Genomic DNA, 72089 nt, shown 5'->3' with positions numbered 1-72089 from the left:
TTTTGCATCTACGTTCATCAGGGATATTGGTGTGTAATTTTCTTTTTTTGTGGTGTCTTTGCCTGGTTTTGGTATTAGGGTAATGCTGGTTTCATACACTAAGTTTGGGAGTATTCCCTCCTCTTCTATTTTTTGGAAAACTTTAAGGAGAATGGGTATTATGTCTTCTCTGTATGTCTGATAAAATTTCACAGTAAATCCATCTGGCCCGTGGGTTTTGCTCTTGGGTAGTTTTTTGATTACTGCTTCAGTTTTGTTGCTGGTAATTGGTCTGTTTAGATTTTCTGTTTCTTCCTTGGTCAGTCTTGGAAGGTTGTATTTTTCTAGGAAGTTGTCCATTTCTCCTAGGTTTTCCAGCTTGTTAGCACATAGGTTTTCATAGCATTCTCTAATAATTCTTTGTATTTCTGTGGGGTCCATCAAGATTTTTCCTTTCTTGTTTCATTCTGTTGATGTGTGTTGGTTCTCTTTTTCTCTTAATAAGTCTGGCTAGAGGCTTATCTATTTTGTTTATTTTCTCAAAGAACCAGCTCCTGGTTTCATTGATTTTTCAATTGTTTTATTCTTCTCAATATTATTTATTTCTTCTCTGATCTTTATTATGTCCCTTCTTCTGCTGACCTTAAATCTCATTTGTTCTTCTTTTTCCAATTTCGATCATTGTGATGTTAGACTATTTATTTGGGATTGTTCTTCCTTCTTTAAATATGCCTGGATTGCTATATACTTCCCTCTTAAAATTGCTTTCACTGTATCCCACAGAAGTTGGGGTTTTGTGTTGTTTTTGTCATTTGTTTTCATATATTTCTTGACCTCTATTTTAATTTGGTCATTGATCCATTGATAATTTAGGAGCATATTGTTAAGCCTCCATGTGTTTGTGAGCCTTTTTGCTTTCTTTGTACAATTTATTTCTAGTTTTATACCTTTGTGGTCTGAGAAGTTGGGTGGTAGGATTTCAATCTTTTTGAATGTACTGAGGCTGTTTTTGTGGCCTAGTATGTGGTCTATTCTGGAGAATGTTCCATGTGCACTTGAGAAGAATGTGTATCATGCTGCTTTTAGGTGTAGAGTTCTGTAGATGTCTATTAGGTCCATCTGTTCTAGTGTGTTGTTCAGTGCCTCTGTGTCCTTACTTATTTTCTGTCTGGTGGATCTGTCCTTTGGAGTAAGTGGTGTGTTGAAGTCTCCTAAAATGAATGCATTGCACTCTATTTCCTCCTTTAATTCTGTTAGTATTTGTTTCACATATGTTGGTGCTCCTGTATTGGGTGCATATATATTTATAATCGTTATATCCTCTTGTTGGACTGAGCCCTTTATCATTATGTAATGTCCCTCTTTATCTCTTGTGACTTTCTTTGTTTTGAAGTCTCTTTTTTGTCTGATACTAGTACTGCAACACCTGCTTTTTTCTCCTTGTTGTTTACATGAAATATCTTTTTCCATCCCTTGACTTTTAGTCTGTGCATGTCTTTGGATTTGAGGTGAGTCTCTTGTAAGCTGCATATAGATGGGTCCTGCTTTTTTATCCATTCTATTACTCTGTGTATTTTGATTGGTACATTCTGTCCATTTACATTTAGGGTGATTTTTGAAAGATATGTACTTATAGCCATTGCAGGCTTTAGATTTGTGGTTACCAAAGGTTCAAGGTTAGCCTCTTTATTATCTTACTGTCTAACTTAACTCGTTTATTGCACTATGATAAACACAGTCTGATGATTCCTTATGTCTCTCCCTTCTTATTCCTCCTCCTCCATTCTTCATATGTTAGGTGTTTTATTTTGTGCTCTCTTGTATTTCCTTTGATGGCTTTTGTGGGTAGTTGATTTTATTTTTTGCCTTTAGTTAGTATTTGGTTGGTCTGCTTTCTCTGGTGTGATTTTATTTTCTCTGGTGACATTTATTTAGCTTACAAGTGTTTCCATCTAAAGCAGTCCCTTAAAAATATCCTGTAGAGGCGGTTTGTGGGAGGCAAATTCCCTCAACTTTTGCTTGTCTGGGAATTGTTTCATCCATCCTTCATATTTAAATGATAATTGTGCTGGATACAGTATTCTTGATTCAAGGCCCTTCTATTTCATTGCATTAAATATATCATGCCATTCTCTTCTGGCCTGTAAGATTTCTGTTGAGAAGTCTGATGATAGACTAATGGGTTTTTCTTTGTAGGTGACCTTTTTCCTCTCTTTAGCTGCCTTTAAAACTCTGTCCTTGTCCTTGATCTTTGCCATTTTAATTAGTATGTGTCTTAGTGTTGTCCTCCTTGGGTTCCTTCTGTTGGGAGTTCTGTGTGCATCCATGGTCTGAGCGACTGTTTCCTCCCCCAGTTTGGGGAAGTTTTCAGCAATTATTTCTTCAAATACACTGTCTATCTCTTTTCTCTCTCTTCTTCTTCTGGTGCCCCTATAATGCAGATATTGTTCCATTTGGTTTGGTCACACAGTCTCTTAATATTCTTTCATTCCTGGAGATCCTTTTTTCTCTCTCTGTGTCAGCTTCTCTGCATTCCTGTTCTCTGATTTCTATTTCATTAATGGTCTCTTGCACCTCATCCATTCTGGTTTTAAGTCCTTTCAGAGATTGTTTTATTTCTCTATTCTCCCTCCCAACTTTATCCATTAGCTCTAGCATTTTTCTCTGCAGCTCCATCAGCATGGTTATGACCTTTATTTTGAATTCTTTTTCAGGAAGATTAGTTAAATCTATCTCCACAGATTCCCTCTCAGGGAATGTCTGTGTGATTCTGGTCTGGATCAAATTATTCTGCCTTTTCATGGCAATAGAGGTAGTCGTGGGCAGTTGGCATGTGTATCACCTGGGAGAACAAAGTCCCTTCCCGCTTGCTCATCACCTTCCTCTCCTGCAAGAAAGGCAACCCCTAGCAGCTTGTATTGGGCAGCTGCCGTGGTCTCTGAGTCTGGCCCAGGGGGCTGTGGGGGTGGGGGGAGTCTCTGCATGGCTGCTGTGGGCGTGGCCAGTCTCAGGCTGCTGCTCCACTATGGCAGGGCCATGCCAGAGCAGGAACAGGCTGGAGGTTGTTTATCACCATTGGAGACCTCCGAGCTGTGCTGCTGCCCAGGGGGTTAGGGCATCCAGAGTTCCCTGGGATTCCCAGCTGTTGGGTGAGTGTGCTGGGACTCTTCCATCCAGCTCTGAGGCTCCATTCCTTTAAGACTTTCAAAAAGCACTCACTTTTCTTTTGCCCCAGCGGTGCTGGCTGTGGGAAACTGCTCACAGATTTTACTGTAACATTTCCCTAGTATCCAGCACACCACGCACTAAGTGTCTGCACTCCCAGTGCGGATGACTAGGGCTGGGTATTTAGCAGTCCTGGGCTCCCACTCCCTCCCCGTTCCAACTCCTCTCCTCCCACCAGGGAGCTGGGGTGGAGGACACGCTTGGGTCCCACCAGGCCACAGCTTGTATCTTACCCCCTTCGTGAGGCACTGGGTTCTCATAGGTGTGGATGTAGTCTGGCTGTTGTACTGCATCTTCTGGTCTCTCTTTTAGGAATAGTTGTATTTGTTGTATTTTCAAATATACATATATGGTTTTGGGAGGAGATTTCTGCTGCCCTACTCATGCTGCCGTCTTGGCTCCTCCTCTGTAAACTCCTTTTAATCAGGCTTTTTTTCACCCTTTTAAGCCAGAATTCATTTATGTTGCCTTCAATCAAAGTATCGTAATAGGTAGTCCCAGTCCTCCAAGAAAAAGGAATTGAGCATGGTGCAGACATACACACACACACACACATGCACACACACACACACACACACACACACAGAATCTCCCTTCCTCTTTGACCTTCCAGAGTAAGCTTGGCAAGAAGAGGCCAACAAGTTCCTTCAGCTTAAATGAAAATAAAAAGCCTTTCCCAGTTACCTTTTATTTAGTGTGGCACCTCTTTCTCTCTGTATTTTAGTTAGAGTAAGTTGGATGGTTCACCAGCTGGATTGTGTTGAAAGCTTGCCTAAATTTATCATAGGAATATTGCAAAAATAAATAGAGGAAAGGGTTTGAGAGCAAAACAGAAGCTACAAATTGTTATGTAACAGTGAAGGCCATATCTTTAATTGAGGGGGATCAAGTAGTAAACTTCAGATTTAGAAGACTCTTCAGTTAAAAATCAATCCCTTAACCTACTTTGTTTCCCTTTGTAAACCTTTTACTACCTGAAATTATGTTTTGTTTATGTTTATTTATTTACTTGCCTATTGGCATTCTTCTCCAATACATGAGAAGTTATGTATATGGTTTTCCTCACCACTGTATCCACAGTGCCTGAAGGAATAAATGAATAAATGAACAAATGAATGAAAGAAGCTCCAAATCAGCTGCACTGTTAGCACTGCAAATTACTATACCTGCTTTTTCATTTCCTCACTACTAAAATGGGGGTGGTAATTACCTACTTGGGTACATAATTACAGAAATTAAGATTAAGATTTGCTATTCAAAATGCAGTCTGGAGGCAAACAGCAGCAGCATCACCAGGGAACTTGCTAGAATGCAGATTCCCAGGGTCCAACCCAGACAACTGAATCTGAATCAACATTTCAACAAGATCTCCAGATGACTCATACACACATTATACTCTGAGAAGCCTTGAACTAAAGCACTTGAAAATGGTTTGTAAACTGGAAAATAATAAACATATATATTATCATTATTGTATTCTCAACTGTTTGCTATACATCCCCTCACTCTTTTGTCTATGGGTCAAAGGGGGTATCCCAAGGCCTGGTACAGTACTTAGCACAGTCCAGATATTTCATACAAGACAGTGCCTGATAACCATAAATAATAATCTCATAGTATCTCTGATGTATTGCTGGAGAGAATATTAATGGATATAATCTTTCTGGCAAGAAATTTTGCAATCACACCAAAACATTTAATTTTTTGTGCACAATGCACAATTGACTTTAATTTTTCTTGCCATATTTTTTTTTTACTATATTCCAAATCTTTCCCCAAATTTCTCATAACATCAAATTCTATAAGGTCTTCTTTTGCCCCAAAGACCTCCTCACAAGGCCCTCAATTCTCCTCTGCTTTTCTGGACTGGATCTACTGTTTTCTGAATCCTAAGTCTTCCTCTTTCTTGATCCACTCTCTCATTTTCTACAGTTCATCAAAGACAGGTTACATGAGAATTAAATTTTCTGAGCCCTAGCAAAAAATATCTTGATTGACAGTCTGGCTGGGTATAGAATGTTGATTTGGGTTCCTTTGTAGATAACCTGGTTTTTCTTAATAAAAGCTTTTGTTTTGTTTTGTTTTGTTTTGTTTTTTAATAGTGTTCTTACATTTCACAATGCTGTACTTTGGTGTAGCTATTTTTATTCATTTGCTGGGTATCCAGTAGACTCTTTAAACTGGAAGTTCATGTTGCTCATCTCTGAGCAGTTTCTCTTATTATTTCTGTGATTACTTATTCTACTCTAATTTTGCTCTTCTCTTGTATTGATCCTCTATGTTTATCTTTTTACTCATCTTTTCTTTTAAAGTTTTCATGTCAATTGTATCTCAGTAAAACTGGAAAAAATAAAAGATTTTTTAAAATTTTGTCTCTCTCTCATATTGGAGGATTTCCTTAAATGTTTGATAATCTTTGAGAATAAGGTCTGTTTTTGTTTTTGTTTTTCTTAATCTGCTTGGGAAGTTTGTGTCCAAGGCTTTACTGATAAGCTTTGCTTTAGGGTAACAGGGGGGAGTCGGCCTTTATACCAAGTAACCTTTCCAAAGGAAACACTTAACTTCTACAGTGTAAAACCCTCTGGATTTTGGCCAGCAGGGTAGATATCTGGTAGCCACACATTCGACTTAAATGTGATTGTGACAGGATTGGCTATTCTGTATAGATTCTTTCTGTTCGTTCTCTTGTTTTTGGCAACATATCTCACTTACATTGTCTGCCATAACTGGCATTTCCAAGTTCTGAGTTTCCCTGAAAATATTTTAGGAAGTCTCAGTTATATTCCCATTTTCACATACTCTTAGATTATGAATTTCACACCTGCTTTATTACTAGCCACTCCTTCTTCAATGCTCTACCTTCCTGAAAATTCTTATTGGCTGATGACCTTTCTTTTGTTAACCTTTGTCATTGAAAATTCATACCTTTTTTTAAATTAAGGTATCATTGATATACACTCTTATGAAGGTTTTACATGAAAAACATTGTGGTTACTACATTCACCCATATTATCAAGTACCCCCCCATGCCCCACTGAAGTCCCTGTCCATCAGTGTAGTAAGATGCCACAGAGTCAATACAATACTTGTCTTCTCTGTTCTACACTGTCTTCCCCATGACCCACACACACACATCATGTGTACCAATCTTAATAACCCCTCCATCCCCTTCTCCCTTCATCCCCACCAACCCTTACCCACTCCTCCCCTTTGGTAACCGTTAGTCCCTTCTTGGAGTCCAGTGAGTCTGCTACTGTTTTGCTCCTTCAGTTTTGCTTCTTCATTATACTCTACAAATGAGGGAAATAATTTGGTACTTGTCTTTCTCCACCTGGTTAATTTCACTGAGCATAATAACCTCTAGCTCCACCCTTGTTGTTGCAAATTGTAGGATTTGTTTTCTTCTCATGGCTGAATAGTATCCTATTCTATATATGTACCACATGGACACTTAGGTTGCTTCCATATCTTGGCTATTGTAAATAGTGCTACAATAAACATAAGGGTACATGTCTTTTTGAATCTGAGAACTTGTTTTCTTTGGGTAAATTCCTAAGAGTGGAATTCCTGGGTCAAATGGTATTTCTGTTTTTAGTTTTTGAGGAATCTCCATACTGCATTCCACAAAGGTTGAACTAATTTACATTCCCACCAGCAGTGTAGAAGGGTTCCCCTCTCCGTATCTTCACCAGCATTTATTGCTCCTTGTCTTATCAATGTTGGCCATCCTTACTGGTGTGAAGTGATATCTCATTGTGGTTTTAATTTGCATTTCCCTGGTAATTAGTGATGTGGAGCATCTTTTCATGTGCCTGCTGGCCATCTGAATTTCTTCTTTGGAGAAGTGTCTGTTCACATCCTCTGCCCATTTTTTAATCAGTTTATTTGTTTTTTGGGCATTGAGACATGTGAGTTTTTTATATATTTTGGATATTAACCCCTTGTCGGATACATCACTTACAAATATATTCTCCCATACTGTAGGATTCTTTTTGTTCTACTGATGGTGTCCTTTCTTGTACATACAGAAGGTTTGTAGTTTGATGTAGTCCCATTTGTTCATTTTTGCTTTTGTTTCCCTTGCCCAGGAGGATGTGTTTGGGAAAAAGTTGCTCATGTTTATATTCAAGAGATTTCTGCCTATGTTTTCTTCTAAGAGTTTTATGGTTTCATGACTTACATTCAGGTCTTTGATCCATTTTGAGTTTACTTTTCTGTATGGAGTTAGACAGCAATCCAATTTCATTCTCTTACATGTACTGTCCAGTTTTACCAACACCAGTTGTTGAAGAGACTGTCATTTCCCCATTGTATATCCATGGCTCCTTTATCATGTATTAATTGACCATATATGTATGGGTTTATATCTGGGCTCTCTATTCTGTTCCATTGATCTATGGGTCTGTTCTTGTGCCAGTACCAAATTATTTTGATCACTATGGCTTTGTAGTAGAGCTTGAAGTTGGGGAGCATAATCCCCCCAGTTTTATTCTTCCTTCTCAGGATTGCTTTGGCTATTCGGAGTCTTTTGTGGTTCCACATAAATTTCAGAACTATTTGCTCTAGTTTGTTGAAAAATGCCATTGGTATTTTGATAGGAATTGCATTGAATCTGTAGATTGCTTTAGGCAGGATGGCCATTTTGACAATATTAATTCATCCTATCCATGAACATGGGATGTGTTTCCATTTATTGGTATCTTCTTTAATTTCTCTCATGAGTGACTTGTAGTTTTCATTGTATACGTCTTTCACTTCTATGGTTAGGTTTATTCCAAGATATTTTATTCTTTTTGATGCAGTTGTGAATAGAATTGTTATCTTGATTTCTCTTTCTGCTAGTTCATTGTTAGTGTATAGGAAAGCAACAGATTTCTGTGTATTAATTTTGTATCCTGTAACTTTGCTGAATTCAATTAGTTCTAGTAGTTTTGGGGTGGATTCTTTAGGGTTTTCTATGTACAATATCATGTCATCTGCAAACAGTGACAGTTTAACTTCTTCCATACCAATCTAGATGCCTTTTATTTCTTTGTGTTGTCTGATTGCCTTGGCTAGAATCTCCAGAACTATGTTGAATAAAAGTGGGGAGAGTGGGCATCCTTGTCTTGCTCCTGATCTTAAAGGAAAAGCTTTCAGCTTCTTGCTGTTAAGTATGATGTTGGCCATGGGTTTGTCATGTGTGGCCTTTATTATGTTGAGGTTCTTGCCCTCCATACCCATTTTGTTGAGAGTTTTTATCATGAATAGCTACTGAATTTTGTCAAATGCTTTTACAGCATCAATGGAGATGATCATGTGGTATTTGTCTTTTTGTTGATGTGGTTTATGATGCTGATGGATTTTTAATATTGTACCATCTTTGCATCCCTGGAATAAATCCCACTTTATAATGATGGATGATCTTTTTGATATATTTTTGAATTCGGTTTGCTAATATTTTGTTGAGTATTTTTGCATCTATGTTTATCAGGGAGATTAGTCTGTAATTTTCTCTTTTTTTTTGTGGTGTCTTTGCCTGGTTTTGGCATTAGAGTGATGCTGCCCTCACAGAATGAGTTTGGGAGTACTCCCTCCTCTTCTACTTTTTAGAAAACTTTTAAGGAGGATGGACATTAGATCTTCTCTATATGTTTGATAAAATTCAGCTGTGAAGCCATCTGGCCCAGGGGTTTTGTTCTTAGGTAGTTTTTTGATTACCCATTCAATTTTGTTACTGGTAATTGGCCTGTTCAGATTTTCTGTTTCTTCCTGGGTCAGCCTTGGAAGGCTGTATTTTTCTGGAAAGGTGTCCATTTCTTCTAGATTATCCAGTTTGTTAGCATATACCTTTTCATAGTATTCTTTCATAATTTGTTGTATTTCTGTAATGTCTGTAGTGATTTTTCCTTTCTCATTTCTGATTCTGTATATGTGTACAGACTCTTTTTTTCTTGATAAGTCTAGCTAGGGGTTTATCTATTTTGTTTGTTTTCTCAAAGAACCAGCTCTTGCTTTCATTGATTCTTTCTATTGTTTTAGTCTTCTCGATTTTATTTATTTATGCTCTAATCTTTATTATGTTCCTCCTTCTACTGACTTAGGGCTTCATTTGTTCTTCTTTTCTAGTTTCATCAATTGTGAGTTAAGACTGTTCATATAGGATTTTTCTTCTTTCCTGATCTAAGCCTGTATTGCAATATACTTTCCTCTTAGCACGGCCTTTGCTGCATCTCACAGATTTTGTGGTGTTGAGTTACTGCTGTCATTTGTCTCAATATATGCTTGATCTGTTTTTAATTGGTCATTGATCCATTGATTATTTAGGAGCATGTTGTGAAGCCTCCATGTGTTTGTGGGCTCTTTTGTCTTCTTTGCATAATTTATTTCTAGTTTCATACCACTGTGGCCTGAGAAGCTGGTTGGTAGAATATCAATCTTTTTTAATTTAATGAGGCTCTTTTTGTGGTCTAGAATATGATCTATTCTGGAAATGTTCCATGTGCATTTGAGAAGAATGTGTATCCTGCTACTTTTGGGTGGAGTATTCTGTAGATGTCTATTAGGTCCACCTTTTCTAATGTGTTGTTCAGTGCCTTTGTCTCCTTACTTGTTTTCTGTTTGGTTGATCTGTACTTTGGAGTGAGTGGTGTGTTGAAGTCTCCTAAACTGAATGCATTGCATTCTATTTCCCCCTTTAATTCAGTTAGTATTTGTTTCACATATGTAGGTGCTCCAATGATGGGTGCATAGATATTTGTAACAGTTATATCCTCTTGTTGGATTGACCCCTTTATCATTATGTAATGTCCTTTGTTGTCTCTTGTTACTTTCTTTGTTTTGAAGTCTATTTTGTCTGATATTCATGCCTCTTTTTTCATACTTATTTTAGCAGAGATTTAATAGGGAAAAGAGATAAATATAAGTAACCAATCATCAATAACCAAACTATTTATTATCAATTGATATCAATAATCACTGATTAACCAAAAATAAATAGATTAAGTTCATTTAGAAAAACTAAGAAATATGATCATTCTCATACTCAATATTCTGGATTTTTTAAAATTATACCTGCTTTTATAATAATAGCTAGTGTTTATTGAACATCTATTACTAGAAAGTAGCACAGAAATCATTCCAATATTCCTAGAGCACTTATATCTGCATTGGGATTTGGAAAGAACTCACTGTGACCCATTTCCTATGCACCTGGGTGTAACTGTGACATTTTCCCTGTGTTGCAATCTGAGGAAGTTAATAAATCCTATGGATTCACGTAAGTGACAATTCCTCCCCTTCTTTGATCCCTTACCTGTGAGCAGGAAAGAAAGAGTGATGAGCACAGTCCTACATCCCTGGGATGAGATGTAACATCCTAGGAGTCTCCAATTCCTCCTCTTGCCCAGAGGACACCCTGACTCTTTCTTATTTATTTGTTACCCCAGTAATATATAAATGTATTGCACATTTACTGTTTTTCAAGCTCTGTGCTCAGGGCTTTATAAATATTGTCTCATTTCTCAGTACCTTAAAAGGTAGCTATTATTACTCCCATGATACAGAAGCAGAAACTGAGGCTCAGAGAACTAAACTAAAACATTGCCAAGCCCTCTAACCTACTAAGTGTCAGCAGGAACAGCAAGTGAACCCAGATTTGCCAGTTTCTAAAACCTGAACCACCATGTCATAAAGTCACTGCCAGAAATAAGAACACCAGAGATGGTTCCCAAACCCCTATACAGTTTGAAAATTCTGGGTTACAAGAACAAACACTCATTTGCACATGGTCTTTCCTCCCTTTACTCACTGGGAGGTTCTGGCTGGCTCCACAACCCCCAACCCTCCTCACTCTCTAGTGAGTTGCTTCAGGGTCAGGACATGCTCCTGTCCTGCTCTTCCTACCCTTCCTCCTCTTCCTCATTTTAAATAATTTTAGAATTATAGAAAAGTTGCAAAAGTAGTACATAGAGAACTTTTATACCCTTCATTCAGCTTCCTCTTGCTAACTTGTAAATAACCACGGTATGATGTGGGAAAACAAGAAAAGTATCATTGAAAATACACCACTGCTCTATTCTAATTTCACAGGCTTTCCCACTGACAGTCTTTCTTGGTTCCAGGATTTAATTCAAGGTCTCACATGGTATTTAGTTGTCATGTCTCTGTAGTCTCTTCTGATCTGAGACAGTTCCTCAGTTTCTCTGTCCCTCACAACCTTGACACTTTCAAAGAGCATTAGCAATGTATTTGTATTCTGTCCTCCAATTTGCGCTTGTCCGACATTGTCTTATGATTAAATTGAGTTATCAGTTTTGGGCATGAATACCACGGAAGTGACACTCTGCCCTCCCCAGTTCTTCAGATGAGGAGGTGAGTGAGGTCAATATGCATCATTAGGGACGATGTTCACTTTGATGACTCCGTCAGGTGATATCTGCCAGTTTTCTCCACTCTAATGTTACTATATTTCCCTATGTAATTGACAAAGAGTTTCCAGGGAGATACTGTGAGACTAAAAAATCCTGTTCTCATCACACTTTTACTCACTAATTTTAAAATGTATCAGTGATTCTTGCCTATGATTATTAAATGGGAATTCCAAGTATGCCTCGTCTCCACATCTGTCTCACTTCCACATTAAAGTTGAACCTTAGTGTTTCTAGATGAGAGTCTAGGTCTAGGCCCATGCCCTAGTTGCAAGGGAGGTTGGGAATTTCAGTTCTGATTTTTAGATTGGGATTAAACACAACAAGTTCTACAAATATAAAAAAGAATTTCCAAGGATGGTATGCAGTCATGAATATGACTAATGTCCACTCTGAAACAAAACACAGAGCAAGCATAGAATAGTCTACACGCATAGACCATCTCTGGAAGGTTCCAAAGGAAAGTGGTAACAGTTTTCTCCAGAAAAGGGAACTTCATTATCAGGAGGAGGAAGACAATTATCAGTGTATATACTCTTCTGTACACTTTGACTGAGATGGATGCAAAGGAGGAAGAGAAAGAGAGAAGGCAGGGTAAGAAGAGAGGGAGAGAGGCACTGTCTCTCTTGCTCCTCTCAAGGTGGGCTCCAGCAGGACCTTCTTACTTCTCTTTGCTCTTCCTCGCCCTTCTTCATCTAGATACATCAGGACACACCCTCACCACCCTCGCAAGGAGAAATTATAGAACTTGCCTGGACATAGAAAGTGCTTGTTATCCACCCAGCTGGGAAGGAGGGTGTAGCTATAATAGGCACATTTTGCTTCTCTGCACTAAACTAAACTTGTTCTCCACAAACATGAACACAACTCCTGAGTCCCAAGGACCCAGTGAAAATAAAAATTAATTAAGTGTCTGTTGCCATTTCTTAGTTGCCAGACTTTTAGCATCTTCCCAAACCAAATACTTAATAAAGAAACTTACATTGGGTAACACCTTGTTTTGTTAAATAAAAAAAACATCAATCAAGAAAATAACCACCTCTTTTTGTCCAAGCAGCTTTCTCATGCTCTCTAAATTAATTACACAAAATTTTTTAAACTTTGACAGCTCATCTTGTGGAAGTAAGAAGGTGCTAGAGGAAGAAAGTCACTTGTGTTTAGCAAGTTAAGGGAACCAGGAACTGGAGACCTTCTCCTCATTAATTCCCCTTTTCTGTTTAGTGAACAAGAACATGGCCACGTCTCTCATCCAGTCCAATCTACTCAAATCCCATATGATAACGCAGATAGGACTAACTTACTTTTAGAGAATACTAATTCTCACATCAGTTTTTCAATATATGGGGATCTGATAAGTTGTCATGTCAATATTTGCACTGCGAACATGTAAAATTTTGAGGTCAGAAAATACAGCTCCTCCTTATCCTCCATCATCTACTAACTGAAGTACAATAACTATCTGCTAACTTAAAAATACCTTACAACAGCGTTCTAGAGACTACAGGTTATTATAGGCAACTATCAAGCCCTTATCCTTATCCAATGCCTCAAACTCCATCTCAAAAATCGCCTCCTTTCTGAAGTATTTTCTGACACTCTCCACCACTTCACATACCTGGCTGAAGTAGACACCCCTGTTGTGTATCCCTTGGCTTCATAATTACAATTTGAAGATAAAGTCCGTGACTACTTCATCTGAGTATTTTTCAGATAATGGTGTAGCTCACAATAATACAGTGGCTGAATGAGTAAGTAAGCGAATCCATTGATTGATTAATATGTGTGCGATTAATTAAATAACTGACTCAGAATGTTGATTCTGCATGTTTTTCAAGGGGGAGAAAGGGTGAGTATGGCTTGTTTATATATGTATGAGATTTCGACATCCAGAATACATTTTTTAATCTACTTCCAACCCAGGATCTTAAGGGATGGGTTGGACCTGTGTCACAAGAATGGTAACAACTAGGTAGTAAGTAAAAAAATAAAAATGAAAGTAAATCTTGGGACACACAATATGGATGAAACTCAAAAACATGTTGATAAAAAGAGGCAGACGAAAAATAGCACATATTGTCCAATTCCATTTATATACAGTACAATAATCAGCAAAATCCATCTAAGGAGTTAGAATCTGTCAGGATAATGGTTACTCTCAGTGGTGGGGTGATAGTAACTGAATAGGGGTCTGGGGGGTTTCTGGGGACTAGTAATGTCATGTTTCTTGATCTGGATGCTTGTCGCACAGGTGTTCAGTATATGAAAATTTGTGAGCTGTATATATGTGATTTATGCCTACATATAATTTCAATTAAAAGCTTAAAAAATAAGGCAGAAAGCTTAAAACCAGTTAAATTATTTTCCACAATCCAGGTATCTTCAGCTAAAATGAGAAACCAGTTTGGTGTAAATAAAGCCATAATACTTCAAGACCACGCACAAGATCCTGAAGACCATCTATATTTTAACCAGCCATGAGCAGTCTCTAGAAAGCAAGACTTTAGACACTTTCTGCCCAAGATAAAAGCATATTTGCTCAGTGTTGGGCATATAAGGAAGAAGGATCAGATAACATTTGACCTAATTCCTATAGCTGACAAACTCTATTAAGTCAGGAAATTCAATTTCAAGTTTTCAATTATTTTGTGTTAATTATAAACCCCCAGATTTGCTGACAATGGTTCAAATGGCCTTTCAAAGTGAACTTCAAAATTCTTCTATGCTATAATGCCTGAAAGTGGGATTGTTCAAGGAAAAACAAGGATTCCATTTCTAAATAATGTAACATTTTAAAATAATATTTAGGTTATCACAAGCTTTATGTACTTGGTATCAATCACTAAAGCCTGTATTATACTTCATGAAATCCCACCATGGCATGGTGGTGGGCATTCCATTTCTCTGCCTATTTACATATGGAGAAACTATGGTTTTCGTGTCTGTTTCATCAACCACTGTTAATAAATAAATCCTAAGGGCTCAACTCCATGACTGGTGCATAGTAAACACCCAACAAATGTGTGTGATGACGAACAAAGGAGGCTTTGTTCATGGCTGTGTAGGAGAGAGGTTGTGTAAATTGCCCCAGGCCACACACCCTTCCTGGGTGGCCCAGCTCTCTTTGGAAGAAAACCCGACAGGAAGGTGACCAAGGGTCTGGGTGGTGAATACGAGGTGAGCCACCCAGACTTCGGCCTGGGGTGCGGCCCTGGACTGCCCGGGGTCTTCCACTGTGCGTATTCGGGAGCCTCAGCCTCCTCGGAGGTTTACCTCACCCTCTTACTCAGAGATGAGCCGCTTCTGCTTCACAGGTCCTCCAGGCGCTTTAAAGAGGAGCCGATTGTTCTAGCCTGGGGTCCACGGGCCTGGACGCACCCACCCCGGGGAGTCAGTGACGAGTGCACCCGGAGGGCAGGGGAAGTAGCGGGTCTTTAATCACCTGGGCTCGTCCAGAGGAACCCGGAAAACCAGGCGGCCGAGGCGCGGGCGGAGAGGAGGCCAGAGCGGGGCAGGACGCGGGCGGCGGGCCCAGGGGCTCCCCGCACTCCCGCTACGGAGCAGCCCCGCGGCCCCGCGTGGCCCGGCAAAGCTGCGAAGAGCGCCTCCTCTCCGGGAGAGCGGGCCCGGCAGGCCGGGCTGGGCGTGCCCTCACCTGCCCGCGGCGCGCTGGCCTCGGCTTGCGCTGTGGGATCCGAGCAGGGAGGGGACGGTGCGCTCGGCGTCCCGCGTCCGCCCAAGTCCCGGCCCAGCCTCGCACGGCAGCCGCCGCCACCGTGCGCCCCGTGGCCCCAGCTCGCCAGCGCCCGCCCCCGGCTCGGCCTGGTGGCCTCTGCGCTGGGCCCCCAGGGGTGCAGCCGCCACGTGCCCGCCTGCGAGGCTGCAGGCCACAGGCCCCCGGAGAGGAGGTGGGTGCTCAGGGGCTGGGAGGCGGGGGAGGGCAGTGGTGGGCTGATTGCGGAGACTCCTGCCTCCTTCCTCTGGCAGACCCTGGCACTTAAATGCCTGCTGAATTGAAGTGTCCTCGGGCGTGTCACCACTTTCTTCCGCCCTGCCTACCTGGCGGCGCAAAATAAGCCCTCCGCCGGGCTGCGGGGGCTGCGTTTGTGGGGATAAGGAGTAGGTTTCTCTCCACGCACCATCCTCCCCGGGTTCCCCGGTTCTGCAAAGCTGGCAAAAACAGGCCTAGTGGCCTTTGGACAGGCACATTCTCTCATCTTCCAGGGGAGGCGACGGGGCCTGTTACCGCATCTTTCTGCCTGCCTGCCTGTCTGTCTTGCATTTTCTGTAAAGGACAGGAGGAGGGCTTCAAGCAGGGAAGGCAATCAGCTGACCTGCTTTGATTCTTGTTCTGCTCAGCTTAGATGCGCTGTCCTGCTTGGAGCTGGCTGCTCCCTTCCGCAAGTAACAGCTTGCTGCAGATGAGTAGCTCACTGAAAAATGAAGGTGCATAAAGATAGGAGAGGAATGCGGGGAAACCAGATTGTCTAACTTTAGCCTGAATTTCGTTGTAAGGGAATCGCCATCTATTGCCTAAATGGGAAGTGTTTTGAATGCCCAGGTTAGGAAAAGAAAAGAGTTTATGTCTGCGTACTCAAGAAACAAGCAGTAAAAGAATCACAGGAAAAAAAAAAAAAGCTGTTTTCTTTAGGTACAAAACATTAAAAACTAAACCTCAAATCATAGCATTTTAAGAAATTGTAAGGATCTTAAAGCCAAAGAGTTCAATGCCATGTTATGAGCTTAACCAGAAAGGCAGTAATTTCATTGTCTCCTCATTGAAAAAGATTTTTGCTGATAGAAATGCTTAGTGAAGGCTGCTAAGAGTTTGGCTTGTGCGGTTTTTTAAGAGTTTTATTTCATATTGGTGTTGCAGCATGATCGAGGATGTGTCCCAGTGTCATGGTCAAGAGTTTGGAGTTAGAAAGACCTGGATTTCCATCTGGGCTCCACCATCTAACTTGCTGTGTGACTTCCAATATGTTGCCTAACCTCTCTGAACCTGAGTTTTCTCATTTCTAAAGGAGATTACTGAGAGGATGAAGGAGATAACACAAGGATAGGAGTTAACACAGGGTACATCACCCATCAGTGCACCATACATGAGTCCTGAGGCTGATGATGACAGTGAGGCAAGCAGCTAGGCCCAATGTATAATGCCCACGCAGGAGGTCCCCATGTGTGCCTCTGTGCATTGGGAGGTACGAGCATTACATCCCTGGGATGCTTCTGGTCTTAAAAACATAAGGAGCTACTTCTGAACTCTTGAATTTGATTCAAACAAATAAGTCTTTTCCTAAGCTTGTTCAGATTTGCAGTTTATCTATTTTGTGTATTTTAAGATTCTCTTATACTTACAAATGTGAACAGTTTCAAATGAGCACAAAACTGGTATAACAAAGGTGGTTTAATTATTGCTTATTATTAAATATCATGCTTCTCAGATGCCACCATAGTCTCTGCCTTAATAGTGATTTGGGTGGGTTGAAGGGAAAAACCAAGTCCTCAAGCTAATTTTTCACAAAGCTGTTTCAGCTCAAAAGTGTGAGCCAGAGACCAGCGTCGCTGGGAGCTTGTATAAACGCAGGGTCTCCACCTCCACCTCAGACCTGCTGAACAGAATCTGCATGTTAATAAGAACCCCAGGGGATTCGTAAGAACCTCCATTGGAGAAATCCTTTCTTAGGAGTTTGAATGCACTGATGTTTCTCAAAAATAGCCTTATGAAAACATGGCTTTCTCATAGGTTGTTTTTAAATAGTAAAGCAATAAAGCTTTGCTATCATGTCAAAGACTGATTTTTATTTTAAATCTTAAAGTAGCCCCTTAAAATGGTAGTATCACTTGCTTTCTATTTTAAAAGTCATAGTGAGCTGACATTTTAAGTTCTGCCAATTTCAGATTCCAGTGTTCATATAACCCCCTGAAACATTTCAATTATGATACTGCTTAGCGTCTCTCATTCTGATTCCTCCAGTGAGGGGGATCTAAGGGTTTGAAGTTCTCACTCCATCTCTACTTGCAAGAGTGGATCTTGTATGTCTGTCACTCCCTTATTAAATCTTTTGCCAAAGTTGCATTCAAAATCTTATATGGTGCACTTCTGTATCAATTTTTATGTGATAAAAAAATGGTGACTCAAATAAATCAAATACATAATGATTGTTAATGACCTATATCTTTAAAGGTAAAATTATATTTTATATGACTGAAGTAGAAACTATTTTGCTATATTTTTATTTTTTGGATTTTCATACCAGAAGATGTAACGTAATGATACATTTATTTAAAAGATTTTAACGACATTGTTTTTTAAAGCCAACTTTATTGATGTATAATTAAAATCTGTGCATTTTCTTGTAAGCATATGCAAAGTTTACTTCAATAAAGTTGGGTTTTTTTAAAGCTATCAAGGACTGCCATGATTTGTTGCCTGTTGCTAGAATAGTTCAGAGAAGGTCAAGTCAATAGAGGGAAAATGAAGATTGATGCATTGGGCAGGCACAAGAATAAATATCCAAGTGGTCCTGGGGCATTGGAAAGATAAAGTAAATAAATGTAGAAGGCTTGAGACTATTTTTATTAGGTGTTTTGTCTTTAAAGTTAGGGTGCTGAATTTAATATTGAACACTGGAAACCCTGCAGAGTTTTTGAAGAGGAAACTAAAATGAAAAACAAACACGATTTGCTCTGCTGGCCTTGCTGGCAAGCTCCAGGTTCCTTCTCACATTGTGATCTGTCTCCCTTTTCGTGCAGCAGACACCTGCATTTGCCACAATGCTGTCCTCCAGTGACTTTGCCTCTGCTTCTTGGGACCTCGTGGTCCGCGTTGCCCATCCGAATGAAGAGGAGCAGAAAGATGTGACTCTAAGAGTGTCCGGAGACCTTCATATTGGGGGAGTGATGCTCAAGTTAGTAGAACAGATCAGTAAGTTATTGTTTCTTTGTGGTTTCTTCATATTTGAAACCCTCTCCATTGCATCACCACCAAATGGTTGTCTGATCATCTATGTTTTTCTGATCATCCATCTTGTAAGGCCCAGAGTAGCAGCCCCCTCCCACCAGGGGGAAGAGAAATAGGGTGCTCTGCAAGAGCCATAAACTGAATGCCTAGACCACACTATAAAATCTTGAGTCTTTGGAGGCAAAGTTCCCCAGGAGACACAAGTTATATGTCTACAGGGATGGGGCCCATTCCACTTTGAGTGGCATGGCATTAGTTACTGTGTGAGTCTCTGCTAATGCTTGACTGCTCAGTGATAAAGTCAGCTTGGAGCTACTGTGTTTTTTAGCACTTATCTACCATTTGCTCCTCTCCCTGTTTATACAAAGAAAGAGGAGCCTTCAGGGCCAGAGTCATTAGGTGTCAAAATGATCAACCTAGAATTTAAAAAGGTTCTATTTTCTTTGTATTTGTTCTTATCTTCTATGACCATAGATGTGGCTTCTCATTTACACAAGTGAGATAAAGTTTTTTTTAAGTAAGTCTCACTGAAATATAATAGACATACAGAAAAGTACATTCATCCTAAGTGTACTGTTCAGTAAATTTTCAGTCATGTAACTTCCACTTAAATTGAGAAGTAGAACATTACCTGTTCCCCCACCCAAGCCTCATACCTGACCCCTCCCCCAGTCACTGCCCCACCAAAGGACCATCACTGTCCTGAATTCTAGCACCCATATAAGTGGAATTATATAGGATATATACTTATGCATCTACTTTTTTCACTCAACATTATGCGTGTGAGATTTATCCATATAGTTTTATGAAGTTTGGTTCATTTCATTTCTTATTGCTGTATAATATTCCACTTTATAATTTTATCACAATTAATCCATTTACCTGTTGATGGGCCTGTGAGCTGTTTTCACCTTCAGTCTCTTACAGACAGGGCTGCTATAGCATATGTCTTTTGTTAAGTACATATAGGCATTTCTGTTGGGTATATATATATATATAGCTCAGAGAGGAATTACTGTATAATAGGACTTTCCAAGATAGTTATAGCATTTAGACTTCTATGAAAACATTAGTGAAAGTTTTCTAACTTAGAAAGAGAAAGAAACCATTTTTTTAAGTAAATAAAAATACTGGTGACCTTTAATTTAGCAAAATAAAAGATTGAATATTGATGCCAACCACACTGACAAGAGGGAAAGACTTGATTTTAATGTCAATGTTGAAGGAAAGATTTGATGTTGATGCTGACACTGAGAGAGAAAACAGTCAGCTCTGATTTCTGTGTAGATGCTGGAAACTGGGAAAACAGTGGTGCTGATAAAAGAGCTGGGTATTACAGAGAGGAGTAAAATGTCAGCTTTACGGTACTTCTGTGTGGACTTTGACTGGGAGCTATTGATATTTCCTTATGATTCAGTGGTAGAAGGATATTTCTTTACTGGAAAAATAATCTTGATTGAACAAAGCCAAATGCTCCTGGCCCTTCCCCGAAAGCCCTTCCCTGAAACCATTAAGGGATTTTAAGAGAAGAGAACATGACCATTGTATCATGAACAAAGTGTGTATGTTTTTGCTCCGTCCACAGTATTTAAATATGGTGATGGGAAGTTTCAGTCTGTTTTCCACCTGCCCCACCTTAGAGACTTTGAAGAGAAGTGGAGAATTGCCCAGCCTTGGGTTGTAAAAGAGATGAGGGACTAAAGATCTGTTATCTGTTCCTGTTTTTGCAACACAATGCAGTTGACTCTGGAGTGCTCTCTCTCACTGCCTTTCATTGTGTTCTCCTTTTTTGTAGACATATCCCAAGACTGGTCAGACTTTGCGCTTTGGTGGGAACAAAAAAAATGCTGGCTTCTGAAAACGCACTGGACTCTGGACAAATGTGGAGTCCAGGCAGATGCAAAGCTTCTCTTTACCCCTCAGCATAAAATGCTTCGCCTCCGCTTGCCAAACATGAAGACAGTGAGATTGCGAGTCAGCTTCTCAGCTGTTGTTTTTAAAGCAGTCAGTGACATCTGCAAAATCCTGAGTGAGTACCTTGGGAGGCCTCCCCTTGAGACTCTTAGCAAAGGAAATCATGTGTGCTTTCTCCATACAAGCAGTCGGCTTTACCAGGACACTTCCTTTGGTAGGAAGCACACTTTTCAAGCCCAGTTCTGGGGACTTTAGCCATGTACCAAAGTTAAGCCAAAGGGAACATTATTGGAATAAATCTGATTCATTTCCACATAGCTTAAAACAAATCTATTTCAAAAGAGATTTGTAAACAGAAGAGACAGACTCATTGAGAGTTCCCCCAAAAAATTCATTTCACTAACCTATACCAAAATCATCATATTGAAGACAAACATAAAAGTTTCATTAAGTCATTACCGTCATAGAGCTGATTGATTGTGTCTTTATTGTTTTTGAGATAATGGTGTTGCAATGTCTTAATTGCTTTACTAATGCTTGGCTCCAGTAAATAGCCCTGTTCACAAAAAATATTTGTGGAGATTATTTTAAGCAGAAAAACACACTTAACTTTGGATCAGAAACTAATCCATATGGGTTGGTGTCCTGTGAGTTTAACAGTCATTAGGGACAACACTGCCCAGAACGTTTCTTCTTTGTGAGACTTCCATAATGGGAGTGAACCCTGTGTCATGATCATGTTATTTCATATTTTTTGGAAGTGTGTAGGTATTTTTTTTGGTTCCAAGGCTAAGATTCATCAGCTGAACACAGTATATACAATATATGAGAGTGATCTATCTTCCCCATTAAACTATAAACTACTCATCCATTTCTTCAACAAGCATGTATTGATTAGGCAGGCATTGTGGTGCTAGGAATTGGTTAAATCCCTTCCATTCCTGAGTTTACATTCTAGGATACAGGGGCAGGAAATATAAATAATAAACATAAAAACTAATTTTAAAATGAGATGTTAAAAGGAGATTGTTGATAGAGAAAAAAGCAAAAAAGTGTAATAGTAAATACAGGATTGGGAGTGCCAGTGTTGGGCAGTGGGGGCTGGTATGGTATTAAATAGAGTGAAGACAGAAACCATTTCTTGAATACATCTGTGTTCCTAATACCTGGCACAATGCATGGCACTTATTTGCTGCTCATTAACTGTTTGTTGAATGACAGATAACGGAACCTTGCATTATAGAATTCACCAGCAGAGTCTGTGAGGCATGGTGAGCAAATGGCAAGCACCAGGGCACCTTGTTTTTAGTGATATTCTAATGAGAACTGGAAAACAAATGATTAAATAAATTGCCATCCAGAGTGGACTGGAAGCACATATCATAGCTGGGACTGCAAACTTGAGGTTTCAAAATAAACAGAAGCAGTCAGATGTTCTTCTCTTTCCCAGATTATATCTTCATGACAGTTCTAAGGGGCTCAGTTTGGCAATTGTTATCATCACTTTTTATATCTGTTCAGTGGAAGCTAAATCAAACTTAGCTCTATGATGAGTTTTTCCTCAAAGAGAAGACCCAGACCTTGGGCTTGAGACAGAGGTTTTGTTTTATTGTTTTGCTGTGTTGCTAATGCTTCTACTGGAAATTTGGATTCATCTCCAGGTTTTATACATAACTTATGCATTTGGAATGGGCACAGGTGTTCTTGTGTGGACATCCTTGGTTACTTGGGAGAAAATGGAGCTGAACTGCTAGCCTCAGTCCCAGCAGTAAGCAGTGTTTGGACTGAGAAGTGGGAGGACCTGTGGACTCCATGCATTTACCTCCAGGAAAGCTGCCCACAGATGCTATCACCCACATTCCTTAGCTTTTACCTGGGATCATAACAGCTCAGTGTGGTTAGCAGTTATCAGGAGTTCTGATTGGCAATGGCAGTTATAAATATATTTGGCAGTTACGTTTGACTAGTGGAGGAAAATGGGGATTATCTTTTTAGTTTGAGAGTTCTAGAAGCAGACCCTGAGATACATATTCTAGTACAAATGTTTATTTGGGAGGTGATGCCAGGAAACACTGGTTGGTGGTAGGAGTGAGACTGAGAAGAGAAGGCCACCAGATAGTGTCACCAACAAGTCAGACAACTGGGGTATCCAGGAGACAGTTAACATGCCTCAGAGCTATCCCATCAAGGGGTGAGGGAGCTAGGGTGTTAATACACCACTTTCATCAGTCATTGACAGCTGTGCTTGGGGGACATTAATTTTACAATTGCTTTTAGTAACATTCTAATAAGAATTGGAAAACAAAACAAATGATTAAATGAAATCCCATCCAGAGTGGACTGGAAGCATGTATCATAGCTGGGAACTGTTGCATCTATATCTGGACCGTGCAGACTCTGGCATCCAGAGCAAGCCCGTGGGCAGAGATGCATGTCCTAGCTGCCTTTGGAAGTTGAGTCAGAGTGCACTGAAATTGTGAGGGCTGAAAAGAGATGGGCAAGGTGCCAATGATGTCTGCCACAGGGATGAGATTAGCTGATGGGCATGGTGTAAGAGAAAGGTTCTCAGGACTTACGTTCCATAAGGAAAATACATAGGATTCTTGGTTGTTTCTAAAAATTAAAAAAAGAAGGAAAAGGATGGAGGGAAGAAAAGGAAGGCAAGAAGGAAGAAAGGAAGGAGGGAGGGAGGGAGGAAGGAAACATTGGTAATAAATAGATGACACAAAAATAGAAAAATGCTGGAAGCTGGGTAATGAGCACATGAAAGGGCCATTATACTATTCCCTTCACTTTGAATATGCTTGAAATATTTTCATAACAAATTTAAAGAAAAACTAGAAAGTTTATTAGACTGAATCTCTTCCACTATTTGACCCCCACACCCATTCTCTGTTCTCCTTCTGTTTCTTCCAAGGGATGCAATTTATTTCCATTTACTTCTCAGGAATTTCCTGAGAAATGGTTTTAGAGGCCCAACATGACTCTGAATCTTAGAAGGAATTTTCTTTTTGTTTTTTGATTTTCATCTCTCTTTTTTATATTTATTTCTTTTTCAGATATTAGAAGATCAGAAGAACTTTCTTTATTAAAGCCTTCTGGTGACCCTTTTAAAAAGAAGAAGAAAAAAGACAAAAATAATAAGGAGCCCATAATTGAAGATATTTTAAACCTGGAGAGTTCTCCAACAAGTTCAGGTCCACCAGGTAAGACTTGTGATGGGGGATTTGTTGTTTTAATTCATTCTTAAATCCAAGAGGCTCTTAAATTCTTAAATCCAAAGAACCGTCTCTTCTGCTCCTCCTTTCTCTCCCCTCCCCTATCTCCCCAAATAAGTTAGGGGGATGAAATTGTAGGATTCCTGTGATGAGGAAAGGATACCAGATTAATTTTAGGATTAACAGAATTTTTTTAACAAGGTTCATTGCATAGCTCATTATTTTAATTGTGTGTGTTATGTTGCTGATGAACACAAAACTTTGGTAGAACTGGCCATGAATGTGGGGGGAAAGAGGATTATTTGGATCACTCAAATATTCTTCTCTTTTCCTGATTCTGTCTTCATGTGTCTCTATCCTGAATTCAGTTTAAATTTTACATTAGGCATGTAACAGGAAGGCAGGTAAAAAATCTGGAAATACATCATTCTTTTCCTTTTATATACAAACAAAGCTCTAGCTTGCTTGCAACATTGGACATTTTCTTGCATGGTATATTCCAATGCAAAAAATGAATAAAAGAATTACTTACACTTCCCATGCAAATTAGAGCCACATGATTTATAAACCATCAACTAGCTGGGTTCTTAAAATTGGCAGATATTGCCATTTGTTTAAAGAATTTGCCCCAAAAATGTTGTCTGCACATGCATTCTGTGAGATCTCCAGTTCTCTAATGGTGCCAAAACTCACTGCTGAAATAGGAAAATTTTAGATTATTGAGAAGGAGATAGTCCCCACCACTTGTGCAAGTTGATTTTGAAAGCTTTTACAGCCTGTGGGTTCCCAGGAGCTTAATGTTCAGACAAGAGCTTTACCAGTGGATAACTTCTTTCTCCATTAGTCATGACTCACATCATTATTTTAAATGGTACAAACATTTAAATTCAAAATCCATTTTAGTGTAAGCCATGTTCGCACTTATTTTTCCAAAGACCCCTGCCCCCTGAATCTCACATCCTAGTGGGTGCCCCTCTTGCCTTGTAGTAAGTCCTGGCTTATACAGCAAAACCATGACTCCCATGTATGACCCCATCAACGGAACACCGGCTTCATCCACCATGACTTGGTTCAGCGACAGCCCTTTAACGGAACAAAACTGCAGCATCCTTGCCGTCAGCCAGCCTCCCCCGACACCAGAAGTGCTTGCTGATGTGTACCAGCCCCGGTCTCTGGTTGATAAAGCCAAGCTTAATGCAGGGTAAGGACGTGGCTTCATTTTGCTTCTCTGTGAACTTATGTTGATATAGTAAGAGAGATGCTACAGATGGGGAGAAGAGGGTTTGTTTAATTTTTAAAGTTGGCATGTCTGGGAACTGTACACTGCTAGCATGAGGCAGGGCTTATTTTAGCAATAAAAGGGAAAAATGCAACTTTTGGTCATTTACATATATTTAAAGTGTGACAAAATTCATGTGTTCAGGGTAACTCAATGGACTTACCCTATGTGAATACTTCTTCTTTGCCCCTATGGGTGTGCAAAGACTCTGTATTTAATGGGATGTAGAGCAGTTTCAAAGTGGGTTGGACCCATGGGCCAGCAGGGAGATCCGAGGTGGCCCACCTGGCCTACACTGCACTTTATAGAACACCACCTCCCTCTCTAGGCTTTCTAGTAAGTGAGCCCTTCAACTTTGTTTGAGGTGGTCTCAGAAATTACCCTCAAACTATTTTTTAAACCATCATTTCTTCCAGCCCCCAATGTCTACCAAAAGAAGTCAGATCTGTTCACAGCATTCTGCTGCCTAGGAGCCTGCTGGCCTGTGTCTCATGCGCCCATGCCCCATAGTGCATGCCCTCTCTCTCTGTCACTCCCTGGCCTCCAGATTTTGCTCTGCTCCACGAGTCTTCCCCTTTCCTCCTAGTTGACTGGTCAGTCCCTGCTTGAACTTTAAAGCACAGCCACACACTGTCCTTCTCCGATATCACCATTAAGACCAGCCCCTTCCGTGCAGCCTTGTGCTGACCCTCTGCTCGCTCTGGTGGCACCCTGTTTCTCTAATATGAGGCTTGGTCTGCCCCACTAGATGTTAATTCCTTTAGGATGGAAATTACATTTCTGGCTATCTTTATTCCCCCACAGGGCCTCATATAATAGACATTCAAGCCATTTTCACTCAGTGGTACTGGATGACTCTCGTCCTGGCCTCATTTTGTTCATTTGTAATCTCTCCCTCTCCACCCCTCATCCAGTATTTATTTTTCACTCTGGAACTGTATTGTCCAGTACAGAAGCCACAAGCCACATATGGATATTTACACTTACATTTGAATTTAATCAACTTCAAATGTGGCACTAGCCACATTTCAGTCTTCAGTAACCACACATGGCTAGTGGCTGCTCTATTAGACAAGGCAATCTAGAATATTTTCCCTTGAGACAGAAAGTTCTAGACAATAAGATAGAACCAGTTTGGGGTCAGACCAGCTCAGCAAGAGGAGAGGCTGTGTGGTAAGTCAGCAAGTTAGCAAGTACAGATTCTCATTTGGGCTCTACCACGAAGTACATGACCTTGAACTTATCACTTAATGTCAATGAGCGTTTCCTCATTTATAAAGCAGGGAAAATAAGAACTGCCCAGGTTCCTTCACTGAAATACTTCAGTGTCAGTGAGAAAAAAAAAAAAATATATATATATATATATATACATATATATACAAAAGGATTTGGAAAGCTATAAAAGCTGCAATATTAAACACAGATATAAGCTATTATCAAGGCCTCTCCCTACTGGGTTTGGTTATATTACTTGAACTTTCTTCTAGATGTATATTTACACATATACATACACACATGGATATACTTACATATCCATGTATATACATATGTAAGCTTATATATATACATAACTGATATATATATGTAAAACTGTTTGACTTTTAAAACCCATCCTATTGTTTTCTAGTTGGCTAGACTCCTCACGTTCCCTTATGGAACAAGGCATCCAGGAGGACGAGCAGCTGCTGTTACGATTTAAATACTACACTTTCTTTGACTTGAATCCCAAAGTAAGAAACTTTTTCTCTATTTCTTTTTTTTTTTTAATGTGAATGCATGAAAATATAATATGGAGTCATTTAGATATCAAAATGAGGATTAACTTGTGTAATCTCCTGTTTTAGCTCTACAGGAGTAGGTCAATAAATGTATAGGGATCTCTGGATTTTCATCTTTTAGTGTCTAGGGGCCACGGTCAGCTGCCCCTGAGTTGGCAGGAGTCTCTAGGGGTCTTCTTCACACCTGGCCTGGCGGGTCCCGCCCGTCTCCAGTCACAGGAGTCAAGGGACAAGAAGAGGGCAGCTCATGGAGCCAGCATCCTTAATGGTTAGGAGGGCAAGAGTCGTCAGGGCCCAGGTTAAGAGCAAGTTCTCATGAACAAGCAGGGTCCCATGACAGCATACACTGGACTCTCCACGGCAGCTCTGAACGAGGCTTGGGTGATGACAAAGAAGGATCGTCCACAAAAATGAGGCCCTCGATGGTCACCAACTTCCATTTTAAGTGCCCGTCTCCCACCTGAAATTAACTAGGACAGCTGAGTGGGGAAATAAGTCCTGGGAACTTCTGTGCCTTCCTTGCACTGTGTGCCCTATTAGAAAGCTGTGAGTCGGCACTTCATGAACAATTGTACAAAGTACATATACTGTGGTCACCACTCCTGCGTGCACAGGGTGATTTCCTCGTATTGTTTCCATCCCAGTTTCCTGCTTGTTGCTCTTTTGCATTTACTGCCGTGAGCACCTGTGGGAGGAGCCTGCCTCAGGCCACCTTTTCCGTGCAGATCCTTTTCCGTCCACAGCGGTGTCACTGCCTCTCGTGGCACCGTCTAATCCTTGGCCCTGATTTTAAGTCTGCTCTTTAAAGGCACATCTCAGGTCCCGTGGCTTCCCTTACTGGCATCTTCGTCAAAATAAAGATTCTTTGTCATTTCTGTGGCACTTCTATTCAGTCTTCATTTAGATTCTACTTAATGCCCATGGACCTAGCCTATGGCTAGACGGGGCATGTAACTTTCAGTGAGTCATGGCAAAAGAGCAAATTTTGGCTCCTCTTTGATAAAACTACCAGGAGAAATTACTGAATGGCTTCTCCTAAAGAAGTGTTTTGATTGTTTGTAAAGGCATTGTAAATTACACAACTGTCTAGGTTTTCATTTTTACATTGTCTGATAGAACAGAATTTATACATTTTCTCTGACTTCATTTTTTTTTTTTTTTTTTTTTTGGAAAAATAACCTTTAATTACCTAAGTGATACATAAAAACATTTCCCCCACTGAAAGATGTTCTCACCTTCCAGGGAGTACTGAAACCACTTTTAATCACCACTACCCACACCAGACATGATCCAATATTCCTCCCATCATCAGCAATTTGGAGACGATTTTTCCAAACCTTCTTCTGTATACTCACATTTACATATTTTACATATATTTACTTATCATCACAGAAAATGAACAGTCTTGTGGCATCTCATCCCCCATAATGTCCTGCCATTTGCTTTCTTTGTTCAACGTTGTGACTTGGAATTGATCCCATGGCCGTAGACACAGGACTACCTCTTGCTTTTTTCAACTGCTGCATAATATTCTCAGGCATGGTTTATTTATCCATTCCCCTTTTCTGAGTACTTAGGTTGTGCCCAGTTTGTATCATGAGAAATAATGCTCTTAAGATCCTCCCCATATACACTCCTTGGGCACATATGCAAGTGTTTCTCTTAGGTTTTTTTTTTTTTTTTTTTTTGAGAGGGCATCTCTCATATTTATTGATCAAATGGTTGTTAACAACAATAAAATTCAGTATAGGGGGGTCAACGCTCAATGTACAATCATTAATCCATCTCAAGCCTAATTGTCTGACTTCATTTTTAAGCCTCATTCCTGACTCAACTTTACTCTTAGCTTGTTTAATTCCTAGTTAATTTAAGCTTTCTAACAAGATCTCTGCTATCTATTGTAATTAACAACCTCAAGTTTTTTCTGAAACTCGAGAATACATAAATAAAACATACCCATACATTTTCTAATTACTAAGTCAGTAATTTGGCCCCAGCTTACCTATTCAAACTTGTGCCCCTATTCTTTACATATTCATTTACTTATTGGGCAACTACTGTATGCCAAGAACTAAGCTAGCAGCTGAGCATCCAAAACTTCTGGACAGAAGAATAATGTTTTCAAATTAATGAAATAAAATACAGAGGGTTACAGAATGAAACAGATATATTGAACTATAGTAAACAAAATGTTTTTCAAAATGGATCTAGTAATACATATGTTTAATTAATTGAATAAATAGTAAGCTCTAGTGTCGGGTCTCATCATTAGCATAATTTCAAAGTGGTGATGCATGTGAGCAGTATTTGAAAACAGGAGTAATTGAAAACAACTGTGATACAATAGGAACAGTCTGCCATCCTGGTGGTCACAAAGTTACAATTACTCTGGAGTACTGTAGTTTGTTGCCTATATTCATTGTGGAAGAAAATGTGAAATTTTCATTAGAAGTTGGTGCAAATGGAGATGTAGTTTTTCCTTATCCAAACTCACCTGCATTCAGACTCCCAGGTCCCAAAACACCACATTCAGAGTACCTGCCTTGAGACCACATTCAAGTCTTACCACTTCTGGAAAGGAGGTTTTCTCTATGCTTGATCTCATTGGCCTTTCCCCTCTCTGAGCCACAGCTGAACGTAATTTCAAGACTCCCACCTCTAATCATACCACAGTCATGGATTTTCTCTACAAATAGACTGCAAACTCCTAAAAGACAGGGACCACATCTTATATTTCCTTTGTCTTCCAGCCCCATGGGCTGCAAGGATGTTGTGGAAGTCAGACTTGTCTAGTTCAGTCACTTCCCCATGATAGGTCAGCCAGCCCTTGGGGTCAATATCCTTGCCCAGAAATTCCCCATTAAATCCCTCACATTGGCAGTTGAGCTTAATGCCAAAAAAAGAAAGATGTCAACCCTGAAAAATTGTGAAGAACTTGTGATTTCACAGCCAAAGAAACCATACATGATGAGCATAAATACCAAACATGGAGGGGTAATATTAAATATGTTCATTTACAAAATAGGATAAATAAAAAGGAATCATACTCCCAGAAGGAGTGAAATTGAATGCAAGGGTTTTCAATGCACTAGGACTATTGTCTTAGACTCTTGGGCCTCCAGTCTCTGCTTGCATAGTTGTAAGGAGTTCTTTCCACATAGACCATGAACAAAACCTATTTGAATCTAACAGCCAAACAGCAGCGGTCAGTCGAAATGTGACAGGAAGACCCAGGCTAGCAGCACATGGCTTTGGGGCACAAGAACATGAGCCCCAACCACTTTAGAGTTGTGGCAGTACTCCCTGCCACATGTGTCTGCCATATGGTGTGCTATAAACAAAAAACCAAGTTTAAGGCTCCTACTATGTGCTGAGTAGACAGAGTTTACAGAAACTTAAGATGTAGATCATGTTTTCATAAAACCTACAATCACATCAAGAAGAACAAAGATTGCACTCATGAAACCACTGCAAACACACAGGGCACCCCACAGATAGGAGCTAAATTGTGGCTTTCATAGAAGAGATGTAGGCAGGCTATAGGACTGAGGTGACAGGGGCTGACTAAAATCTCAGATATATGAAAGTAGTAGAATACAACATTTCAAAAATAATATACTTGTGAAATGAAAAATCCAGGATCCATAAAATTTGTACTTTCTAATTTAAAAAAATGAAAATTTTATGCATAGCAAAAATCTATAAACAATTATTTAAAGAGGCTTTGCAACACCTACTACAAACAAAAGGCTAATTTTGGTATGTAAAGGGCTCCTACAAATCAATAATGAAAAGACCAACAACCCAGTAGACTAATGAGCAAAGAATGTGAACATACAGACCATAGGAAAGGAACTACAATTGGCTCTTAGTCTTATACTGGCAAAGATCAGAGTGTGGAGAAACATATACTGCTTGTAAGTCAAAGTACAAATTTACCTAGCCTCTATGAGAGGCAATTTGGCAATATCTATCAAAAATTACAAGTCTACATAGCTTTGACCCAGTAAATCCACTCCTTGGTATTTATACCACAGTTTTATTCAGCTATATGAACTGATATGTCTGTGTACAAGAACAGTTATTACCACATTATTTATTTTAGGAAACCACCTAAATGTCCCTCAGTGGGGAACTGGTTAAATACCTACTGGTACTTCCACATAGTGTTGTTGCTAAATAGAATGAACCAGCTTTCTGTTGATGTGGAACATATTCAAGGCATATTATTCAATGAAAAAGAGCAAGAGTGTAGTGAAACTACCACTTGTGGGAACAAGGAAGGGAGAGACGGTATCGTACACCTTTCGTCCTTGTGGAATTCATTCAAAATGAATTCAGTATTTATTCTTTTGTCCCATTTAAATACGTTCAAAATGTATGAATTAAAAACTTATAACTCCAATAGTTCATAGGATTTTTTAAATGTTCAGGAGGTACAGGGATGAAAGCAGTGGGCATGGCAGAAACCAGGTTGTCCAGGCTGGGCTTTCTATTTTTAATAAACCAGGAGACAAAGGAAATGTAGGGCCAGGGAGAGGCAGGAGTGGCCAGTCTCCACCAAGGGAAAAATTTGTCTCTTAAGTTGCTGAACCCACTGGAAAGAGTTCTCAGAGAGAAAAGTGCTATCGGACCCCTGTTAATGACTGACCTGGGAAAGACCTGGAACCTCGTGATGTTCGAGAGCGTCAGCTGGGAATGTAAACAGTCCAAGGAACAAAAGCCAGACAGCTGCTGGAGGCCACAGAGAAATCCAGTGCTCCTCCACGCAGCCGGGGCTTATCCTGTCCTTGTGACGTCTTATACTAGATCCTGTTCTCCTAATCTATAAATGTAGATACTTTTGTTTAACCAATACTCTTTAAAGAATTGTTTTATTTGATTTGGGGTGAGGGAGTTAAGTATGTTCAGGTGTGGAGGCTCTTTTAAAATTTCTAAACTCTTTACTGACTGCATTTAAGAGAAAAGCCCCATTGGGTGACTTTCTCTCACTAAAACTCCTACAGCGTTAGGAATTGTAGACACTGTGACTGGCAGACAGACAGATGGATAGATCAATGTGACACTTAATCTATCCAAACTTCAGTGGCTAAACATACTATTTAGATTTTTGTCTTTAAACTGTCAAGTAAAGCAGGGGTCTTTCGGAAGGGGTGTTGCTTGGTTTTTTTGTGTGCATTGTGCCTGTGGTGTTTTTAGCCATCATGAGATCTTTTGCTGGCCTTATAATTTACATACCATGAAAGTCACCCATTGTAAGTGTTGCGATATAATGATATTTAGGAAATATATGTAGTTGTGCGACCATCACTGCAATCCAGTTTTGAAACTCTCCCAAAAAACCTTCCTCATACCCATTTATGTTCAGTTCCTGCCCCCAAACCAGTCTCAGCCCATCACTATTCTACCTTCTGTCTCAAGCTCTGCCTTTTCTAGAAAGTTCAAATAGATGGTATCATACAATATGTGTCTGGACTCTCACTCGGCATAATGTTTTGGAGGCTTACCTGTCTTTGCATGCACAGAGATGTGTTCCTTTTACTGCTGCATCGTCTGCACTGTGTAAGGGAACCACATTTTGCTCATCCATTCACCAGTTTAGGGATACTGGTTTCCAGTTTGGAGCTGTTATGAATAATGCTTCTGTGAATATTCTCACGTGGCTTGTGTTTTGGTTTGTTTTTGGAGTATTCTGGCCTCATTCCTGAGGTGTACCATGACACCTGGCAGAGTTCACAAAAGAAAGACAGACTTTAAGATGCCTTTTTCTGGCTGCCTGCACACAGTTTGGGTGTTGCATTATCTCCTTATCCCAGCAGCTTCAGAAATGCTGAGAAGGAGCTGCTGACAGCACTGGGCCTCATTTCCCAATCTGATAGCAACACTATGTGCTCATGTGGCTTTACTCTGGGTTTTTACACTCCCTATCACCCTTTTTCTTAATGCAAAAGAAAAGATAAGCTAATGCTAATTAACTTGAGATACATCTGTTTAGGTACTTATCTTTCTATTCCTCCCCCATGTTTTCTTCAACTTTTTTTGATTTGCATTTCCTTTCTTTTTCCTTTTTTAAGATGTATTTTTTTATTTGAATGTAGTCGATATACAATATTACATTGGTTTCAGATGTGACAATGTAGTGACTCAATAATTATATACATTACTAGATGCTTGCCACAGTAAGTGTGTGTGATCTCACACGTGGAATCTAACAAAACAAAGCAAATAAACAAGAAGCAGACCCATAAATTCTGACAACAGACCGTTGGTTACCATAGGGAGGAGGGTGCGGAGGGATGGGTGACAGGTGAAGGGTGGAAGTGAAATAAAGAGGTCATATAAACTTCAGATTATCAACATTTTTATTTCTTTAAAAGATATAATAAATTGATTTTTTTAAAACTGCTTAAAGAATAAACATAGGCGTTATTGTTCAATGGATACGCTTTCAGTTTTGCAAGATGAAAAGAGCTCTGTAGATGGATGGGGGTAATGGTATCACAGTGTGAATGCATTAACGCCACTGCTCTGTGCACTTACACATGGCTGAGGTGGTAAATTTTATGTTATATGTATTTTACCACAATTAAAAAAAAATTTTTTTAATGAAACATAAACATTCTATGTTTATGCTTTTTGAGGACCTTCCAAACTGTTTCCCATGGCTGCACCATTTTATATTCCCACCAGCCATGCACAATGGTTCCAATTTCTCCACCTTCTCACCAACACTGGTTATCTGTCTTTTAAATTAGGGGCATCTTAGCAGTGGGTATGAAGTAGTATTGCACTGTAGTTTTGTATGTTTAGATTCTTATCTGTGATTTATATTTTGGGGATGGTATAAGATTGTTTTTTTATTTTGAATTTTTGTTCTCCAAATGGCTAGGGTTTTTTTTTTAAACATTTTATAGCTTTGAATTCTTTCTTCTACTGATATAAACAGCCATTTTTATTTTATATTAAACATATATACATAGGTCTTTTTCTCGATATTGCTTTATTGACACTTTGTCTATAACTATGCCAATACTACACTATTTTAGTTTCTGCATTTTTATAGTATGTTTTAATATCTGGGAGAATAAGTGTCTCCCCAACATTGTTCTTTTTCAAAATCTTCTCAGAGATACTTGAATATTGTCTCTTCTAGCTTAACTTGAGAATCAACTTATATAAAGTTCCATTAAAAGTCCCTATCAAGTGTTGGTGAGGATGTAGAAAAAAGGGAACCCTCCTACTTCATTGGTGGGAATGTAAATTGGTGCAGCCACTATGGAAATCAGTATGGAAGTGCCTCAAAAAAAACTACGAATGGAAATAACCATATGATCCAGTAATTCCACATCTAGGAATTTACCCAAAGAAAACAAAATCTCTGATTCAAAAAGATGTATGCATTCCTATGTTTATTGCTGCATTATTTATAATAGCCAAGATACAGAAGCAACCAAAGTGTCCATCAATAAAATAATGGATAAAGAAGATGTGGTACATATATACAACAGAATATTACTCAGCCATAAAAAAAAGGAATTCTACCATTTGTGACAATATGGATGGATCTAGGGAGTATTGTGCTAAGTGAAATAAGCTGGACAGAGAAAGACAAATACCATATGATTTCACTTACATGTGGAATCTAAAAACAAAACAAAACCAGCAAAACAGCAATAGACTCATAGACACCACAGGGGGCAGGGAGTGGCAGGTTGGGGTGGATGGGTGAAAGAGGTGAGCAGGATAAAGAGGCACAAAAACTCAAGCACAGCGTAATTAGTCACAAGGATGAAAGTACAGCATGCAATGGCCATCCTGCCTAAAGCAATCTACAGATTCAATGCAATCCCTATCAAAATACCAACAGCATTCTTCATATGGAACCACAAAAGATGCTGAATAACCAAAGCAATCCTGAGAAGGAAGAATAAAGTTGGGGGGATTATGCTCCCCAATTTCTAACTCTACTACAAAGCGACAGTAATCAAGACAGTTTGGTATTGGCACAAGAACAGACCCAAGAACAGAATAGAGAGCCCACACATATATGGTCAATTAATATACAATAAAGGAGTCATGGACATACAATGGGGAAATGACAGCCTCTTCAACAACTGGTGTTGGCAAAACTGGACAGCTACACATAAGAGAATGAAATTGTATTATTGTCTAACTCCATACACAAAAGTAAACTCAAAATGGATCAAAGACCTGAATGTAAGTCATGAAACCATAAAACTCTTGTAAGAAAACATAGGCAAAAAATCTCTTGAATATATACATGAGCAACTTTTTCCTAAATATATCCTCTCAGGCAAGTGAAACAAAAGCAAAAGTGAACACATGGGACTACATCAAGCTAAGCTTCTATATGGCAAGGACACCATCAGCAGAACAAAAAGGCATCCTACAGTATGGGAGAATATATTCATAAAAGACATATCCGACAAGCGATTAATGTCCAAAATATATAAAGAACTCACATACCTCAACACAGAAAAAGCAAATAACCTGATTAAAAAATGGAAAGAGGATCTCAACAGACACTTCTCCAAAGAAGAAATTCAGATGGCCAACAGGCATAAAAAAAGATGCTCCACATCTCTAATTATCGGGGAAGTGCAAATTAAAACCACAATGAGATATCACCTCACACCAGTTAGGATGGCCAACATCCAAAAGACAAGGAACAACAAATGCTGACCAAGATGCAGAGAAAGGGGAACCCTTCTACTGTTGGTGGGAATGTAAATTAGTTCAACCATTGTGGAATGCAGTATGGAGGTTCCTCAAAAAACTAAAAATAGAAATACCATTTGACATGGGAATTCCACTCCTAGGAATTTTCCCAAAGAATACAAGATCCCAGATTCAAAAAGACATATGCACCCCTATGTTTATTGCAGCACTATTTACAATAGCCAAAATATGGAAGCAACCTAAGTGTCCATCAGTAGATGACTGGATAAAGAATATGTGGTACATATAACAATGGAGTATTATTCAGCCATAAGAAAAAAACAAATCCTACCATTTGCAACAACATGGATAGAGCTAGAGGGTATTAAGCTCAGTGAAATAAGCCAGGCAGAGAAAGACAAGTACCAAATGATTTCACTCATTTGTGGAGTATAACAACAAAGCAAAACTGAAAGAATAAAACAGTAGCAGACTCACAGACTCCAAGAAGGGACTAGTGGTTACTTAAGGGTAGGGAGTGGGAAGATGGGTGGGGAGGAAGAGAGAAGTAGATTAAAGGGCATTATGATTAACACACATAATGTAGGGGGTCACAGGGAAGGCAGTATAGCACAGAGAAGACAAGTAGTGACTCTATAGCATCTTATTACGCTGATGGACAGTAACTGCAATGGAGTGTAGGGGAAACTTGATAATATGGGTGAATGTAGTAGCCACAATGTTGCTCAAATAAAACCTCCATAATATCAATGATACTTTAATAAAAAATGGAATAGAAAAGAAAGTACAGCATGCATAATATAGTCAGTAATTCTGTAACATAGTTCTGTGTTGATAGTAACTACTATAATTGGGGTGAGCATTTAATAATGTGGCTAACTGTCAAATTACTGCTATGTATTTGAAACCAATACAATATATTAAAAAATGTTTTAATTTAAAATGTCCCAATCAGATTCTGATTAGAATTGTATTGAGTTTACACATCAACCTGGGGATTCCTTCCCCTTTATATTACTTAATCACCTAAACCATTGTCACTACCTGCTTTTCCTACCAAGCGAAGTGAGATGAAAGGGGGAACAGAATGGAATCCAAGGTGAGTCAGTTTGGTCCCTGAAAGAAGCTCTGGAAGTACTTTGAGAAATTTCTAAATTCAGAAGTAAAAGGAGCTGGGGTTGTGGAAAGAAAGAGGTGTTTCTTTCAGTTACCTGAACTGAAGTTTATTGCATCTGATTAACAAAGAATGGCCTCAGTCCAGAATTTTTGTGTTGTGGAATATGATCTGCCCCCTACACATACACACACATGCATACATACCTGTTTCTTCCTCTAGTATGATGCCATCCGAATAAACCAACTCTATGAACAAGCCAGGTGGGCCATCCTCTTAGAAGAAATTGACTGCACAGAGGAAGAAATGTTGATCTTTGCAGCGTTACAGGTATGGGAACTTCGTACCTTATTTCTGGAAGGAGACAAGGCAGATTTGTTCTACTTAAAGTTTCCTTTTCTTCAGATTTTTTTGTGGTTGAAGAGCTGAAAATGAGGGGCAAACTGAAGTGCAAAATACTCCTTATAACCCACCCTAATTACAGTTAGTCTTACAATTCTTATCTCTTCCCCACTACAAGCTCAACCAATGAGGGAGAACAGAGTGTGACCATAACTAACCATAAATCTCAACATAACTCAGGTTAAAATGTCATTATCCCTACACAGGAGGGCGATGTTCAGTATCACAGGGGAATTGTCTTCAAAGTGGAAGAAAGGGCTAATGGATTCCTTTGTGTTTATAACATTTCTAAAACTTCTGTCTTCATTACAGTATCACATTAGCAAACTGTCGCTGTCAGCTGACATACAGGATTTTGCAAAGGAGTCTGAGGTTGACGAAGTGGAAGCAGCGCTTTCTAATCTGGAAGTGACCCTAGAAGGTGGAAAAGCCGACAACACTTTGGTATGAACACTCCTGATAACTCAGAATTGTGGCTTTGCTCTGATCGAATGATAAATGCAAATGAACCTTTTTTCATTAGAAATAAGAGACTATTTCATCTGATTTTGAAAAAAGAAAACACGCTTGTCATCTGACAAGCTTCAACCCAGCAAGGACTGACTAGCTTTTCCCAGGGCAGCTCTGTAAGGGACTAGAAGAGATTTTCATTACTACCAAAGACAGTGCATTTCCTCGGAGGGATAAATTGGTGTGGTGTGAGGGAAAGGCTGCCGAGGGGTCCACTAACCTGGACCACGGAATCGTTCACTACCTTAAGTCTAGAAAGAACCACCCCGTCTACTTCATGCAAAGCTGGGGGAAAGGAGAAGGTGCTTTACAGATACAAAGCCGTCGTGTCGATTTACCTACTCACACATTTCAACTGGGCAGGGTTAACCGAAGTGAGGGTCTTTTCCTGGGACATGGTAAGAAGTTCCTGAATGCTTTTGACTTTAGGAAATAAGTAAACAAAACCCTCCAGCAAAACATAAAAAAATTAAATTGCTTGGTCCTCTCTTGCTCCTTATCCAGTGTGCCTGAATGTCAGCTTTATGATTGGAGTGCTTCTCCTGTTTGATTTGTTCATTGGGTGCCACCCTTTTGTTTAACTTCTTCAATTGTGGGTGTAATTATCAGCTTAATTCACATTGAATTAGGGAGGTGGATGCATTGTAATTGAATATAAATAACAAGAGATAAAAATGAGTCACTATATTCTTATGTATTTGCTGTGTTTTCTTTTATGATTAAAGTCCTTAAAAGGGAAAATTGATAACAAGTAAAAAGCAAATACTTAATGATACAAAGTGCCAAGATTCTGTAGCAATTCAAAGCCCTGTCTCACATTCATAGGAGACACAGGCGCCATGAAACTGGAGTTCTCCTTTGTCTCCTTCCTCCACCCAATAGATACACTGGGAAAATGACCCTTGGAATAAATTAAGAGTTCTCTCTTCCCTCCCTATTTTTATGTGATGCTAAACAATAAGCCTTTCAGTTAGGCACCAGCCTATACTCAGAATGAACTTTGAACCGGGTTCCCTTTGAAAGGTTAATCAGTGAACTAGATGAAGCTAGAGTTACTCACTCTGATGTGAATATTGGGAAGTTGTTTGTATATGAAAGAAGTAGTTTCTAACTCAAATTTTTAACTTGAATGGTAGTGCTTGGCCAATTTTTTTAAATCCCTTTTTTCATTTATGTGATATATGATACAAACAGTCAAGTGGGGGGGGGGGAAGTACACCCTAACAAATCAGTACTAAGTGGTCAAGTTCCCACCCAAATCAAGAACTAGAACTTTACCAGCCACCCCAGAAGCCCCAGTATGTGCCCCCTCACACTTCTAAACCTCCCCCACCCATACCCCCACCCCAGGTGACTACAGGAAATGTGGTGAGTGTGACTGTTTTTATTTTATCTTATTTTAATTAATTTAAATTTAAATAGCTAACTCAATACAAATACTTAGTGGCGAGTGACTAAGTATGAACAGTACAGGTACAGGCTATCAGCACCACCTAATTATTGCTTATGAAATGTTATCTTTTTTTCCTTAGGAGGACATTACTGATATCCCTAAACTTGCAGATAATCTCAAATTATTTAGGTAAGTCACCCTTAAAGGGATTACTGGTAACAAAGCCTTGCCGGTAAAGAGTTCAGGAGCATAAATCGAGCATATTCATTAGACACGTTCGTGGATCAAAGGTAAGAGCACAAGCTTCAGCAGCAGACAGACCGGGGGTCACATCCTAGCTCCACAGCACATACGAGCTGAATTACCTTGGGTGTTACCCTCACGTCTCTAAGCCTCAGTTTCCTGATCTAAAAAATGGGGATATACTTCCTCTTGGGTTTGTTGGGAGGTTTAAATAAAATAATGCCTATGTAGCATTGAGCATGGTGCCTGGCTCAGAGTGCACAATGAATACATGATGGTGTAAACAGGGCCGGGTCCGTGGTAGACACATGGGCCACACTGGAGTTTCAGGACTGTGTGTCTAACTGCAAGGCTCAAGACTCTGCACCATTGGAAGGTTCTTTAATGGTTTAAAAATCAGTTGTCTCTAGAACTTTGATCCAGAGCTTACACAAGCAGTCACTTTAGTTTATCTACCTTTGCCTGTTAAAGTACTTCTGATAAACTCCCCAGTGACTGCAGACCGATCTGAAACAGCTAACATGTCAGAGAGATATTTAATTTCACAGAAAGAAAGGACTGCAATATCTGTGATAGTGCCAGGGTGTGGCAGGATGCAAAGAGCAAGGGCCTTTGAAGTTAAGTTAGCTACTTAGGCCACTTTATGGTTTGTTGACTTTCTCAACACACCAATACTTCACTGGGTCACTTGGCTTGAAAAGAAACACAGTTGCTTTGCATTACACAGGACTGGGGGAAAGTCCTGGAAAGAATGAACAATGAATTGGGTATAAATGAGATACAAGCCTCCAAGGGTAACAATATTTGTCACTGGGTTTCTCAGGTTTTGGAGGATTTTTTAATGTGATCATAGGATACGGTCTTAAACAATAGGGTCATTAACCTAACTTTTGTGGCAAAAATAAGTGCAACCACACATATTGTTATAGTCAGAGCCACGGGAAAAAAATGTTAATTTGAATCCACAAATACATCTTCCTAAATTGTTAGTAATTGTTCTGTGAAAAAAGTAGGTTGCTGTATTCTCTGTACAGAGCAAAGCCAGCTCTTCACCAACTAAATGACAATCCCCTTTCTGTAGATGTTTTACACGAAGGACATTAAACCTTACCTCCGCTTGAGTGTGTTATCTCAGACTCACCAAATTGTCCTCATAGTTAGCCAGTGGTCATTTTTTCTACCAAAGGTCTCAAGATGTTGAATTGAATAAATATTATAGTTCATGGAAGAAAGAGATGAAGGAGGATAAGAAGGAGGGAGGAAGCAAAGAATAAAGGAGACAGGAAGGGAGAAAGGAGATTGGAAGATGGAGCTCTGTTCCTAGTGAGTATGTATGTGATCCTTAAAGGCCTCTTATAAATAGTTGCAGCCACACATATCGTCATTAGTAAAAAAGCATTGAACTAGCCCTTTGATTTCTAATGTCTTTTTTTTTTCTTAAAAGCTTTTTTTTTTTCCTTAACAAAATCGAGTGAACCCAGTATATAAATAGTGGACTTCAATTTCAAGCAGCTGATTAATACACCTGGTGGCATCTGATCGAATGCAAACTCCAATCTCACTATAAATACATATGAGTGCTGGATAAAATAAAAATTAAAAAACCGTAAATACAAAATTGAACTTGAAGTGAGATTGGGAAATCCCAGCTTGCAGGATATAAAGAGGGAACCTAGTTCTACAAATGAAGCCTCAACTGCTCAGAAGGATTTGAACTGTGGACATAGATTCTTACAGTTTGAGGTTAGGATTTTTATCCCTGCGCTGGGATAGGAGATAAAGCTTTAAGGCCTGTTGTGAGGCAGTGAGCCAGGACTGAAGGCCCTGCCTAAAGGTGCAAACTTGGAAGGGCTGCGTTCTCTATTTAACAGAGAGTAGAAAAACTGCCTATCATCCGATAACTTGAAAGTTGTGCTGTCCAAATGGACAGCCGTTTCAGATCCAAGAAAGATACTGATATTTCAGATGCCACCAGATTCATGCTTGTTTCTCACATATGTAATAATCATAAGACTTTACTGAGTACTTCGTTGTGCCAAGTACCATGATAAGCACTCTACAGGTATTAACCTCTTTCCAGCCCCACAAAAGCCCTGTGAGTCGGAGGTGATGCTCTTCCCATATACGTGGCCCAGGCAGATGAACTGTCTCTTCCCAGGTCACACATTTAGGCAGTCGCAGAGCCAAGCTGTGGAGAGCCGGTCTAACTCCTGAGATTGTATAAACTACCTCTCACATCAAAACACCATTTTTTTGTTTTAAGCAATGAGGTAGCAATTTGAAAATTATTTTTTAAACTACAGAGTATGTTGCTTGAAAGGATCTCTAGAAAATCTTGATCTTGAAATGTGTGATATGCCCTACATTTCTGGGCAGTTATTTAAATGCTTACTACACTTTAATTTGCAGGCCCAAGAAACTAATATTAAAAGCTTTCAAGCAATATTGGTTTGTCTTTAAAGACACATCTATAACCTACTTTAAAAATAAGGAACTTGAACAAGGAGAACCAGTGGAAAAGCTAAACCTTAGAGGTAAGAGGCTCCTACATCTTGATATATTTTGTCATGACCCAGCAAGCCAACGAAAGCCAAGACTCCTCCCCAATGAAGCAAGGTTTACTTCCAAAAGAACCTTTGTCTGTCACTGGTTTCAAAAGGGCAGCTTCCTGCAACTCCTCTTCACCATGGATGCGTGGACTGGAATGCACCCCAGTACATGTGGTTATTGTATTGCTCTGTCTTTTCTTTCCCAGTGTATCTAAGTCTGTGAAGTGGTAGTAATTGCCTTCATAAATATATGAGGTATTGTAGGATCCTGAATTCCCGAACAGTTGTGTTTAATTTGGTATCACTTTCTGAATTCCTGAACAGTTGTGTTTAATTTAATATCACTTTAGTGCCTATTCTCACTTCTGAAAGTGGCCATCAGTGTACTGGTAACTCCATGAACTGAGATATTTAATGAACCAGTGCATGCAATTCCTTTATCATTGTGAGAATCAGAGAACTCCTTCTGCTTTGATTTATTTAAAAGTTCATATTCCTAATCATTTCTAAGAGTTAGGATAGCCAAATCATCCTGAAGAAAGAATTCAATGAATGTATATTTAAGAAAACCATAACAGAAAATATTGTCTTTATCCATATTAGTTGTTCATAAGCCTTATTTAGTTATCCTTAGTTAATGTTATCAGCTTGCTCCACAGTTTTTAAAAAAAAAATCAAATCTGAGGGGCGTTATGTTCAAAGTCTTTTATTTTAGATGCACATCTGATATTTATGTAACAGATTTCTCAGAACTCAGTTTTGTCCCTGCCTTTTATTATTTAGGCTGTGAAGTTGTGCCAGATGTAAATGTGGCAGGAAGAAAATTTGGAATCAAGTTACTAATCCCTGTTGCTGATGGTATGAATGAAGTATATCTGAGATGTGATCATGTAAGTAAAATCACAAGAATGTTATATCACTTCCCCTTTATTAAGCCTAAGGACAGACCATCCAAGGTGTTTTCTCGAACCAGAGAACTCATCAGTCAGCTATTGCTTTGTAACAAACAACCACGGAATCACAATGACATATATTAATATATTTTTGTTTCTGAAACATGCGCAGGTGGCTGGAGGTTAGATGATCCAGGCTGGTGTTAGCTGGGCAGATGTGCCTTGAGCCATAGGTCTGGCTAGGCTTGGCTCCTTGCTGCAGGTTAAGCTCACTGTGTTTATTCTGGCTGCCTAGGGAGGCTCTCCTCATAGTGGTGGTGGAAGTACAGGAAGGGAACTGGAAATGTGAGGCCTCCAAAGCTTAGGCTTGTGGTTGGCACACTGTCATTTCTGTCCACACTCCATTGTCTAAAGCAAGTCTTATGGCTGGGCCCAAAGTCAAGAGGTGGGAAATTACAGTCTGGCTCGGGTGCGAGGGGCTATAAATTACATGGCAGAAGGCGTGGACACCAGGAGGGTTAAAGCTCAGTTGACCACACCTACCTTCATTTTGAAGAATTCCACTCCTCAGCTGCATCCGCTCAGCTTCTGGGACCATTCCTCTTCACTTCCTGTGGTGAAAAAATGAGGACAGACATCCAAGAACAATAGAAGCCACCACTAACTGGTTCAGATCCCATCAGTGGACCTGATTCCAACCATGGAATTAGAATCTTTGCTAAGGATAGGCCAGGGTAGAAATAATATGGGAAGCCAGTTAATGATTCATTTTCTTTATTTTTTTCTGTCAGAGAGATCATATGTCACATAAAAATGGAAATATGTGTATCAAGGAAGGCTGTTGGATAGTGTAGGTTTTCACCCATCTGTGCTCCCTGACAATCCTTTCTGTCCTCGGCTCATCCTTAAATGCAAAGGTCCTTGCACAGAACTTATCAAAGCTGACATTTCTATTCTCTAGCCTGTTAGCATCTGAAAACTCAACACAGGACTCAAAAGCTTCTCGTGTGTTAAATTAATGATTGACATCCACTCAGAACGTGTGCCACTTCACGTCTGTTCCTAGCTTGGAAGGTGGCAGCTGGAGAGGGGTTTTATGGAGATGAACACCCAAGTCCTGCTCTGTTACCACAAGGGTGGCTGTGCTCGTGAACTCATTTCTCAGCCCTCTGATGTTTGCTGCAGGAGAACCAATACGCCCGATGGATGGCAGCCTGCATTTTGGCTTCGAAGGGCAGAACCATGGCAGACAGCTCCTACCAGCCAGAAGTCCTCAACATCCTGTCATTTCTGAGGATGAAAAACCGTAATGCAACATCTCAGGTGGCTTCCAGTCTCGAAAACATGGACATGACCCCAGAATGTTTTGTGTCACCTCGGTTTGCAAAAAAACACAAGTCTAAACAGGTACAGCTAATCTTGTCGGGGCGATTGTTTGCGGTGGATCGTGTATTTTCTGAAATAATATGAGGAAGCAAAATGATTGAGGCCACCATCATGAAAAATCAGCTGGTGAGAGTATTTGACTATGGACTGGGTATTAGATATTAAGAGATGACTGGTAGTTTTGTTAGGAGTGACTACACTGCTAACTGAACATGGCCATTCCATGATTTGGTTTAAAAGTAAGATGATTTAGTCCCCACAAATTAAAGTTTTAAACTATGCTTCCATACAAGTGTGTTAAAAATTACACAGATGAGCAGATTCACGTACCACCACTGTCCTCGGACACGTGGACCCTGGAAAGAAGGACCCAGGACTCTCTTCCTGCATGAGCCTGAGGAACTCTATGTGTTGACCATGTTTCTCCTGTCTCCCCAGTGATTATGTGTCTTATAGAAATAGTGAGAGAGAATGAATGACTGAGAGTAAATTGTCTTTGTAGAGCTGCAATTGAGTCTTGCATTTATTTTTCTCATTGGGGAGCTGAGCTAATGGGATGATGATAGAACCATCCATATATGCTAAAGGGAGTTTGATGTGTCCTACTTCTGCGTAGCTAGCGGCCCGAATTCTGGAAGCCCATCAGAATGTGGCCCAGATGCCCCTGGTCGAAGCCAAGCTGCGGTTCATCCAGGCATGGCAGTCTCTACCTGAATTCGGCCTCACCTACTACCTTGTCAGGTAATTACCATGTCTGCTTGCCTCTGTCTGTCACCTTCCTTTGAATTTTAAGTACCTTTCTTGGAGCCCAGTTTATTCACACTTAGTCTAGAATGTAGAACTCTTTTTATTTTAGAATACTGTATTTTCACAAATGGCCCAAACACTTTTGGCTGCTCATAAAAACCTTCCATATCTCTGTTCAAAATGTCAGCACCCTGGAAACCTAGCGAAAGTGTGAGAAAGGGAATTTTAAAAGATTTGGTTCTTTTAGGATGATACTTGCAAAACTAAAGGGAGAGATCACATTGCTTTTATGAAATCTGTGACCTCCTTTTGTGTCCAGTTTCTCCCTGTTGTGTATCTCATACCATGTCTCATGGTGTGGCTTTGCAGAATTTTTAGGTTTTTCTAGAGAGGTCCTAACAAATCTTGTGCCTTCCAGCCTTATCAGCTAGTGAGCCTGATCTCTAGATTTCTGGGCCCAAAGGGCCCTTAGTTGGCCCATCTACTACCTCTTTCTGTTTTACAGGTGAGAATTTAGGGATAGCTTCAGAATATTACCCAAGTTCACCCCCTGGTCAGGGCCACACTTTGGCATAGAATCCACATTTTCCCCAAGCATGAAGGATGGCTCTTCCCCACACTGCATGAAATGACAGGTTCCCCAAAAGGTGTCCACGGGCAGGCTGGAGTGAGATTACACTTTTTAGTTCAGTAAGAAAGACTGATGTTTAAGGAAAATCTATGCTTAATTCTGCAGTAAAGCAAGTATCCTCTCTCACTTTTTCATTTTATAACCTGGAGATTGGAAGATTGGTTTGTATTTAAAAGAGCTGATTTATGGGAAAGTACAGTTTTCATCTGGTTTTTTGGCTCTTCCCAGAGACCTAGCTTCACCTGCCCCTTCCAGCAGGAGAGTCTATTCCAACTTCTCTGTTCCCTGGAATATCTGTCCTAATGCTTGTCCCAAACAAGCAACTCCTTCTGCTATATTCCCCCCAGCAAAAGGAGGGGGCAGAGTTTTACTGGACACCCAAATGTGTGCATGTACACACACACACACACACACACACACACTCGTATATAGTTGTCAAGTCAGCCCCATGAGGTGGAAATAACAGTGACACTTGAGCCAAGCAGGCCCAGCTTCCAGTCCCACCCCTGCCATCTACTGGCTTTCTGACCTTGGCATTTTCATTAACCTCACAAGCCTCAGCCTCTGCATTTATTCAGAGGGCATCCTGAACTGGCCTTGTGGAGAGAATCCAGTGACACAGTGCAAGGACAGTGCCTGATAGGTTGTGAAGTGCGGCCCTGACAAGTGTCTGATGACAAACACTCCTTTAACACACTTCCCCTTTTGCCAGCTGCTCCCTTTCACCACCCTCCACCCGTAAATCCACCTCCAGTGTCTGTTTATGGAGGGGAGGTTTCACGGCAGCTAACCCAGATTTGGTGACTATCTGCCTTTTCCAAAGCCAGTCAGAAACAAAGGCTGGAGCAGCCCACCATGGGGCGGCAGGCAAAATCAGGGTCTGCCCACACCCAAAAAACCTGGGGCTCTCCAACTCCCTGGGTGCTGGAGAACAGCCCATGGAATCCATGTGCCAGAGAGAAGCCGGTGGAGCAAGCAGTAGGCTCACATGTGATATTAAGCATTAAGGTGGTGGAATAAAGAATAAAAGGTCTGGAAATGGTTCCAGAAAGGTGATAGGAAGGACCTAAGAATGATGTGTAAAGTGGTTTATTCAACTAGGAAGTTTTTCTCAAATCATACTTTTTTTCCTGCAACACCCATTTGCACATTGCACCCCATCCCCATATCAACCTGCAGTTGCTGTCCCCTCCCCCTGCTGCCCGTCACAGCAGAACTCCTTGAACATGCCCTACCTACATGCCCTCTGCCTCCAGTTCCTTTCTCCCATTCTCTCTGGAACCCACTCCAGTCAGGTTTTCTCCCCTGCTTGCCCCCATCCCCCCGCCACTGCCCCAAAGCTGCTCTCATCAAGTCCCCCGCTGGCTATACGACCTTCACAGGGCTGAACCCAGAGGTGCGTTCCCAGTCCTGTGACCCTTGCCACAGCGCCTCCCTCCCTCCTTAGACCACGTTCGCTTCGCTTGCCCCCAGCGCAGCAGACATCCCTGGTTTTCCTCCTGCCTCATGAGCCCACTCTTTCGGTCTCTTTTGCAGGTTCTTTCTCATCTTCCCAACCACTTAGACTCCTGGAGCACATGGGAGTATCTTAAGTCACTCCAGTTTTACGGAGTGCTGTGACACTCAGCCATTCTGTTGACTTCATTTCTGTGCCAGGGACTCAGAACTGTGTATGTATGTTGAGCCCAGAACTCTCATAAACTGCAGATTCATACATCCAGCTACCCTTTGCTGTCTATGGGCAGCTCATCTTAACAGCCAAAAACTCCTTCTCTTCCCCCTACACCTGCTCCCCTGCTTTCTGTCATATCTCAGTAAATCACAACTTCTCTCTCTAGACATTCAGACCGATTCCTTGGAGTCATTCTTGACTCAGCTCTGTGATATACCTGACATCCTATCCATCAGCAGGTATAAGCTTTAAGGTGCACAGAGTCTGACACTTTTTACCTCCTCCACCCCTACCATGGCCCAGGCTTCTGTCATCTCTCACCTGGATCCTACCTGGTTCACCTGCTTCTTCACTGGTTCCACTAAGATTCAATTTAGCAGCCAGAGTGATTCATTTTTTTTTTCCAAGTACACAGAAAAATTAGAATTTTATTTTCAGGTAAAAAGGCAAAGTTTTCTTAAAGTGTTAATCTGCTCTTTTTTTAATTTTTTATTAAGGTATTATTGATATACACTCTTATGAAGGTTTCACATGAAAAAACAATGTGGTTACTACATTTACCCATATTATCAAGCCCCCACCATACTGCATTGCAGTCACTGTCCATCAGTGCAGTAAGATGCCACAGATCCACTATGTGCCTTCTCTGCGCTACACTGTTCTCCCAGTGATCTGCCACACCATGTGTACTAAACATAACACCCCTCAGTTCCCTTCTCTCTCCCTCCCCACCCACCCTCCCACACCCCTCTACTTTGGTAACCACCAGTTCCTTCTTGGAGTCTCTGAGTCTGCTGCTGTTTTGTTCCTTCAGTTTTCCTTCGTTGTTATACTCCACAAATGAGGGAAATCATTTGGCACGTGTCTTTCTCCACCTGGCTTATTTCACTGAGCATAATGTCCTCCAGCTCCATCCATGTCGTTGCAAATGGTAGGATTTGTTTCTTTCTTATGGATGAATAGTATTCCACTCTGTATAAGTACCACCTCTTTATCCGTTCATTTACTGATGGACACTTAGGTTGCTTCCATATCTTGGCTATTGTAAAAAGTGCTGCGATAAACATAGGGGTGCATATGTCTTTTTGAATCTGAGAAATTGTATTCTTTGGGTAAATTCCAAGGAGTGGAATTCCCACGTCAAATGGTATTTCTAATCTTAGTTTTTTGAGGAACCTCCATATTGCTTTCCACAATGGTTGAACTAGCTTACACTCCCACCAGCAGGGTAGGGGGGTTCCCCTTTCTCCACATCCTCACCAGAATTTGTTGTTCTTAGTCTTTTTAATGCTGTCCATCTTTACTGGTGTGAGGTGATATCTCATTTTGGTTTTAATTTGCATTTCCCTGATGATTAGTGATGTGGAGCATCTTTTCAAGTGCCTGTTGGCCATCTGAATTTCTTCTTTGGAGAACTGTCTGTTCATATTCTCTGCCCATTTGTTAATCGGGTTATTTGCTTTTTGGGTGTTGAGGCGTGTAAGTTCTTTATATATTTTGGATGTTAACCCCTTGTCGGATATGTCATTGACAAATATATTCTCCCATACTATGGGATGCCTTTTTTTTCTGTTGATGGTCCTTTGCCATACAGAAACTTTTTAGTTTGATGTAGTCCCATGAGTTCATTTTTGCTTTTGTTTCCCTTGCTCAATGAGATGTGTTCAGGAAGAAGTTGCTGATGCTTATATTCAGGAGATTTTTGCATATGTTGTCTTCTAAGAATTTTATGGTTTCATGACTTACATTCAGGTCTCTGATCCATTTCAAGTTTACTTTTGTGTTTGAGTTTAAACAATAATCCAGTTTCATTCTCTTGCATGTAGCTGTCCAGTTTTGTCAACACCAGCTATTGAGGAGGCTGTCATTTCCCCGTTGTATGTCCATGGCTCCTTTACCATATATTAATTGACTATATATGGTTGGGTTTATATCAGGGCTCTCTAGTCTGTTCCATTGGTCTATGGGTCTGTTCTTGTGCCAGTACCAAATTGTCTTGATTACTGTGGTTTTGTAGTAGAGCTTGAAGTTGGGGAGCATAATCCCCCCATCTTTATTCTTCCTCCTCAGGATTGCTTTGGCTATTTGGGGTGTTTTGTGCTTCCATACAAATTTTAGAACAATTTTCTCTAGTTCGTTAAAGAATCCTGTTGGTATTTTTATAGGAATTGCATTGAATCTATGGATTGCTTTAGGCAGGATGGCCATTTTGACAATATTACTTCTTCCTATCCATGAGCACGGGATGTGTTTCCATTTATTGGTATCTTCCTTAATTTCTCTCATGAGTGTCTTGTAGTTTTCAGAGTATAGGTCTTTCACTTCCTTGTTTAGGTTTATTCCTAGGTATTTTATTCTTTTTGATGCAATTGTGAATGGAATTCTTTTCCTGATTTCTCTTTCTGCTAGTTCATCGTTAGTGTCTAGGAAAGCAACAGGTTTCTGTGTATTAATTTTGTATCCTGCAACTTTGCTGAATTCAGATATTAGTTGTAGTAGTTTTGGAGTGGAGTCTTTAGGGTTTTTTATGTACAATATCATGTCATCTGCAGATAGTGACAGTTTGACTTCTTCCTTGCCAATCTGGATGCCTTTTATTTCTTTGTGTTGTCTGATTGCTGTGGCTAAGACCTCCAGTACCATGTTGAATAGAAGTGGGGAGAGTGGGCATCCTTGTCTTGTTCCCGATCTTAAAGGAAAAGCTTTCAGCTTCTCGCTGTTAAGTATAATGTTGGCTGTGGGTTTGTCATATATACAGCCTTTATTATGTTGAGGTACTTGCCTCTATACCCATTTTGTTGAGAGTTTTTATCATGAATGGATGTTGAATTTTGTTAAATGCTTTTTCAGCATTTATGGAGATGATCATGTGGTTTTTGTCCTTTTTGTTGATGTGGTGGCAGACTGATTCTTTTAAAATCTAAATCAAACCCCACCTGGCCTCTGGTCAGAATCATCTGAAGGTTCTCTGTTTCAGAGTAAAAGCCACATCCTTACAGTGATCCTATAACACCTTAGTTCTTGGAGTTCACATTCCTCTCCCCTCCTTCAGTGTGCTCAGCCACAATGGTCTCCTGGCAGGCCCTTGAGCATGCAAATATAAATATATATATATGCTCAAGTCTTTGCACTGGCTGTGCCCCCTGCCTGCAGTACTCTTTCTCTGGATGTGCACACAGCTCACTCCGTCACAGACATCAGTTCTTCCACCAAATGCCCTTTCTCACTAAGCTCTTGCCTGGCTCCCTATGCAAAATTATAACAGTATTTTCTGTCCCCATTCTGTGCTTTGCTTGCCTTCATGACTTTATCTGCATGTCCATCTCACTTATTCTTGACCCCTTTCTACATACTAGAATATAAACTCTGTGAATTCAGGAATTTTCTCTCTTTAGGTCACTACTGTATTTCCAGCACCTAGAAGGGTGCCTAGCATAAACAGTTGGTGCTGATTTTTAATTAATAGACTTGACCTCTTCTTACTTTGCTTTTCTCTGATGTCAATTTCACTTAAAGAATGTCTGCATGAAAAACTTAATTCTCTCCATTCGTCATATTCCTTATATCACAATAAAAGTGACTTTCTCTAGAAAGATCATCCCTCATTGTCCATTCTTTGGAAATGGTTTAGAAATGCTGGTATCATCCTTAAGAAGCTGTATGTGAATGAACATACTATAGGAAGCAAAAAATGAACTAATTTTTTTTTCAGATTTAAAGGAATCAAGAAAGATGACATCTTGGGAATTTCATATAATAGGTTGATTAGAATTGATGCAGCCATCGGGGTTCCAATTACAACCTGGAGATTCACCAATATGAAACAGTGGAATGTAAACTGGGAAATCCGGCAGGTAAAGTGAAAGTTTTTGGTATGTTCAGTGTTTAGCCCATAGATAAAAGTTTTCTCAGAATTGCAAATTATTCTGATTTTAAAAAGGTATTCTTATATTTAGAACTCAGAAACCACAAGCATGTGGTAATTACTAAAATAATCACATGCAATTCTGGGCAGTTTTCTAACACATACAGGCCAAATGCTTTTGAATTAATAACACAAGATGGCTTAGTCTCCATACAGACTTCCCATACAGACTGTAAAATTGCTGAGCAGTTTGATTAATTTCCTTCAAGGCAGAATAGGATTATCTAAGACTTTGGCTGATGATACTTAAAAGAAACTACCTGAGATGTAATTGTCATTCAAAAACAAATCCAAAAGAGGGTTCATCTGACTGGCTGCCAAGAGGATTCATGGGTTAGAGACTCAGAGGCTCAACTGCCCACCTGAAGAGCATTGCAGTCCCACAGGGAAAAACAGTCAGTGAAGCAAGTGACCTGCACAGGGATGACAGAGAAAAGCTTAGCCTCTTGAGTTTAGGAGCCCTCAAAGAATCAGCCTCTCATCTTTCTCCACTGTGGGAGCAAAGTTCAGGCCAAGGCTATGCCATGGGAAGTTCTAGATGTGGTTAGAGGCACCTTAATGTCCTACGGTTTAAAGCATTCTGATGTTGCTGATAAAGACTCTCTCTTCCCTCATTTCCTCCTTTTCCCAGTAGAAAGCCATCAACGTAGAGGGATGGTTAGAGACTCTCACTTTAAGAACGAGGGATTCCTCTCAGCGGGGCTGTTCACCAGCTCAGCACTCCTTTGTAGAATGAGATCTGAGGTAGACGACCTCCAAGGCAGTGGCTTTAAAACCTTGTTGCCTATTAGAGCACCTGGGGAGCTTTAAAATCCCCCCGCCCAGGTGACACCCAAAACCGATGAAGTCCAGATCTCTGGAAGTGGGAGCTGGGCAGCAGTAATTTTTAAGGGTCCACAAGTGATTCTAATGGGCAGCCAAGACTGAGAACCAGTAGGGTCTCAGTTTCTTCTGCTTGCTGAGTTGACGACATTCAGCTGGGGAGGAGGAAGGGCCACTGGGTGTAGGAAAATTTAGGTGCGCCTTTTATTCGACATTACAAAGTCTGCAAAGCACCGTGGCCTCTACACAATTGCTTTGAAATATCTTACATCTTAACGAGAGACAAAACACCTGTGTGTGTTGCGAGTTAGACATGTTTTGCCCGGCGTGCGGCAAAGTTGTCGCCACAAGAGGGCGCAAAGAGCAAAGACTGATTTTCTGTAGGCGATTTTTGTAGATTTTTCGGAGCAATCCTGTAGGCCGCCTCAGCAGTCCCAGCTCCAGGGCCCCCTCCAGCAAAGCAGCTTTGTCTCATCTTTCCTTATCAGAGTTTAAGCTTTCCTTTCCCTTCCTCTTCTAGGTGGCAATTGAGTTCGACCAGAACGTCTCCATTGCATTCACCTGCCTGAGTGCGAATTGCAAGATTGTGCACGAGTACATCGGAGGCTACATTTTCTTGTCCACCCGCTCCAAGGACCAGAATGAAACCCTCGATGAGGACCTGTTCCACAAGCTGACGGGTGGCCAGGAATGAAGCAAACCAAATCTGCTGTGCCTACACACAGAGGGAGAGCCAAAGGCCCCACGGCTTGCACAGTGTGTAGATTTCAGACTGACAGTCAACATAACATTGCCAGTGGTCACCCAGATCCTCAGCTCATTCCAAGCACATTGCCTAGCACATACCTTTCCTTCCTTTGCCATAAGCTACCAGCAGTGAAAGGGGCCTCAGCTGCCTTTTCTGCAAAATGGATGGGTAGGAGAGAGGCTAGTACTCTAAGACTGCTCCACGGCCCAGCAGGTAGCTACAGTTTCCTGACAGACAAAACCTGCAGAGGCTCGAAGGTGTCCGTGCACTTACCTGCTGCGTTTGCTCAATCAGTGGAGAAACAGGGAGGTTAGAAGCACGTGTACCAAGGACAATCTTACTGGGATGCAAAAGAGATATGTCTTTCCTTAACTCCTTTTAGCTCCCATCTTGTGAAAATGGCAGGGGGAGTCCACACATACACTTCCCCTGGAGGTCATGGTCTGGGTGTGGAGAGGGAACAGGTGTGGCTACCTGGTGCCAGGTGGTGACAGGGGGTTAGAGTAGTGACCCTCAATGTCATCAGTAGTTCACCGTGACTTCTCCTGAAGTGACCATTGACCCATCTGGTCTTGGATATTGGTCCCCTCAGGGCACTGCTGCTACCCACAGTCCTGTTCCATTCCTGGGAGGTCTCAGCCATCTTTAAGTCCTTCTTGATGGCAGAGGAGACACAGGGGTAAAGGGAGACCCATTCCTCAACCCACCTCCAGGTCTTCAGTGCTTCTACTCTGGGTTGGGGTCCGGAAGATGGGCCCAATTCTCTGAGGTCATACAGCCCACCTCTTTACATCCAGGCTTCCAATGAGGTCTCCATCCCACTGGTCAAAGAAGGGCAGGACACAGGGAAAGCCCATTCTCAAGGACCACCATGGTCAAGGGCTGACAGTTTCCCCAGTGGCTTCTGCCTCTGGGGCCTCTGGCTGGTCTGGGGATAGGGAAGCCTTACTCTCATCACTCCTCAGTCACTCTCCTCCTGGATTTGGTGACTGTTTACATGACTCCTGGCCTTTCCCTTTAAAGGTCCTTGATTTTGAGAATCAAAAGCTGATAATACACTTTTGTTTTTTTTCTCTGCTTTTTGCTGTCATCTCTGCCTTGAGACATGAGTGTGGGCCAATCAACTGTCATTTTCTGCTTTGGTTTGTCAGCACTGGGAAGAGTGGGTTTTGAGAAGGTAAAGAAGCAACACCTGGGGTAGAGGGAAATAACAGATAAGCGTTTTAACAGATAAACATTTCTGTATGTTTTTATAAGTGTTCCTGTCACACAAAGGATTTGTGTTCCAAGGGTAAGACAGAGGCTCTGTTTCCATTTTGAAGTTCCTTTAGGATGCAAACTTCAAGGACCTGGCTGGAGCCCAGATGCCCAAAAGTATCTGCTGTTGCTTCATTTTCTAAAAGAGTCATTTGAGAAGAGAGAGCTCTACAATCCTGGGAGCCACATCGAGATAGCCTTGGCTAGCGATCCCCCAGGCCCGGAGCCAGGAGCCGTCACTGCACGTTTTTCCTTCAGTCTCTCCTTAGAGGTGGATGTTAATGAAGATCTCACCCAGTTACCAGCTGAATTTCTGAGGCCTAGGTTAAAGCCTGCAAGTGGCTTAGGCACTCAGGAAATCTGGTCCGCATCATACAAAACTTAGTTTGACCTGTTTCACGTAGAAACTAGTGCGGAGCATACTGTGTTGAGCTTGGTGTTGGTCATTTCTGTATAGTCCTGGGCTCTGTTATTTTAAAACCTAATCAGGTTTTGAGATTACGCTGGGCCCTGTATTGAAATAATGCCCCTTCATGTCACATTTTACCTGTTTTAGCTCCACCAAACTTACCAAAGCAAAGCTTTCAATACAACTGTCCTCCTTGGCTTTTCATGCTGTCTGACATTTCCATGAATACACTCAAAGGAGGTGACTGGTTTTAGCCAAATTCAGGGGCACACTTTTTCCATGACTACACAGCCCCAACTCAAAGAAATAAACAAATGTGACAAGAAAATCTTAACTGCTGCTATCCCTGAGAGCAACTTAAGGAATTTTTTTTTTTACACTGGGTGCAAAAGGTCATTGGATTTCCTATGACAAAATTTTAAATTAATGTGTGCTTCAACCATTTGCTTTCTTATCCAGACTAGAGGGGAAATCTGCATTTTTGTTTTATTTTATATGACTTTTTTAATTAAAAGGTTTAAATGGATATGAGCACGTTCTGGTTGTGTTCTCCAGTCTACTGTCTCTAAAAAGGTGAATATTTTCTCCAGTATGAAAAAGGAGTGCAACTTTCAGGTTTAACATATACTTTTCCTAATTCCAAGATTCGAGCTCATTCTCCCCAGTGAGATGGATTCAGAAGCCTCACTTAACTGTTGGTTTCAATTCCTTTCCCACTGACTTTCACCAGATTTCCTGATGTACCATGAGCTCTTTATTTCCTGGTCTACTTTTTGAAGAAAGCAAAGAAATTTCCAGAGGCGGAGAATCAGAGGGCCTCTGAAACGATGTCCGAATGTCGAGTGCACTTCCTTGACTTAGTGATAGATGGTCCATAAGGGGCCCTGACGTGCAGTTCATAAATATCCCTTTATGCAATTCTCATATCCACCCATAGGGGGCAGAAACAAGCCGGCTTATCTTCTCAGTTCACTGAGGAGGAAAGACTAACTCAGAAAGTGAAGTAATTTTGCCAAGGTCCCACCACCAATAAGCAGTGCGACCAGGATTTAAGTCCAAGTTTGTCTTAACTCCAGAGACCACTAAACTTAATCTAGCAAGCCCCACCCCCACTTCCATTTCCAGCCCTGCTCAGCCCTGAAATCCCTGCCCTGACTCCCAACCCCAGTACAGCGTACCCCTGACTCTGTGTCACCATGTCACACACTGGTGAGAGAGGGTGAGCAGTTTAGGGGACTGGCTGCCCCAGAGTCAGCTGGGAGAGATGCAAGTGGATCAAAAAGGTCTAGGAGCCAGAGAAATCAGTTGCCTGGCAAGTATTTTATGATTCTGAGAAAGATTCATATCCAGTCCCAATGTTGAAAAAGTATGCAAAAGCGTCTCATTTGAAAACTCATCTTTGAGTTACAGGCACTAGAAGGCAAGACAAGTTGCAATATTTACTTTCTGAAATTGCTTCAAAATTGTTTTAACTCACTTATAAGACTTTTTTCTTTTCAGCACTTTCAGCATCTCTATATTCGTTTTCAATATCTTCCCACACAAGCACATGGTTTTCCTGCCTCCCCTCTTCTCCACTCCCACCCCAGAATCTTTCAAGGAGGGTGGGGGTGGGAGGCAGCATCCTTCTTTGCTATATGGCTCCAGCTTCCCCCCTTATGCCCCTGCCTCCAAGGGCTGCTGAGTCCTGGAAATCATGGATGGAAAGGCTGAAGGGCAGCACCTGGCCCTTTCTTGTGTGACAGTTTCTCTATCCTGTCTCTCAATGCCTTGTACCCCCTGGAGCCCTGTGGAAGTACTGAGTGCCATCTAAAGAGAAGAAAAAGGAGAAAATCATCCTGCTCCCAACCCCTGTCCTTAAAAATGCCTGTACTGGCCCTGAACTCCCAATGACCTTGGGATTACAGGTTCTCAGACTTCTGCAGAGCAGCACCCTTCTTACTGAATGAAGGGTAAGAATCTAATAAACCACCTTTGAGTCTGGAGCACCATGGAAGCCCCTTTGGAAAACACTGGATTAGATGATTTAGAAAATGCCCTAGGAAGCTCCCCATACTCACTCACACTCCCTGTACTACATCCAGTTATTGCGGAAAAGCCCCCATAAAAATCACCAAAGCCAAAATGGGAATTAGAGTTTCTCTTCAGATTCACTAAAGCTTCTAAAAACTGTGGAAAAGACTTTATCCACTAACAGATTTACCTTCTTCTGACTCACAGTGTGACATTGAAGACCCCTAATTCCCCTGCATGCCTGTTTCTTCAGTTACAGAGAAAAATCCTATTAACGACTTCTCCTCAGGGGACCTCTGACTGACAAATGCTGTCTGGGAACTTAGGGGAACAGGTTTCTCTTCTTCAGCCAGTGGAAGTTGGGAGGTGAGGCCTTTGGCTGCTCCCTGAGATCACTGGGATGCAAGAGTGTACCCTGAGGAGGAGGCAGAGCCTTTGAGAGAGGAGCCCAGGGCCTGGGGTAGCGGAGAGTCCAAGACCCAAGCCTGCATCCCATGATTCAGAGACCTTGGTGACCCCAAAGAAGGCCCCTGACAGGGAAGGCAAATGAGGTTTCAGGAAGAAAATTTATTTGGAAGAGCAGCGTTAAAGGAATTGTCAAAGTCACTCCAGATGCATGGAAAAGGAGGGAGTAATTCATGACATATTCACTGAGGGGAAAAAAAAGTAGCTATTTAAGGGCTGGCTGAATGCAAAGTATGGGGCTATGATCCTGCCCTAAGGCAGCTTAAAACCTCTGATGTAGATGATGCTTCAACTTCCAAGACATTTTCTTTCTTTTTCCCCATGTTCACCATTTCCCCAACTTGTCACTTCCCACCTCTGGCAACCACCAATCTAGTCTGCCTCTGTGAGTTTGTTTGTTTTTTTTAGATTCCACATAAAAGTGAGATCATACAGTATTTGTCTTCTCTGTCTGACTTATTTCACCTTGAGGTCCACCCATGTTGTTGCAAATAGCAGGATTTTCTTTCTTAAGGCTGAATAATATTCTATTATGCATATACAAGTAATATAAAGATATCTGTTCATCCATTGATGGACACTCAGGTTGTTTCCATGCCTTGGCTATTGTGAACATGGGGTGCAGATATCTCTTCAAGATAGTGATTTTATTTCCTTCAGGTAAATAACCAGAGTGGATTTACTGGATCATGTAGTAGCCCTATTTGTAATTTTTAAAGGAACCACCATACTGTTTCCACAGTGGTTTTATCAATTTACATCCCCATTTGAAGATACTTTCTTGCTTGTTTTTCTGATTCTATCCAGTAAATTCTCTTACAGATTCTGAAATCACATTTTCACTGCAGCCAAGATCTAAGAACATCAGCCTGGTCAAAAAGAAAATCGGAACAATAGTAGAGGAAAATCCAAGACCCAGTCTCAAAGTGTATGTCTCCTTATCTGTAAAACAAGGGCTTAGATTATGTGGTTTCTTGTAGCCCTTTGTTCTCCAGCATTCTTTGATTATGGCCCCTTTTCTCCACAGTCAGCAATTACCATGCATGTGCTTTTCTTCTGAAACTCTGGCATTGATCCCTTAACACAGCCCCATTCTTGGGGTCAGGCCACATAGTTACCTAACTCAAATTTCAGGGCAGTTACAGGCTGCCATGGCAGTCAATATACCCCAGAGCCAAAAGAGATACCAAGAAAGTAAGTGGCATGCCAACCAATGTTAGAGCAAGTGAAATCAGGTTTCTGCCTCCCCAGAAAGTAGTTTCAACAATAACAGAGCTAATCTCACATGTGCAAAAGAATTAGAATGTTAATATATAGTATTACAGATTATCATTTATGTTTCCATGAGTTCTCTCAGTTTAACATCTGGATGAGGTAGGTATTATCAGCTCTGTTCTACAAATTAGGAAATACACAGTGGTGTGCTGGTAAATGTCTAATATTCCAAGGGCAAGGGTGGAGGGAGGACCTGATTCCCCAATCTCCCTGGTGTAAAGACTCCCACCACAGCCAGCATGACATCAGTGAGCACAGCTGGGTGAGATCCAAACACCCAGCTCTCTGGTGAGGACAAGCTGGCTCCAGCACACCCAGCTGTATGCAGAGACGTCAAGCATCTTGTCAAGGCCACCCGTCTAGAGTGTGGGAAGCAAGGACTTGAATCCAAGCCTTCTGACTTGACCTGTGCTCTTCAGCACTACTCAGTATTCCCATATGAACAGCTAGACCTCTTGAGGAGAGAGCCCTAGATTGCCTTTATTTGTGATAATATCTCAAGGTGGTTTTTCCCAGAACATATTTGGATAAGGACTACAAAACTCCAGAGGCACTCTTTTCTCCAATTACATTACTCCAGATTTCAAATGTCCAATAATGAAAAATTCTACCAAAAAAATCTTCAGATCCTAACTGTTCACTTGTCTGATATGATTGCAAATCTGGGTCAGAGGTGGGGCTTAAGAAGGGGAGAAAGAGTTCTTCCTCCTTCCCAACAGGAAAAACACCAAACCATGACTGGAGACAACCTCTCCACCCGCATCCCCATAACTGGATGTCCCAGGTCTTACCATCCTATAAACGACCGATGCCAATTGCTTCAGAGAGGGGTCACTTGTCCTTGGGTACTGCGCTTTGTTTTTAGAGGCTGAGTGAAATTTTTTATTCCCATATTTTCCTCCCTTTATAAATGGTTCTTTGAATCATATGGACATCAGACGAGCAAATGGGCAGCTAAACAGTGGCCAAGGAGCAGATGAATAATCCATTCCTTATAACCTAAGCAAAGTACACTCTAGGATACAGGGCTGTAGAAGCAAATGCATCCAGGGGTACATGATGTGCATGGGCACAGTCAGGCAGGTACAAGACCACAGGGATTTGTCAGGGATTTGCTGGGGATTTGTGAGGCATGCTCTGCCTAGGATTCACATGTCTTAAAAATATGCGAATACAGAAAGATGGCGGTGTGAGAGGTGAGACAGAGATTTCCTCCTAAACCTGCATGTAACATGAAAATATAATTAATAAAACTAATCCTGAAAGAGCAACAGGAAAGAGGGCTGTGCCAGACTGCATACACCTAGAGAAAAGAGCAGACCTCACGGAACAGGGTAATGTACCAAAGTCATGGCCCAGCAGGACCCAGGCCCTTCCCCCACCCCAGCTCACCAGTGGGAGGAAGAGAAACAGAGCAGGGAGGGAGTGGAGTCCTGGGACTGCTTAACACCTAGCTCTGGAGATCTGCTTTGGGAGCACAAACTTACATTTCATGGTGCTCTCATGATTAGGGGGGTTGGAAAGTTAACACAGGCAGAATACCTGGAGAAACTGAGATTTCAGTTGCTTATGGAAACCAGGGGTCCATACACAATTGCTCTGGGACAAAAGAAAGGTGGGCAGTCTGAGAGACTTCCTAACAGCAAGAGGGCTGCTTAAGGGGCAATGATTGCACAGAGCTTACTGATCAGGAGAAAGGACAGATAGACAAAATTGTCCAGGTGCACTCTGCCCAGCAGGTTGGAATTTTCATGATCTTTAGGCACACCAGGCCCCTAGCTGGCTACACAGGTCCAAGGCCCCCTTCCATGATACACAGGCTGCTGTGCCTACCTCTCAGAAAGCCCCATCTGGCTCACAAACCAGCAAACTTTACCCCGGCGTTAGGCCAGCCAGAGGGAAGACCCACCCACAGCAGCTAAAAATGCAAAGCACAGAGGCTTATACCTGTGTGCTTGGCCCACTGGTTAAGGCAGTGGAGACAGGCATAGGAGCCAGGAAGCAGGACAAAGCTCTTTCCTCCCCCCAGGCACCAACACCACTCCCGTGCAACCCCCGACATTGCTCCAGTGGCTGAGCTGCTTCACAGAGCAGACCTTCCAGACACTAGAGGATGCCATATACAAATATGAAACACCAAAGGAACCTAGTTCAAAGTAAAATTATGAATACACCAGAGAAAGATTCAAATGTACTCAACCTCATGAATCTTCCTGAAAGAGATTTCAAAATAAAAATCATTAACATGCTCATGGAAGTACAGAAAAATATTCAAGAACTCGGGAATGAATTCCAGTCATAGATACAATCATGGAACACAGTATCAGAAATGAAACATACAATGGAAGGTTTTAAAGGCAGATTAGATATGGTGAAGGAGATAATAAATGAAATAAAAATTAGAGAAGAGGAATACAAAGAAGCTGAGGCACAGAGAGAAAAAAGCATCTTTAGGAATGAAAGAATATTGAGAGAACTGTGTGACCAATCCAAACAGAACAATATTTGTATTATAGGGGTACCAGACAGAGAAGAGAGAGAAAAAGTGATAGAAAGTGTCCTTGAGGAGGTAATTGCTGAAAACTTCCCCAATCTGGGGAAGGAGATGGTCTCTCAGGTCATGGAGGTACACAGATATCCCAACACAAGGGTCCCAAGGAGGACACCAAGACATAGAGTAATTAAAATGACAAAGATCAAGGATAAGGACAGACTATTAAAAGCAGCCAGAGAGAGAAATAAGATCACATACAAAGGAAAGCCCATCAGGCTACCATAAGACTTCTCAGCAGAACCTTACAGGCCAGAAGGGAGAGGCATGATGTACTTAATGCAATGAAGCAGAAGGGCCTCCAACCAAGATTACTTTATCTGGCAAGATTATCATTTAAATTTTAAGGAGGGATTAAACAATTTCCAGATAAGAAAAAGCTGAAAGAATTTACCTCCCACAAACCACCTCCACAGCGTATTTTTGAGAGACTGCTATAGATGGAAGTGTTCCTAAGGTTTAACAGCTGTCACCAGAGGAAATAAAACCACAGTAAAGAAAGTAGAACAGTTAATTACTAAACAAATGCAAAATTAAATCAACTACCCCCAAAGTCAATCAAGGGATAGACAAAGAGTACAGAATATGATACCTAATATATAAATAATGGAGGTAGGAGAAAAAGGAGGAGAAAAAAAGAACCTTTAGATTGTTTTTGTAATAGCATACTAAGTGAGTTAAGTTAGACTCTTAGATAGTAAGGAAGTTAACCTTGAACCTTTGGTAACCACAAATCTAAAGCCTGCAATGGCAATAACTACATACCTATCAATAATCACCCTAAATGTAAATGGACTGAATGCACCAATCAAAGGACATAGAGTCACTAATTGATTAAAAAACAAGATTTAACTATATGCTGCCTAGAAGTGACTCATTTTAAATCCAAAGACATACACAGACTAAAAGTGAAGGGATGGAAAAAGATATTTCATGCAACTAATAGGGAGAAAAAAGCAGGAGTTGTAGTACTTGTATCAGACAAAATAGACTTCAAAACAAAGAAAGTCACAAGAGACAAAGAAGGACACTACATAGTGATAAAGGGGTCAATCCAACAAGAAGATATAACCATTATAAATATCTATCTATTTCACAGAAGCACCTATATATGTGAAATAAATACAAACAGAATTAAAAGGGGAAATAGAATGCAACACATTCATTCTAGGAGACTTCAACACTCCACTCACTCCAAAGGACAGATCCACCAGACAGAAAATACATAAGGACACAGAGGCACTGAACAACACATTAGAACAGATGGACCTAAAAGACATCTACAGAACTCTACACCGAAAAGCAGCAGAATACACATTCTCCTCAAGTGCACATGGAACATTTTCAAGAATAGATCATATACGAGGCCACAAAAAGAGCCTTGGTAAATTCAAAAAGATTGAAATTGTACCAACTGGTTTCTAGGACAACAAAGGTATGAAACTAGAAATAAATTACGCAAAGAAAATGAAAAATCCCACAAACACATGGAGGCTTCACAACATGCTCCTAAATAACCAATGGATCAATGACCAAATAAAAACAGATCAAGCAACATATGGTAACAAATGACAACAATAATTCAACACCGTGAAATCTGTGGGACACAGCGAAGGCCATGCTAGGAGGAAAGTATAATGCAATACAGACCTACTTCAGGAAAGAAGAACAATCCCATATGAACAGCCTAAACTCACAATTAACAAAACTAGAAAAAGAAGAACAAATGAGTCCAAAGGTCAGTAGAAGGAGGGACATAATAAAGACTAGAGCAGAAATAAATAAAATGGAGAAGAATAAAACAATAGAATCAATGAAAGGAAGAGCTGGTTCTTTGAGAAAATAAACAAAATAGGTAAACCCCTAGCCAGGCTTATCAAGAAACAAAGAGAGTCTACACACATAAACAGAATCAGAAATGAGAAAGGAAAATTAGCTACAGACACCACAGAAATAGAAAGAATTATGAGAGAATACTTTGAAAAATTATATGCTAACAAACTGTATAACCTTGAATAAATGGACAACTTTCTAGAAAAATACAACCTTCCAAGGCTGACCCAGAAAGAAACAGAAAATCTGAATAGACCAATTGCCAACAATGAAATTGAATTGGTAATGAAAAAACTACCTAAGAACAAAACCCCTGGATCAGATGGCTTCACTGCTGAATTTTCTCAAACATTTAGTGAAGACCTAATACCACCCTCCATAAAGTTTTTCAAAAAGTATAAGAGGGAATACTCCCAAACTCATTCTATGAGGCCAGCATCACTCTAATACCAAAACCAGGCAAAGACACCACAAAAAAAGAAAATTACAGACCAATATCCCTGATGAACATAGATGCAAAAATATTCAACAAAATATTAGCAAACCAAATTCAAAAATACATCAAAAAGATCATACATCATGATCAAGTAGGATTTATTCCAGGGATGCAAGGGTGGCACAACATTCGAAAATCCATCAACATTATCCACCACATCAGCAAAAAGAAGGACAAAAACCACATGATCATCTCCATAGATGCTTAAAAGCATTTGGCAAAATTCAACATCCATTCATGATAAAAACTCTCAACAAAATGGGTATAGAAGGTAAGTACCTCAACATAATAAAGGCCATATATGACAAACCCACAGCCAACATTATACTTAACAGCGAGAAGCTGAAAGCTTTTCCTTTAAGATCGGGAACAAGACAAGGATGCCCACTCTCCCCACTTTTATTCGACATAGTGCTGGAGGTCCTAGCCACGGCAATCAGACAACATGAAGAAATAAAAGGCATCCAGATTAGTAAAGAAGAAATTATACTGTCCCTGTTTGCAGATGACATGACACTGAACATAAAAAACCCTAAAGACTCCACTCCAAAACAACTACAACTAATATCTGAATTCAGCAAAGTTGCAGGATACAAAATTAATACACAGAAACCTGTTGCTTTCCTAGACACTAACGATGAACTAGCAGAAAGAGAAATCAGGAAAAGAATTCCATTCACAATTGCATCAAAAAGAATAAAATACTTAGGAATAAACCTAAACAAGGAAGTGAAAGACCTATACTCTGAAAACTACAAGACACTCATGAGAGAAATTAAGGAAGATACCAATAAATGGAAACACATCCCATGCTCATGGATAGGAAGAATTAATATTGTCAAAATGGCCATCCTGCCTAAAGCAATCTACAGATTTAATGCAATTCCTATCAAAATACCAATAGCATTCTTCAATGAACTAGAGAAAATCATTCTAAAATACATATGGAACCACAGAAGACCCCAAATAGCCAAAGCAATCCTGAGAAGGAAGAATAAAGCTAGAAGGATTATGCTCCCCAACTTCAAGCTCTACTACAAAGCCACAGTAATCAAGACAATTTGGTGCTGGCACAAAAACAGACCCATAGACCAATGGAACAGACTAGGGAGCCCTGATATAAACCCAAGCATATATGGTCAATTAATATATGATAAAGGAGCCATGGACATACAATGGGGGAAATGACAGCCTCTTCAACAGCTGGTGTTGGCAAAACTGGACAGCTACACGCAAGAGAATGAAATTGGATTATTGTTTAACCCAATACACAAAAGTAAACTTGAAATGGATCAGAGACCTGAATGTAAGTCATGAAACCATAAAACTCTTAGAAGACAACATAGGCAAAAATCTCCTGAATATAAACATGAGCAACTTCTTCCTGAATGCATCTCCTTGAGCAAGGGAAACAAAAGCCAAAATGAACAGATGGGACTACGTCAAACTAAAAAGCTTCTGTACAGCAAAGGACACTATCAACAAAACAAAAAGGCATCCTACAGTATGGGAGAATATATTTGTAAATGACTTATCAGACAAGGGGTTAAAATATAAAATATATAAAAAACCCACACACCTCAACACCCAAAAAGCAAATAACCAGATTAAATAATGGGTGGAGGATATGAAGAAACAATTCTCCAAAGAAGAAATTCATATGGCCAACAAGCACATGAAAAGATGCTCCACATCACTAGTCATCAGGGAAATGCAAAGTAAAACCACAATGAGATATCCACCTACCATTTGCAACAACATGGATGGAGCTGGAGGATATTATGCTCAGTGAAATAAGCAAGGCAGAGAAACACAAATGCCAAATGATTTCCATCATTTGTGGAGTATAACAATGAAGCAAAATTGAAGGAACAAGAAAGTAGCAGACTCACAGACTCCAAGAAGGCCCTAGCAGTTACCAAAGGGGAGGGGTGTGGGAGGGCAGGTTAGGATGGAGGGAGAAGGGGATTGAGGAGTATTATGTTTAATACACATGGTGTGAGGGGTCATGGGGTAAACAGTGTAGCACAGAGAAAGCACATAGTGAATCTGTGGCATATTACTACACTGTCGGACAGTGACTGCAGTCAGGTATGGGTAGGGACTTGATAATATGGGTAAATGTAGTAACTACATTGTTTTTTCATGTGAAACCTTCATAAGAGTGTATATCGATAATACTTTAATTTAAAAAAATTTTTTAATGTATGTGAATACAGATTTAATGTATCTGAGATTTAATGTAGCCTATGGACCTACAGTTGTCAATCCCTGCTAGGGTTTTGTCAGTTATAATCCAACCAATTCAGTTAAACACACACACTCACAAATATATACATACATATATTTTACATTATATAATCTATATGATTTGTAGAATATAAATCTATATAATTTGTTATATAAATCATATATACATATATAGTATATATTTCTTATATATATAAGTATATATTTCTATCAGAATGGCTTAGCTACAGGTGATAGGAAATCGAAAATAATAGTGGCTGAAACAAAATGTTTTTCTCTCTTCCACCAAAAGCCCTAAGGCAAGCCTAGGTCAATAAGGTATTATATACCATGTCAAGGACCCACATCCTTTTATATCTTCAATCCAGAATGCACAGCTTCTACTCCAACGTCATCTCATGGTCCAAAATGGCTGCTTTAGCTCCAGACATCACATTACACGACTTCCTTTAGCTATAAGGGAGGTTGAAATATTTGGTCTTTACTCAAAGTAGCTATGGGCTCAATTAAAACTCAGGGTTCTTTCTCTGATAAAGAAGGTGAGAATATCCATCATACCATTGATAAGTTTTCACAAATGCCTAGGGTGCCTAACTGGTTTTCTTGGTTTCACTGGATATGGCTGGCAATTGTAGGTCTGCTTTTGTTATGTATCTGTATTACTATTCTGTTAACGTGTGTACGCAATTTAATTAGTAGTTTGTTAAAACCTATACATGCTTATGTTACTCTACAAGAAGATATGTCAAAGAAATAAGCAATCTTCCCATGTTTTCTTCTATCTGCTACTTCTATGCCTTTTCTTCTTCCTTCCTAATTACAACCCTTAAGTAGAATTCGTGTCTCATATCGAAAATTACCAAGTATCATAATTCTTCCCAGTGGTAAAGATACCTCAAGACAAATGCTGGGCATAGAAGCCACAGGGCATAAATCTGCAAAGAAGTAAAAAGCTAACCTTTTCAAAGAATATTGCTTCTCTCTCACTTACCAACTTTACATTTCCCTGTATGGCCCCATAAGATGACTGGATAGACAGAGATGGGTAAGATTCCTCAAGGGAGGAACAACCTAAGACATCAGGTGAGAAACTGGGGATCAACAGAGGTGAGGCTTAGAACCTCACCCCCCTGTTTTGAGAGAAATCTTCTGCATCCATGGATGTTTTGCTGCCCTTGTCTAGTTTGGATTAATACTTAGTCTACAGGCACACACCTGATCATCTACATTTGCCCTCTTACAGCACAAAATTATGTTTTCTACCTTTATCTTGCATCTACCTACCACTTCAGCATTTTATTAAAAATAATAATAATAATAATAATAATAATAAGGGAGAAATGTAGGACTCACATATAAATCAAGTATAAAAATCAAATGAATAATCATATCTGACTTGATTGTTTATAGTTCATGATGTGTGATCAAAACCAAAAGTTTCTGTGATATGACTGCCCTTGCACTGTTCACCATGTAAGAACTTGTTCTTTATGCTTCAGAAGATTGGAGACTGTTGAGAATTAGGCTTGGGGTTGATGAATGATTGTGCATTGAGTCCCCTATACAGAATTTTATTGTTGTTAACAACCATTTGATCAATAAATATGAGAGATGCCCTCTCAAAAAAAAAAATATGTAGAAGCTCAAAAAAAAAAAAGAAGGTGAGAATAGATATTGGGAGACAAGTAGCTCTCTCTGTCATAAGTACCTGCCTAGGCACTGTGCTAACTGCTAAGAATAATATATTGAACAGAATTTATAATCTAGCAAAAGACAGACATCTGTGCAAACAACTCTGTAATGTTGTATAACAGATATTATTCTTAATATATTTTTAAAAAAAGATATTTTGAGAACAAAAAGTAGGGAGCAATTGGTTTTGTTGAAATCAGGAGAAAATAGGAAGGATTTCCCAGAGGAGGGGACATTTAGACTTGGCTTTGAAAGATGAGCAAGAGTTTGCCAAGTGGGAAGAAGGGCAGGAGATAGGTCAAGTTTGGCAGAGGGGCCACTAGTAGACAGCCAGTGAATGTTCTTAACCATGAGGTGCCATGATCAGACTGGCATTTTAGAAATACAAGTCTGATAGCTGATAGAGAATAGATGGAGGGGGACCGCACTGAATGGTGTGTGGGAAGGTCAGTCAGTTTAGAGTCTTCCACAGCAGCCAAATTAAAAGACACTGAACCAGAGTTAAGCCAGTAGAAAGACAGCTGGAAAGAACTGGGAGCTGTCTCAGAACTAAACTCAGCAGACTTTATGACTGCGGCCAACACTATTATTTACCTACCAAAACCATTTTCCCTTCGTCTTTGCTAAGAGACTTTGATTTCGGCTGAGCCAATGTGTCCAGCCCCAGTGAAGGATCTTTACTGGTCTACACCAATCATGACGATCCTATTCTCCAAATTCCCAGTTTCCTTTAGGTAGTGGTGGCCATGTGATCAGTTCTGACCAATGAGACCTAAGAGAAAGTGTACAGTGGAGATTTCTGGGAAATCTTCCTGCCTTGAATATGGATGTGATGCCTGGAGATACAGCAGCCATCTTGTAACCTAAAGGCAATAGCATGAGGATAAAGGGAAAACACTAAAGATGGTGGAGCCTAAAAACAGAAGTCTGTGTTATCATGGAGCAGCTGAAGAGGCACCAACAACCAGCTAATTCTGGACTTTTTGTTATATAAGAAAAATAATATGTTTAAGTCACTAACAGGTGGGTTTTCTGTACCATGCAGGTAAATATATTTCTCATTGTGGTGAACAGTAAACAAGTGAACTCGCAGAGTAATGGAGCAAAAGATCAAGCTTTATTTACAGTTTCTAGCTTGGCTAGTTGGGTAAATGGAAACCCAATTGGTAAATAAATACAAAGGATACTGGAGGAAGGGAGGTTGGTGGGCATAGATAATAAGTTTGGTTTTGATGATTCTAAGATTTCAATCATTTCTGACATGATGTGATTCTATGAAGTATATGTGGCCCTTTGCAATGGTGCTGATCTAAACATCCTCAGAACTCCCCCTTGGAAATTCCTTACATACACACAACACACAAAAATCCCCAGCAAAGCCTGATTCACCTTATTTGGGGTATCCTTAGTGCTTATGAATCCTCTTAGTTTCATAGGGATTCAATTTCTGGAAATATCCAAGGCTAAATAAGGTGAGTTATGAGACTGTGATAAATAAAATATTTTCGTGAATGATTTAATAAATAAAAGTAACCCTGGTGATTGTTTTTTACATATGTGTGAATCATAAACCTCTCAAAGAAATTTCAGAGCAAGAATTACATATTTTCAGCACCAAAAGCCTCATTTGCAAAAAGTCATCACCTACCAAGTAACTTTGCTCAAGACCACCTCTTACCAGATATGTATATATTTTTAATCATTCTCAGAAGTTGGTGATCCAAATATCCTCTCAAGTAAAATGAGCTTGTATTTTCCTTGTTCTCAATACTCCTAAAAATAGGAAATGGTCTCAATAGTTCTAATCTTGGTTTCTTTCTCAAACTTACTTTATGAAAGTAATCCTAGTTCCCCCAGCAATAAAAGGGAAATCTGATAATAACACATCTCCCAAGGAGCATGATGACCAAGAATTAGTCATCGCCTTCCTAGAATTTGGTTTTATCTCTCATAGGTTCTATAAATACTTGACATAATAATCACCAATATGGTGATTTATTAACATATTAAGGGTTAGTCATCATGTATTTACATCTATATTATTTTCAGTAATAACAGAAAGCCATCACTGTTAAACCTGCTTTTTTAAAAAATTTCTTAACCTTCCAACTCTCTGCAATGACTATTTTGTACGTTTTTTTCTTCTCAATCCTCAACACTTTCCCTCTAATGATTTGACATAATGACCTGTACATTGTTGAGCTCAGTGAGTCATCAGTCATTTCCACTCTTCTCCCCAATTCCTTTCACATCACATCAGCCATTTACTTCCCTTATAATTCCTACTGAAACCTGTGATCAACTTATTCATTCATTTGCTTATTGTCTATATTCCCCAACAGAAGGAGAGCTTCTTTCAGGAGCGACTACTGCTCCAGCATTTAGAACAACGGCTAGTACAGAGCAGACATTCCATGTGATGAATGAATGAATGAGCAAATGAACCTGATGCCATAACCAAGGCCTGTATCAATCCAACAGACAAGGCTATGCTGCAGAGACAAGAACACCCACACTGTGTGTGCAAGTTGCTGTAGCAACAGGGAATAAATAACATTCAAGATCCATGAGATTCCAAATAATCATCCTGTTTGTGCAGTTGGAACACTTTTGCTTTGGGGAGACTTTTCTTTCACACATGAAAAATCTAAATAAATATACAGTGACTGTTCTCTTGTGGAAAATCCCAAATAGAACTAAAACTGATCAGAAATAAATAGTCATTTAGCAAATGTTTCTTAAGCTCACACTGTGTGCAGGAACTGGACTACAGCTTGGACACATTCTCTGGACTAACAGGGCTCGCTCTTCAGCCCTCTGTGATGTGACAGTGCACTCACAGTTTCGTTTGTTTTCTGACTTCCACCCCTTCCAGAATGGGAACTGCTTGAGGGCAAAGTGCAGGTCTTGTTCATTCCTGAGTCCCCAATTTCATATACTGAGCATCTGGGGCATGCCCTGGCATGTTCTCAGGATATGCGTGAATTGCTACGCCTGAACCAATTCATTTACTTTATAGATGATAAATACCAGATGGACAGAAGCTTAAGAATAGACATTGGACCCAATAAAAGAGGACCATCATGAGGACTCAAACCCCAGTTTATGCTGTCCCAGTTTAGGGACCTTTTCACTCATGTTCTGCCTCTGTGGTAAATTCCAGAAAGTGGTTTATAAAAACAACCTACGTACTGTTTTGTCCCACTTCCTACAGCCACATGCAAAATAGGGGCAGATTACAGAGTCTGGCCTCTCATTTCAGTTTGCATCTTTTCTTTACAGGTTTTTACAGGACCTCAAGTGGTATTTTTTTTAATTCTAAGCATTCCACAAATCCTTATGTTGAAACCTTACTGCTTCTGAATGACACTTCAACAGAAAAATAAACATGAGTCTCAGCTCATGACTATTTTATTCCCTCAAGATCATTTCCTCGCAGGCAGGTCTGCCACATCAGCAGAGCCCACTCAGACATCTTGGTCACCACCACTTCAAAGCCTCTTTTCTGCATACCATTCCATGAGCGCTGGCTGACGGAGACTTGAAGACCTGGTACCGTCTCCTCCCACAACCACCGCCCATTCTTCCAGCTTATCTCTGCTGTCAGAGAAGAATGCCGCCTTCAGGCCTGCACATTCCGCCTGCAGCCCTTGAGGGAAGAACCCTCAGCAGAGTCAGCTGGCCTCCGGAGGGCAGAGCGGGGGCTCAGCTGGCTGAGCAGCCACTTGTCACCCGGGCCAGTGCTCCTCACCTCACCAGAAGCCGCTCTGACTCTGAACAGAGCGGACAGGATTCCTCGGACAGAACCAATTCTGGGTCCCAGGCAACCTGTATTAGGGGTATTTATTTCTCGAGTTCTGGGAATGAGAAGGGGACAGCAGAGGTCAGAAGCCCAGAAACTCTGCCCAGTGTGCTTACTTAGCTCATCAGCTGTGTTTACTTAGCTGTACCTGTGGGAGAAGGCCACAGTGCTAATGTCAGGGCAGGTGAGACCGACCTGGTTGACTGTACAGTTGAGCCCAGAGCCCAGAATGGAAGAGTGAGAATTAGGTCAGCCTTCCTTTTTAGGTCAGTGGGACTCATCCCGTGACCTCAGACAAGCCAATTTCCCCCTCTAGGGAGTTTTCTCCCTCTAAAATGGACAAACAAGGTCTAAAGTCACTTGTAAGGCCAAAGATCCATGACTCTGATTTTTATCTAAATCCAACAAAGTGTGGCCAAGGCTATAATTCTGGCTCACTTTTTTCCTTTCAGGTTATGTTTTTATGAACATTCTAACCTTGTGATCTTCTTCCAAGAGATCTTGCCCCAAAGATACATGAATGTGTAGGGAATCTGGGTTGGAAACTTCTTGATGACTCAACCCTCTCCATCCGCTTCCACCCCCACCCACCGTACCCCATCTCAGCCCTCACTGGAGCCCTTCTGATGCTGGGGTACCTACGGGCCTGGGAATTTTATGTTTACTGTTTTGAGTCCTGCTCCCTCCACCCTGTGGCACCATGGAGGACATTATGACTCACCATGTACTCTTCCCATTCATTCGCTGAATGTGTCTCCTGAGCCCCTGACTCCACGGTGGCACCTGGGCTACCGAGGACGATGTGGCCCAGTCCTCAGGAAGTTTAGCCATAAGTTAGGGAGGAGCCACATCAATCCACCTAATGGCAGGGAGCCTGGGTCACCTGGGAGAGAGCACCAGGGGAGGGTCTGCTTGGATAAATCTGGAAGGGTGCCATAGCAGATGCTGTCAGTGCCAACCCACATCTCCTTGGGCTCCCCCTGGAGTCGCCCCGTCCATGTTCATGGCCGGTTGGGTGTGCCAGAATTCAAGCCGCAGGGAGAACCGCAGAGCTGCTGGGGAGACAGGTGGTGGTAAACGTCCTCGCTGCTTGCTGAAGCCTTTCTGAGGCGCGCTCTCCGATCCCTCAGAGGGTCCCAGCGGGCAGAGTGACCTGCTCCTGAACCCACCTGCAGTAACTTCCTTCCCCCTCCAGGCTTCTTGGGGCCACCTCCCAAATAAACCACCTGCCCCCAAGTCCTTATCTCAGGGTCAGCTTTTGCGGGAACCTGCAGTAGGTAAGGAGGAGTGAGCCCACGTGGAGAGCAAGGTGGTCAAGGGGAAGAGCACCCAGCCACACAGCACCGCTTGCATAAAGCCATGGAGGGCAGGAGGCGGCATGGCATGTGTGGTACTGGGAGGACATGCACCTGTTGGTCCTGGGACCTCAGCATTGTCTGGAGGGGATCCTCACGCATCTTTTTCTGACCTCCCAGTGGTGCTGGAAGGGAAGAAGGGTCTGGAGAAGGTGGCCAGGGCCTTCCTGAGAAGAGCCCTGTGGCTCTGCCCA

General features: G+C 40.7%; 1 protein-coding gene across 4 annotated transcripts; it reads left to right on the top strand.

Annotated features, from left to right (window-relative positions):
* The first annotated feature begins 14710 nt into the window (after positions 1-14710).
* Positions 14711-54689, top strand: FERMT1 (FERM domain containing kindlin 1). 4 transcript variants are annotated; one of them, XM_017667234.3, is made up of 15 exons: positions 14711-14786; positions 18366-18537; positions 20369-20602; positions 23547-23693; positions 24693-24906; positions 26612-26714; positions 36799-36906; positions 37291-37422; positions 39021-39070; positions 41534-41658; positions 42457-42563; positions 43752-43973; positions 44569-44693; positions 50715-50856; positions 52270-54689. In XM_017667234.3, the coding sequence occupies exons 2-15, from the start codon at positions 18387-18389 to the stop codon at positions 52441-52443; spliced, it is 2034 nt and encodes a 677-aa protein (XP_017522723.2). In that variant the 5' UTR covers positions 14711-14786; positions 18366-18386; the 3' UTR covers positions 52444-54689. The 4 variants fall into 4 exon arrangements, with proteins under 4 accessions (XP_017522723.2, XP_036873480.1, XP_036873479.1 ...); XM_037017585.2 differs by lacking the exon at positions 14711-14786 and adding an exon at positions 15035-15517 and having other exon boundaries at positions 18369-18537; XM_037017584.2 differs by lacking the exon at positions 14711-14786 and adding an exon at positions 15048-15517.
* Positions 54690-72089: the final 17400 nt, after the last annotated feature.

The sequence above is a fragment of the Manis javanica genome, chromosome 5 (genome assembly GCF_040802235.1).
Source record: "Manis javanica isolate MJ-LG chromosome 5, MJ_LKY, whole genome shotgun sequence".
NCBI lineage: Eukaryota > Metazoa > Chordata > Mammalia > Pholidota > Manidae > Manis > Manis javanica.
Note: the sequence above shows the minus strand (reverse complement) of the source record. Positions and strands in the feature narration are given on the sequence as shown.

Bases quoted from the DNA above. Each gene is read 5' to 3' on its own strand.
- FERMT1 (XM_017667234.3), top strand. From the start codon at position 18,387: ATGCTGTCCTCCAGTGACTTTGCCTCTGCTTCTTGGGACCTCGTGGTC. The intron at 36,907-37,290 runs GTATGGGAACTT...TCTTCATTACAG, and splicing joins TGATCTTTGCAGCGTTACAG to TATCACATTAGCAAACTGTC. The intron at 44,694-50,714 runs GTAATTACCATG...TTTTTTTTTCAG, and splicing joins CTCACCTACTACCTTGTCAG to ATTTAAAGGAATCAAGAAAG.